The 72,089-nt window shown below is 46.6% G+C and overlaps 1 long non-coding RNA gene across 1 annotated transcript; it reads right to left on the bottom strand.

Moving 5' to 3' along the window:
• Window positions 1-31,243: 31,243 nt before the first annotated feature.
• LOC138527350 (uncharacterized) lies at window positions 31,244-61,696 on the bottom strand. The gene is made up of 3 exons (XR_011283905.1): window positions 61,531-61,696; window positions 48,724-48,884; window positions 31,244-31,505 (listed from the first exon to the last, which is right to left on the bottom strand). It is a non-coding gene; the product is annotated as an uncharacterized lncRNA (long non-coding RNA).
• Window positions 61,697-72,089: the final 10,393 nt, after the last annotated feature.

Genomic DNA, 72,089 nt, shown 5'->3' with positions numbered 1-72,089 from the left:
AATCCAACTCCTTATAGAACGAATACTTGGATGTGCCCATTGAACTTATCCCAATCCCTCATAAGTTTTTCTTATTTACCACGTAGTATGACATCACCGCTGACATTTTTTTTGCATATAAGGATGTTGTTAGGACATTTGTCGAGAACTGAGCAAATGTCCATTGATGTCCATTGTCAACTCCCTGTTTTACATAATTGTTAATAAAACAGCAATCTTTGCCATCTTCCCGAGTTGGTTCGATTATTTGGACTCAGAGTTATTCTGCGAACCCTGTCCATTGCATGCACGTTACTAAAGAATCATACGTTCACGTTGTAGCAGTGTGGATGGTTGGAAAGATCCAAACTAGTTTGTCCCCAGTCTTTCGGACGATCGAGTATCCTTCTCCGTTAGCCGGAAGATCGCAAGGTTTCCTGTGGACAGTGGCTGATAGAAATAAATTTGCAAAAAGAATTGAGACGGTGGGCAGGTCCTCCTTTAACAAAATCCCTGCTTGCTTTACTCAGGTGCTATGCGGACAGAAGGCGAAGTGGTCGTTTTGGAGGAGGAGTCAATATTGATGGCATCGAGTCGATATGAAGGAATGGCGAGAAGACTAAGGGGAATGGCAAATGAAGGGGGATTGTGATAATGTTCAAATAATGGGAAATATTGTGTGAAGAAAAGGTAGTGTCCAGGAGTGCTGACTCAAGGGAGTTTCAGAAGGAGACATTTCAAATCCCAAGGAGGTTAGAGCAGAAACATATAACACGTAAACAGGTTTATGTAAGGTGATGTCTCAAACCCTGTATAGGGTATAAAGTAAAGGCGAGCGAGAAAAAGGTGATCACAGTGTTTATTAACTGTAATATCGACTAGTCTGTATTTTGTTTGTTCAGTAAAAATATTGAAGAGCAATAGAAGATGTGAAGTAATTGAAAAAGGTGAGAAGCAATAGTGATTGAACATAGTGAAGTGATTGGTACGAATCACAAGGTAGAGATAGCTAATTAAGAAATTAGAGTCTTGAGCGGCGATTGATGGTGCATGCTCATATTTGGTGTTTTAAAGGTATTGAAAAAGTGGTGAATTAAGCAAAAGTATAAAGGTTATTTCATAAATCTGGTAAGTATTGACAGTCAACTAAGACTTGTCATTATGGGCGATACTCCTCTGATGCACTCATGTAAGACATTACAAATCCACGTGCCCAAGTTCAAACAGTATAGTGTGGAATGGGTGAAAGGCACAGTGGATAAAATGTTCATGCCTTGGCCACAACGGGGATCATTGTCAAAAGCGGTATTGCAACACATGACCACATACTTGCACGCTGCGCACACAGGGCAGAAATTAAAGAAAAGATTTGCGAGTTTAGAGCTCTGGAAAATGTACCAGGAAGAAAGGGGAAGACAATCCACCTGAGGAGTGGATGCTTAGTCAGCGAAAGGAGGAAGGTGTTGAGCCTTCATCTCACCTTACCTCACCCGAACTAAAAAGCACTAACACAGAAGAAATAGGGTTGTACCCTTTAAAGGCATTGAAAGCAGTGACGGGGTATAGTAATCCGATACAATAGCTTACAATAAAAATGATAGTCCAGAGGAGAGTAAGAGAAAAGAAGAGATCTATAAGATCGTACAAGGCAAATAAGAAAAGAGTGAGCAGTCCAATCTGTCAAATGAAATAGAAAGGGAGATAGAAAGATGGAAAGGATAGAAGGATAAAGCTGATAAGGTAACACTCGTGCAGAACGAATGTATGGGAGCACAGATATTACTCAAGTTAGATGGGAAAAGCATTGAGGGAGTTAGGCAAAGAGAAGATAAGGACAAACAAGAACGAAAGGATAAAGAACGAGAAAAGATATTGAAAGAAGACGAGCAGAAAATGAAGAGCAGGGAGCAACAAGAACAGCTATATCAGGAGGAGCAAGAGAGAAAAGAAGAACAGGCATAAGAACAAAGAAAGTATGACAATAAACAGAGAGCAATAGAAGATAGGGTTATAAGAGAATGGAAGAGAGAAGAGGAGGAAGCGCAAAGACTAAGGGACAAAAAATACAGAGACAAAGGGAAGAAGAGGAAAGAAGGAAAGGAGTAGGAGAGAGAATGAAGCCAAGAGGAAGAAAGAATTAGAAGTGAGGCGGGAAAGCAATGAGAATTAGATGAGGAAATAGAATGAAGAAGAAGACAGCAGGGTCTTGATACCAGTTCCGTTCATAATGAACCAGTAGGGCCAAACCCAGCAATATGATGGGCCAGAATAGAAGAGATTCGCCTAACAAAGGAAGCAATGCCAACGGCATCTAGAGTAGTATTGAAATAAGGAAAGTTTGATGCAGTGATCATCAGAGAAAAGATCAACAAGGTCTATCAAGAATTACAAGGAAGGTAGCAAGTATGCAAGTCGAGACAAGGGAGATCAATTCCTAGCATTTCAATCACGATGAGAAGAAGAAATTCTGTTCAATCACTTACATAGAGCATTGTCCTTAAATAGGCTGAACTTAGACAAAAGTGAAGTGAATTATAGTCACACTGGTTGGGAACAAGACATATCTAGTTGGGGACAAGACATATCTAGTTGGGGACAAGACATATCAGACGAGGAAAGAGAATCCAGTTTTGGGATAGAAGGAGGCAGCGTGTGCACCTTTAAGGGCAGCCTGCAAATGGATAAAAAAGTAAGATGGATGGATCTGGAACAACCTAAGGATAGGACGCCAGATCCCATGGCATATACAGAGTGTCCCTGAGGACCATCTTATAGTGAGAAGGGAACATCACTGCCATATATGAGCAGGTTAAGGTAGGTACAGTCAAGGAGACAGACAGGGATGATCATCCCTGCCATGGATCGACTAATGTTGGGATTCGACTCTGGATTGGGGTTTACAAAGTTTCCCTTATTGGAAAAAGGGGGAGCAAGACCACATTATATTCCATTACCACAGATGGATAAGGATAATTTAAGGTGCAAGCTCCCGAGTTTGACTTTGGGTGCTGGGAAATGGAAATATGAGTTAGAAGAAAATGACAGGAGGAAATATGCTGGCCATAAGGGACATAAAAGGTCTCTTGGCAGCTATTATTGGGGAGAGAGCTGATGACATATGGAGGAGAGCAGGATATTCAAGTGTGGCCACACAGAACACAGTGCATGATGGAGCTCTGTTCTATAATTGTAGAGCAGATGTGTGGAGGGCACTCAGGGTACAGTATCCTGACACATCAGATATGGGTGCAATTATGACAGGTAAGATGAAGGAAGATGAAGACCCTATTGCTTTCATTCAGAAATTTCAAGAGAAGTGGCTACTTCAAACTTGCGAGCCGTTGGAAAAAAAGGTGGCATTATTTTACCACATTTTATGTCATGCGTTGCCTGAGCCAGTATAGAGGCAGATGAAGAAACAATTGGGAATGGAAGCAAAACTGTGGGCTTAGTTACAGCTGACGATAGTGAATCACTGTCAGTTATTACAAGAGAAAAATAGGGAGAACGATGAGACTAGAAAAATCGAGGAAGCCAAGTTAGTTCAGAAAAAAATGTAAAAATCTGCCATCGAAGGGGCTGTATTGACAAGCGGAGAAGAATTGGGAATGCAGGAAGTAATGGGTGCATCACAAACGAGTAATCAGCACCCAATGGACCAAGGTGGATATGGGTTTTACCATGAGGAAGAGGTATGGGCTACAGAGGAAAAGGAGGTAGATTCTAAAACAATCAAGGTGGGTTTCAGAATATGCAGAATGAGAATCAGAGTAACCAGGAGGATTTAACCAAGGGGGGCTTGTTAGAGGAGCACCCCCAGTATGTTGGACTTGTGGGATGACAGGGCACATGACACAGATGTGTGAAAGCCAAGGGAATGTATCGAATGGGCAATTTTCAAGAGGTGGGCAGCTTATCCTCCACCATATAGTACACAGATTAGGGAAGGTTTCGCCCAAGATCACACACTGTATCAGACACAAGTGCTGCGAGAACAGCAAGTGCAGCAGCAAGAGTGAGTGCAAATGAATCCACCACAAGGGCAGTCTCAACAAGCCCCTATGCAGACACATCAGTATGTAGATACAGGACGAGTACTGACACTCAGAATAGGAGGTGTCACTGTGGTAGGAGGAAATAATTTTATAGGGATGAGCATGTACCCACAATAGGACAGCTCACAGGGTAACTTGATGTGTTCAGTACCATCTGTGACACCAGATCCCCAAGAGGAACCAAGGATCGATGAGACAATAGAAGGCAAATCTTTTTTCGTTTCTTGTTGACACTGAAGCTACTCGAGGGAAAATATGCAATGGGCCTCATTACGAGGTAGGCGGTAAGGGATACCGGGCACTGGTAAGGAGACCGGTGCCAGTAATCCCTCACCGCCAAATTCTGAGGTCCCTTAGCGGGAACCGTAAGGGATGTGTGGTCGGACCACTTGTCCCTTACGGGTCCCGTTAGGGGACCAGGGCGCTAATTACAGGCCTGCCATTAGCAGGCCCGTAATTGGCACCTTCCCAATTCCCATTGAGCCCTATGCAGGCTCAAATGGGAATGGGGATTGGCATTTGGAATGGGGATTTACCGGGTCCACCAAGGGCGGAATGTCCCAGTAAGTCCCCAATCCACCAGGTCGGAACCTGGAAACGATTTTGGAGGCAGCCATGGTGCTAATTGCCCCATGGCTAGCTCCAAAGTTGTAATGAGGCCCAATGTCTGGAATTGCCATGAATGCTCAAGGGTTCTCTGGAGCTATGAGTGGAGTTCCTTTTAATAACAAATTACCAGTCGCTATAGGAGAGTGTGACATGTCTGTTCCTTTGTTATATTCACGACAGACAGCAGTTAACATTTTAGTAAGAGATTTGATGACAAAACTTAACATGACAATTTCATTCACTGATCAGGGGATATTGTGTTGCACTCCAGGAATACTCTATTTAAAAGTGGGTGCATGTATACTAGCATTCACAGGGCAAGTGGCTCTGCGAGATGTTCCAGTAGATCCAGAGATTTTTCTGTATGGAGTAAGAATTCTATTGACATGGCTACCTGGATTAGTGGGATCAAATTGGGAGGATACCTGATGAGTTTTTGTTTATACCAGAAATACCTTTGGACGAAGAGGGGGGACAGATTATCCCTATAGAATTGGAAGCAGCCACAGTACGAAGGGAAATGGCAATTCTTGATGGAGTAGACAATGAGGGTACACCATGGAGAAGAGCAATAGCTCTCGAGGAAGGGTACAGATTGATTGACATAACTGATAATGGCATGATGTTCAGGGATGACCAAATAGATGATGAAGTGGTGTTCTTTATGAGCATCACATACTGGATAAGGATAGAAAAGAGGGAAGTCCGACAGTGAATCATGATAATGTGGCAGCCTCCAGCATTTCTTTCAGAAGATCTGGAGAAGGTGCTGAGTGTCCTTTGGACCACAGGCCCTTATGATGTAGGTTTATTAAAGGGAATAGGGGAAGTTAAAATAAAGCTGAAGCCAGGAGCGATTTTACCTCAAGCAAGACAGTACCCTATCTCTCGAGAGGCTGATGAAGGTATATTCCAGACTATTTCAGCACTGATGAAAAAAGGCATTCTAGTGCTGTCAGAATCATTGTGTAACACACAGTGTATCCAATCAAAAAATCTAAATGAGGATCGTAGAGATTTATACAAGATATGAGACTGATTAATCAGATTGTAGATGCAGAGTTTCATTTAATTCCTAATCCGGAAACGATACTATGCAGTATCCCGGTGGAAGCTCGATATTTCACGGTGATCGATTTGAAAAGTGCATGCTAAATCAGCAAAGATATGCATCTCATTCAGTGTGGATCTACTTTTACAATCCCTAAGTGCAGACACATTTTTTTTAAAGGAAAATCTTGAGATGGGCAGGCCGAGATTTTGAACTGACTGTGGCATGTAGCAGATTCAGGTATGAGGTGGATATGCATTTTTGTTAGGCTTATGGAACAAACAACGAAAATAGTGCAATTTCCTGCAAGTTCTTTTTTTTGCACAACAGCATCCTTGAAAGTTCCCAAAATATGGCATGTGTGTTTGGAGGCTTCCAAGTAAGAGACAGTCCCGGATTACCAAATAGGAAAAGGAGGCATCGGCCAATGGGCCCCACTCCTTTTAAGGGCCACGCGACAACAGATCAAAATAATATTGTTTTGATCTTGAAAGAAAGTATTAAGAGCTGATTTGCAAGGGGCAGCCCCGAAATTTTGCCAGCCTGGGGTCCTCCACAGGGTTTATTGCAGCACTGGTAAGCGGTTTGCCACATTCAGTAAAATTTCAAGGATGATTCCAAAAGGTTTCCTTATTTTCCTATGTTAAGTAGCTTGTGAACCGGCAGATTTTGTCTGCAGCCCCGCCACAGTTTACTGGTGCATGTTGATCGGCATAAAATGATACATGAGACACACACACTTGCTGTGCATTACACCTGCTATCTACTTATGCACCTCAGTCACAGAAAAAAGAAAACCAGAGCAATTTATTGGAAGTGAATTGTGAAAATATTTCTTTTCAACATTTTCTCCTGAAACCAGGACCAAACATTTAGGAAAGTCAACCACTCACATTTAAAACTGTTAAAACTGCAGTCTCCTACTTAGAATTTTCCTTTGCTCCCAAGTGGAAACCACAACCGGAGCAAACCATGTATTTATTTTGCAAATCAGTTTTGACAACATGATCGTGTGCGTTCATGATTTCTACTGCCTGGGTGCTGCCACGCCACAAAACAGCACAAAATACAACCACTTTGCATATGTAAGTTTGGGGCGTCTGGAGGTACCCCTACCCACTCATGCAGACGTAATATTCATTTCTGTGCTTAGTGACTCTTTGTAAATGGCTTTTTTTCACGAATTTGAGAATCAGGAACAATGTGCACCTTGTGTTGGAGATCTCCTTTGAGGTGTTCATGGCAACGTGATGGAGTAGAAAGAAGAAACAGGAAAGGTAGTACCTGAGCTTTGTGGTCTGTTGTCTATTTTTATTTGTTTGATCCTGCAATACAAGTTCCAGGTTGAAATTCAATTAACCTCTTATAAAGGAATGTCCCTTAAAACCGGACTGGGATTCGAACCTGTGTTGCTCTGCATTGTCTTGCCCCTGAGCTATCATCCCTGCCCTAGATCCAATAGCTTACTCTAATCAGTGGGTCAAACAAGTAAATGCTGCTTTTGCTGGTTGCTCTGTTTGCTTTAGTATTTCATCTAGTCCAAAAGACATGCTCCGGAACCACCACATCAAACAGTAGACTCCTCAATGCCTAGCTGGAATCCTAAGCATAGAGCATCTCTGCCCTCAAACACCTTATACAACATGCAGGACAGTGTGCTTCATTGTTGTACTGTAACTGGATTGTTGCATTGATGTTTCTTGGTGGTGGGTCAATTGGTCTTTTTGCCGATTCCACCCATGATTCAAAGCTGCACCAGCGGTGCATTCATCCATCTGGTCAAGCGATGGCGCGCTGCTACACTATGTGCAGCGCATATTATTTCAATGCCCTGAACAACGGTGACAAAGGGCCTTTTTTTAAAATTCCCCATCAACTGTAACAATCAGGAAGCTAAAGATATGTTAAAACCTAAGTGCATCTGGGCACTCATGCTTACCCCCCACAATGTCACCCATCCAACAAAAACAACTACTTGGCCCAGTTGAAACTTCGTGTTCTGGGGCATGCAACATGTCACTCCTCAGGTATTTCGGATTAGAGTGCCCATGATGCCTCTCCATTGACTAGGCTGGCTAGAACTGATGGGAGGTGTAGCCCAAAAAATGTTAAGAACCAAAAGGTTAAAAACCCTTGCCTTATTTATTCATTTTTATTTTTGCATTTTTAAAGCGGTCATGGAGGCACTGTTACAGGAATTGTTTTATTTTTTTATTGTTAGTTGCGTAATTGATTTATTTTGTCCGTGTTGTGCATTTATAACACGCTTAAATACCCAGAGGATTCAAAGTGTGGACCCGGGTATCGAACCTGTGTTGCTTTGTGTCCTCTTGCTTCCAAGGCGAGCATATTGCCACTGAGCTATCCTCCTAACTCTTTGCACACATAAATATTCTCAGCAGAGACTGTCCCTGAGCATTAAGGTAAAAGCAAAGTAACCATTGGCTAAAGAAAGCCTGACTTAAGAGGTGGGGGGAGATCTCTATCCATCATTTGGGGATGGGGCATCTTCCTGTAAATGCTTTGGGGTGGGTAGACATGGATGTTCAGAGCATGTTACATGGGGACTCTAGCAGGGTATCAGAGCGAAGAACCCCTAGGTCTGTGTAATGGGCTCCCATTGGGCCAATCCATCACGTAGACCTCATGTAGATTGAACCAATGAAACAGAACAAATTCATGAAGGTTATCTTGCTGATGGAATGTGGAGTCCACAATGTAGAGCAATAGGGAACAGTGAAAACAGCCTTGAGGGGCATTAAAGTGCATAGTTAAGTGCTTGCTTTGGTCTGGCCCACAGAAGACATTTATCACAAACAACCCTAGGAAATGGTTCATTGTAGTAGGTGCCTGTGTTCCTCCATCCTCAAGCAACCTGCCCGTGCTCGCGCCCCTTTTCCGCAACCCGCCGAACGAACATAGCAGAGCATGCCAGAACAAGTTGGCGAAAGCTGGGCAGCCGCTGCGGTGGAACGGAAAGACAGGGTATGAATGAAAAATGACAACAATTTCAAGCCACGACGAATTCCCTTCAAGCGAACTGTGGTTGATGGAATGAAAGATAGAGTAACAATGAAAGAAACACAACTATCCCAATGGGGTGTGAAGAACCGGCCTAACCATCCATTGCCAGTCTAAGCCATGCAGAGGGAAACAACTCAACAATGATAACACTGTCATCCTCATTGTGTGGCCCAAGTGTTCGTGTCAACTCTCCCTCAGCGCGTGATGACAGGTTGGGGATGGCAGCAGCCTTTAACCCTCCTTTCTTCTTAAAACATCTTGAATTACCTCTCTTGGCAAAGCTACTTTCGCAAAAAGAGTTGGGCAGCTTCTTAAATTGGCTGCAAATTATACTTAATTGTGATAAATCTGTGCTTTGTCATTAGTCACTTGCCACTGTACAACCTGTAGTTTTATTGTGCAATGAATACTTCTTCATGAGAAAATCACATTTAATAAATAGACCTGTAGATCGAGGGAAGGTTGCGCTCATTATTGTGGGATAATGACCAGCATAGCAGCAGTTATTAACTGCATTTGTAACATTCTGAGTGGCTGCGAGGAGGTCAATACTAACTTCCATGTGCTAGTTGGATACACACATTTTTCAAGTGTTTATTTTTACCAAAAGTGACGACTACAAGAGACTTCGCATTTGAACCCATAGTAACATATTATTTATAAATTGCTTTATTCCGAGTTAACTAATCTTTCTTCTCCATATTTATAAAAGTGAAAATGTGTGGGTTTGTGGCTGGGTTTGTGGCGAAGCATTGTTACTTATAAAATTCCACACCGTTTCAACAATCAAAATGTGCATAGTTACCTGTTAGAACCCTGTAGACATTACTGGCCGCATGTCATTTGGACACCCCACCGCGTTCCCCCGATTTCAGCAAAACTCTGAATTTGTTTGTGGGTTTGAGACTTGGTGAAGCGTTCTTCCTTATACAATTCAAAGCCATTTCACCAATCTGCACCACATTTTGCATAGTTACCTGTTAGGACCATCAGCCATTACTGGCTACAAAACATGTGGACACCACACCCCTTTCCCCGGATTTCAGCACAAGTCAACATTTGTTTGTGGGTTTGTGTTTTGGTTAAGCGCTGTTCCTTATACAATTTCACACTGTTTCACCAATCTGCGCTACATTTTGCGTAGTTACCTGTTAGGTCCCTCCGGATATTACATGTCTACATAACAATTTACACCCCACCCCTTTCCCCAGATTTCTGCACCTTCGCACATGCGACAGTTGCCAGAAATCAGCAAAACATCAATGTGGCCGTAGTAGGACCTGTCCTCAACGGACAGTTTCTGGCACATTTTCACTGCAATGCACCACAATGGATTGCACAGTGCCAGTGTGAGGCGACAGGTGGGGGGAGAGCACAGTAGGTCCCAGTATGCAGCAGCACACCAACTCTCACCTCTCCCCAACATCTGCTTTGGGATATGTCAGCCAGCCCCACACACCCATTCTCAGTGCAGTTTCCTCCAGAGTGCAAGACACACCAAGCTATAAGCGAATAGTAACGGCGACCTACAGGATCATTGATTTTCAACAATTGATGAGAGTGTTGTCATGTCTGGCCACAGAATCTGTTCGGAGAACGGGTACTTTTTGCTAGTGTAATATAAATTATTACAACACATTTTTTCACTTGGACAATGATGGACTAGTGCTACCTAAGTGTAGTCCGACTACCATTTTGCCAAAGCTTTGCCTTTGCCTAACTGGGGAACTATTGCTAGTTGGCAGTGCTCAAAGTGGTCAGGACGGAAGACATTTTATTTCAAGTTTTAAAACATTTTTATCTGTACTTAATCCTTGTGTCATTAGTGGACTGAAATAATTTGAATGTAATGTCTGTGTGCCCTATGCATGTAGCTTGGTGTTATGCGTATCTAAGCTGCGGCCCGTTGGTAAAGTAACCTTTGCAAAGCCAATCCTCTTCCCTTGCATTCACTGGGGTTCATGCTGCAGTTATGCAATGCTAGCCAGCTGACAGGATGCCACCAGGGGAGTTGGCACCATTTTGACCCTAACAATCACATCTGCTCTCATTATAAGTGAGGGGAATGGGCAAATTGCACTTTGCCCAGGGCAACTTCAATCTTTTCAACGGCCCTAACACTACAGCAATATGGGGAGTGCACCCTGCAGGGGGCTCCTTGTAGGCATGTCACAGGCTGCCTTACCTCTGTATGAATGTCTTCAGAAGAATATTACAAGCTGGTGTGAGTCGAGAGCCTTGCTCACCTGACATCACTTTACATTCCAGTAACTGTCTCAAAGTTTGAGACAAGTGGGCAAGCAGCTGCTCTATTTCTTATACCAATTCAAGATGACAGTTAACCCTTCCTGCCTTCTGTTAGGTGTGGGGGGCGGGGGAATATCAGTTGCTAGGTTACCAATAACTCAGCCTTGTGTATGATTCACTGTAGGAATACAATTGGTTACCCCACTCAGTGCATTTACACAATTCAGATGATAGGTACACTCCTGACCTCAAGTGCATTCTTAGACTCTGCAATCAAACATGAGAAATCATTGCTTTGATTCCTTTAGTATCCCATGAGACAGAAAGCAATGCCGTTCATTCTCTTGCACTCTACATGAGTTTCAACTTGTGAAAGAATGGAGCACTTTTCCTCCGCCTCCCTCATCTTTCTCAGGGCTGTATAGTTATGTGGACTTCCACAGAATTAGACAGGATCCCCCAGAAAGAAAAAAAAAAGAAAAAAAAGGAGAAAAAAACATATACAAGGAACAATCAGAGCACTTTTTGATTCATTTACAAACCAATTTCTTTGTCACCCAGGAGTCAATAAATGCAGTATCATGCTAGTATTAGCAAAGGGGCATAGTTAATGTAAACAATGTTCCTCAAACATGCCATAGATGGCAGTGCCCAACACTATGTACTATGTTCCTGTTAAGTGACTTCAATTCAGTACTCCAACTAAGTCAGTGCCTAGTCTGGGATGCCCAATGAAAGCCCTTATTTATGCATTTTTATGACTTGTTCATAAATCTGGATGATAAACCCTTGTATAATGCCCCTCTCTTTGAATCCCCTGACCTCACTGTGCCAAGAAGTAGGTCTGTTTTGCAAATTAAAAGATTTATTGAAAATTAAACAAGATATATATCACACTTTTATAAATAAATTAATTTTTGATAGCACACTAATGAATATAACAGTGATCAACAATGGATAATATTACACTAGCACACTTTTTAATTACTTAGGAGTTGGTATAGAAAGGATAAGGTAGCTGAGAATACTTTATGGTTTCAAGGAAATGCAATGATGGAAAAGAATGCAGCACAGAAATAAACGGATATGGTTTCAACAAGAGATAATATAATCACTTTTTCTTTTGACAATTCACTCCCCCCCTATGCAATATAAAGAGATGGAAGAAGAGCACACAATTTTCAGGAATATAATCAAATGCAATACAAATTCTAGTTCCCCCCTAGCAAGCTTAGAGCAACCGGTATGCTTTAAAACAGGCAGAAATACGTTTAATGTGAGTTACGATGAAGTGAAAATATGCTAAAAATTATTTTAATTCCCTATAGGAGATTTGGGGTGGTGACAGCTACTTAGAATTAGTTCAGGTCAACACTAGCAATTAATCAGGGATTATCAGGTTGAAAAGGAATTTCAGCAGTGGCAAGCAAAAGACAGCAATTTTTGACAGGTGGAGAAATTGAGTCAAATTGCAATTTGCAGCACTTTTTCCGAGTGCGTCGAGCGCGATTTCAGAAAAACTATAAAGAGTAGAAAGTCTTCAGCTTGTTGGAAAGCTTAGATTCTTAGCTTTAAGGTGACAGTTAAATCTTGTTCCTAGCACATATGGTTCAAAAGATACAGACAATTTAGTGGAGGTAGATTCTCAGAAATAAAGTAAGATTCAAATGACAAATGACACTTTCACAGGTTTGAAATCATAGAATGGACACACGATTTCTATGCAGTTCTAAATAGGTGGAAATGGTTTGGATTATATTATTTTAAACTAAGAGATTGGTTTGCAGAGCTCTGGCTGGATACTCACTCCTAATTTTGGAGGGAATGGGCCTCGTCACAGATCTGGTCAACAGGTTTAGCTGCGGTTCTCTCTGCTCTGTTGGTCTGGATCTCTGGTTCTGGCAAAAGTTCTGGCACTGGACAGTGGTCTGGTCTGGGTCTGGTCTTCTATCGGCACTGCACGGCGGTCTGGATACAGCTCTGCTTTCTGGGTTCTGGCACAGGGTTCTAGCCAGAATCAAACAGCTCGCCCGGCTGTTGAATATCAGGTTGCAAAAGATTTTGAGGCCTGCTGAAAAGGATTCAGCTTGTGGATTGGCCCCTCTGCTTTAAGTTCTGGAGTCTAAGTTCTGGATCTCAGGATCTGTCTGATTTGAAGTCTGGAGTCTGGTTTTCTAAGTTCTGGTTCTGGAGTCTTCTGGCAACGCGCTTCGCAGGAAATCAGTTTGAAGTGGAAAGTGAATGTCCCTACCTAGGTCTCAGTGGCTCTTTTTATGTCTTTTGAAAGTGGGTGGGAAGGCTGTCTTTCTATGCCCAACCCTTAGAGGATCCTGATAGGCTAAAGGATTTTCTGAGCTCTCACTGGAGAACAGAGTTGTGAGTCAGAGTGTTGCTACATTTTACAATCTATTGAAGAAACGCCCCTTTGCTTTTACTTAGAAAATGAATGTTTCATAACTAACAGGTTTCCCAGATACACACGTCATTGAAATTACATGTACACATCACAGATTGCTTAAGGTACAGTTTGGTTCAAGGCACATGTTTCTACGAGCTTGGGTTTAGAAACGACAACATTTTGTGCTTTTTAGTGACTTTCGCCATATTGGCTTTTCCTCAAATTTTACACAGAACTGCACCCTGTCCCTGAGCATATTACTATAGGTTTTCATGTCTCTAGCATAAACACGTACCCACAATATTAATAAATCCCGGGGTTCGGTCTCAGAACATCATACAGAGTTGAGTTTAGTCTCAAATTGTAGGGACCTTCTTCCTATTAAGAATCTCCAAATTGTACATTTTTGTCAGTTTCATACAATATTTTCTAAGCAAAAACATACATTTGCTCGGCTCTCTGAATCCACAATGGTTTGCCTCCGCCCCCAGCTGGCTGAGTCAGATGTCACATGGCCTGTCTCTCCCAAAGCAGTTGTTGTTGACAGTTCACACCCAAAATCAGCATACCCTATTCAGCTGAAGGCATCCATTGTCTGGATTTTCCTGCTAGCTGGGCATCAGTCCAGGGTGCCACTTTGCATTTGGTTAACAGAAACCTGTGATTTCCTGCCTTCTTGTGTGGAGTTCTGAGGTGTGACCGCTTCCCATGGACAGAGGCCTACTGAACTTTTAATTAGATCAGACAGCCTTCTGATGTGGGGCTTGGGAACAGTAGGTGTTAAGAATTCTCATTGACCAGCAAGGCTTTGAAGTTTCCAGCTAACTCAGGTTCCTTGTCAGCTCCTGAAAGACAGGCCTCCTGTCAGAGTTTAGACCACTACCGCCGGTTAGTGTCAAGCGCCGGTACTGCACCCCTTTTTGGGAGCTGTCTTGAATTAATACATTTCAGATTTTGAACAGCACCATATTTCTTTGCACTGGTTTTTGCTCTGTGTGTAGCCAAAGGATAGGGCCTGGCAATGGTCTCTTGTATTAACATTAACAGAGGCAAAAATGGATGCAACCTATTTTTCATGTTTTTCCTGTGCATTTTCTGGGGAGTTCTGGCCATCATGATGTTTTAAATGCCAGTAATGCACAGTTCTGTGGTAGGGCTTGGATGCATGGGTAAAAACATCCCACATTCCTCAAACATGACATAGATGGCTGTGCCCAACACTAGGTACTATGTTCCTCAAACATGACATAGATGGCTGTGCCCAACACTATGTGCTATGTTCCTCGAACATGTCATAGATGGCTGTGCCCAACACTATGTGCTATGGAACAACATACACCACCTCACCTGCACTGCAGTCACCACAAATGTGCCTCGACAGTACATCAGCCTAGTTTGCACATTTCATTCAACGGGCAACGTAAACCGTGGGCCATAGGACTCGACAAATAGGTTGGCATCAGTGGAATTAAAAAAAAAGCACCATGATGCTGACTAATTCAACTATTCAACTGTACATCATTTTTTTTTTTTCATGCAGGCAGACTCCTCTAATAAAGTGCATCTTTTCATTATTTTTTTGTTTTTGTTTATTGTGATTTAGTTTATACAAACCTTTCACAAAATAAAAACAGTTAGCAACAATATGGCATAAGATGAATACAACTGATTTAAGCAAGAATTATTTTAAGAAATGCTAAAACAGCAATAGATAGTGTAGTCTGACGAGGGGCTAGAACTCTAAACCAAAATTGATCAAGTTGAGAAGCAAAATCATCGGATACAAATTTTCCAAGTCAGCAGTTCCACAATGAAAATAGTGCTATATATTAAATGGCCAGATGTGTGTGTGTCTCACAGAATCGACAAATGCTGTCCAGTCATTTGGTTGACTACAAACTGGTCGACTGCAATTTGGTCGACGTCATTTGGTCGAAAACCAAATGGTCGAATTTTTTTTTTTAATTTATATATGTGTTTTGTGGGTTTTCGTGTAGTAAAAAAAAAAAGAAAGAAAAAAAAGGGGATTGGGGGGGACCCCCCAAAAAAACCCAAAAAAGGGGTGAAAATAAAAAAAAAAAATTCGACCATTTGGTTTTCGACCAAATTGATTCGACCAGTTGTCCAGTTGACCAATTGTTTTCGACCAAATGACTGGCAACCTCGACAAACTCCATTTCTTCTTAAAATCCCACTTCTAGCACCGCTGACTTCCTTAGTTAAGAATAAATTCAACCTTAACCTAATATATATCTTTTCTAAAAGCATTAGAGGGGTGACCAAGCAGATAAAGGGAAATCACGGTATGCGGACTATCATCTAGCCATGAGTGGCAAACTAGCAGTTACTTCATAACTCAAGCTCATTTATGATCCAGTCATCGTGTCAATCCTAAATGTACTTTATCTACTAACTCTATTATATTAGAATCAATCAAAAGTAGTTTGCCATTACATGAATATGTCCATTCATTTGGGGTGTGGCAAGATCTACTTCTGCCCCAGTGAGTTCAGATCTTCAGGCTTACTATTAACCTGAGCAGAGATAATTTTACGAAACAATTGAAGTGTCCTCCATTCAAGCAAGGATTGTAATGACAAAAGACTAAGCTCACGCCTAATCACTCTAATTGGCACTCCTGTTTGTAAAAAGAGAGCACTTTTCGCCACAATAAAGCCTCCATTTTATCCCAATCAGTAGCGAATGGGTGAGTCTCCACACTATAAGTTTATTGAGGCAACATTTTCCCTTAATGAAGTCTCCCCAGTGGGATCATTGAAAACTGCCCAACATGGAAATCCAATGCTTTCAATTGAGCCACTGCCACTTTCACATAAGGCTGTATAACAATAAAGGGGCTTGTTTTAACTTGGTTTAGAAAAACAAAGATCTCATCTTGATATTTAAATTGTTCCACTACTTCAACCTTAGAGTGCCCAAGAGACCAATTACATCCTTCTATCTTCCTAGACTTCCCTGACGTCACTGTCAACAGTTTTGTCTTAGAAACATTGACCTCCAAGTCCAGGTTTGCAAAGTTATCAGCCACTGCACTTAGGGATCTTTGCAGCCCTATGGGGATTGGTCAAAAAGGAACAATACATCAGCATAGTGGTCTATACCAGATCTTGTCACATCCAAGTGCGGGAGGAAAACCTTAACTGATTCCAGAGTGTGTCCCAAGTCATTGATATACAAGTTAAATAAAAATGACACCAAAAAGCATCCTTGACGTATGCCTCTTTAATTAAATATTGGACTGGAAAAATTACCAACGTGATCTAGACAAACTCAAATTGTATAATCAATATGAACAGTGACTAGAAGATTTAATACATTACTTAGAAAACTGCTCAGTTGCAATTTGACCACAACTTCTGTATATTCATCCAATCAAATGATTGAGTTAGGTAAAAAAAAAAAGCAACAAATAGAGGCTGCTTGGACAAAGACACCTGCTTTGCAAGTAAGCCTAATATAAACGAGTTCAAAGAGGTACCTACCTCTTTTTTTAAACCAGATTGAAATTGATCTAAAATACTTTTAGTAATCACCCAAAGCTGAGGTTCCCCTAACAGGTCCACCAAGAAGATCTTGCTTGAAGCATCAAGAAGGGGGAAGGCTTGTACGTGCAGGGATTCAGCCTATTCCCCTTCTTAAGTAGCAGTATTATATTAGCACATTTACATGACTGTGGAATACAATGACCGGAAACATTATTCTGGAATAGGGCTGATAGGATCACCGCCCATAATTCTTGAAAAGACTTAATAGTAGCGTTGGAGAACCCGCCTGGACCAGGGGCCCTTAATTGTCTACAGCTTTAAATGGCAAGAATAATGTCATCCACATGGAATGGCACGTTCCAATTAGTTGAATCTGAGGTACATCTATCTTACGTAAAGCTTTCTGGCTCAGCAAAGAGATTCCTGAAGTGCTCTATCCAATGTTTCTCTGTAACAGGCTGTGTTTCTAATAAATCTTGCAAGGAACCAGATGGCTTAGGCACTCATATCTTGTTTGACTGAAATCTTTAACATATCCTTAGAATCCATATGGAGCATCAATAATTTATGTGCCTTAAGCCAATTTGTTGTTTCAAAAGTGCAATCTTTTTCTTCCTGATTGAGATATCAGTGCGAACAACATTATGATTGTCTGGACGTAGTTCCTTTTTCCCATCATCGCCTGCGTTATCATACAGATGCAAATGATGCCGTGACCTATCTCTTTGATGACAGCAACTATCAACAAACAAACTTTTTTAAAGATGTCTTGGCAATTAGTTGAAAAAGAAATGGTGATCTGCTAAACTACTGAATTTACAATCACCACTATCCCACATATTTCTAAAATTACCATTCAGACTATTCGCTACGGCTGGTCCCCAAATGACTGCATCATTACTTGGCTTGATCTCAATGGGTAGTCTATAACGTTTAGCAAGCCCCAGAAATGTCACCAAATTTGTTTCAAGAGCCAATAGAGAGTGATCACTCTCCTTCTTAATACTGATAGTTAGCTTAAACACTTCAGAAGCATAGCCCTTGAGACAAACATATAGTCCAAAGAGGAATAAGGGTTAGTGTACAATGAGCGGGGCAGTCACCATTTAATGAAATCATTTCACAATGCTCCATTACACCACAAATAAATTCACCAAATAAATTTACCTTGGCGTCTGGCTTATAAGAAAGTATTCGAATGTCGATGACCAATATAATCGGAAGCTTCCAGGCATTTGGTTTCAAAATCCCCATAACAATATTAGAGCCTTAGCAGCCAACAAACCACTCTTCAAAGATGTCTGTCAATACAGACATAAATTGCTCCACTGTCACTTTTGCAGGGTTCATATAAGTATTTACTGACAGGCAATTAAGAGGTTTATTCAATTTAGTATTAAACCAACTCAATTTAACTGCAAGAATATCTGGACTAGAAATCACAGACTTCTCTGCAATTATTCCAATATTATTGATGACTGCGCAAAGCAGACCACCAAACGGTCTTCCCAAGTGCCCTTCCTGCACCGGGGAGCAAATTATATTGGTAAAGCAATCCATAATGGGAGTATCAACAAGTCACGATTCTCGAGGACAAATTATAGAAATGTTATCCTTAATCCATGTCAAATGGGACAACACATGGGAAACGCCACTAGTATTCCAAGAGGCAAAATGCAGCAGGCATTACGCCGTATCTCAGTTTGACTGCATTTGATTAAGACAGGGGTGTTGGACGGCAATTGCACACAACGCTCTGAGCTTCCATTATAGGCCACCTTAGTAGTTAATAGGTTAGAATTATTTGTTAAATATATGACAGGTATTTGCTGCATATTTGGCCACTATGTAATTGGTAAATGGTTGACTCCTAAACAGGGAAAGACTTCATAACACAACACAAAGAATGATGAAGTATTATCTAAAACCAATGAACTCACCATATTGGAGGAAAAATATAGCTTAACTAAATCTATACGAGAATCCATTTGCAAAATGTTCCTAGTTTCAATACAGCAAAGACGAGGAATTCCGAGCAGCAAGGACAAAACATGTTGTCTGTTCAAAGGTGTGGCAAAAACATAATTCAAAAGTCCTTCTACAAACAAACCAAAAGAACCAGGATTACCACCGTTCAAAGGCAGGTAAGACTGAGACAGAGCCCTTTCCAAATTAACTTAATTAATTCTATCATATGCTCCTCGAGCTGGGTCTACTACAACCCTAGTGCCCACAATGCCTTTCGATTATGCGTTATGCGCGTCACCACCATCTTGTTTTGGCACATCCAGTTTCATAAAACAAGCCCCAGTCAGACCAGACAAGGAGCGCATCAGCTTCAAACCCTCGCCCACATCCCACATTCAATATCTCTGACCCTTGCCCATGTTTAGAGCTAAGATTTGATAACAGTTTCTTCCTTTTGTCTTCTAAAGTAAAATAAAAATGCTGAGGTTGGGGATACCGTTGAAGAAGCTTTGTTAGACACCATACCAGCAATGGCCAAGTCGGGGGCCGCACCCTCCACGGCTGCGCGGCCCAAATGTATGAATGTCAGAGCCAAAATACACACACGCTCTAAATCAGAATATTCAGTCAATATACTAAGCTCAAAACTGACTCTACTGGCGCAGGATCAACCAGCCGTGATTTTAAAAAAAAGGGTTCTCAAATTGGCTGCCCTAGCTTGGATCTGGGGCCCCCAGTAACATTATTGCAGGCTGTAATGCTATTGTGCGACCCAGCATCCTTCCTAATATTTGAGAGCATTGTGTCCAGAAGTTCTTGATTTTGGGGCATTCCCAGAGGAGATGGATGAATGTGCCTTCCTCCCCCCGGCATCTCAAGCAGTTGAGATCCGTTGCCCTTCCCCAGCCGAAAAGGGCCACACGGGGGTAGTATAGCCTATGGAGTATCTTGAGCTGATTCTGTCTTATTCTGGAGTCTATTGCAATTTCGCGTGGGTGCATGAGAACCTAGATCCAGTCCTCAGGGTCAATGGCCCCAACATCCGTTGACAGGTTCCGGGGTAGCAAATGCATTAACGGCTTTATATAGGATAGTTGTTACCTTGGTGGGGATGTGTTGTGTGAGTAGGTGCGTTCCAGGGGTGTGCAATCTGGTGCATCGGTAAGTGCTTGCCTATAACCGTTGAGGGCGTGCGATAGTTGTGTATAATGGTAGTGTAGTGTTCTGCTGCTGGGATTCCAAACTTCTGCTGTAGTTTTTCAAACGGGAGGATGGAGCCATCGGTAAAGATATCTCCTATTGTGGTTATCCCCGCCCTCACCCATCGGGTCCATGCGTTCAGTTACCGTACCTCCGAAAACATGTGGTTGTTCCACAGCAGTTGTGCTGTGGTGATCTTGTTCCCCCAACCTATGTGCATGTGAACCTGCCTCCAAATGATCGCAATGTGGGTCGACATCGTTTGGGCTGGGGGCCTGGATAGACTCTGATATATTGTTTAGAGTGGTGGGGTGTCCTGAATAATGGGTAGTTCCGCTCTAATATGTGGAAGTTCGCGATCCCCGTGGAGGAGGTCATTGACTACATTTAATTGGCTGGCCCAGTAGTAGGACCTAAGGTGTGGGACTCCTATACCCCCCTCCCAGATAGATCATTGCAATGTGGTCAGCGCAATTCGGGTCTGCCCTCTTTTCCATATCAGCTCCCTAAGGAGACGCTCCACCCAGATGAATTCCGAATTTGGTATAGCTAGTGGGGCGTTTTGCAGTATGTAAAGGAAACATGGAAGTGCCATCATTTTAAAGCGGGCTGCTCTGCCCATAAGCGTAAGGGGTAGGAGCATCCAGTGTTGTAGATCCCCGGCAAAGCGGTCAATTAGTGGGTGCAGGTTGTGAAGCACATAGTCCGATAGAGCCCCCGAGACCCATGTGCCCAGGTAGCGGAAGCCCTCCCTCTCTACTCAGTATGGGGTGTCCCGAAGAATTGTTAGGTTACCACCTCTTACTGGGAAGAGGATCGACTTTCCCCAGTTTACTCTGAGGCCACTGAAGTCCCCATAGGTCTTTAGCATTTGGGTTATGATTGGACCTGCGTGGACTGGGTTGTTTAGGTAGTGTAATAGGTTGTCCGAGTAAAGGGAGAGCTTGTCCTCTCGCCCTTCTGGCCAGTGGAATTCGGACCATGTGGTGACCTGTCGGAACCATCGGGCCAGTGGCTCTATTGGTAGGGCGAAAAAGAGGGGGGACAGAGGACAGCCCTGTCGGGTGCCTCTGCACAGCGGGAAGGTCCCGGAGGTCCAGCCGTTCACTCTAACTGCGACTAATGGGGCATTGTATAAAAGTTGGACCCAGCTAAGAAAGGCTTCACCGATGCCCATGCACCTCATTATTGCTCAGAGGCTTGCCCATACCACCGAATCGAACACTTTCTCGAAATCAATTGCGAGTAGTGCAAGTGGTGTATTGAGAGTTGGGGCTCTTTCCAATAGCAGATGTAATCGGCGTAAGTTCATTCTAGTCGATCTTTGCGGCATGAAGCTGCATTGATCTTGATGAACCAGTGAGGATGTGATCAGTTGAAGCCTATTTTCCAGTACTTTAGCCAGGATTTTGGCTTCGCTATTAATAAGCAATATCGGTCTATATGATGTGCACTGGTCAGGGTGTTTGCCTTGTTTGGGAATGACCACAATGTTGGCCGTTCGTAGGTCTAGTGGAAGGGTACCCTGCTTCCAGGCTGCAAGGAACAGGTCACGGAGGGGGGCGGCTTTCTTGTTGCTGCCCAGCTTCTTCCAGGTCTCGGCCGGGAAACCATTTGGGCCCGGTGTTTTCCCGGACTCTAGCTGGGTCATAGCCTCTGCTTTTTCCGCTTCGTCCAGTTCCCTATCTAGGTGTGTTCTTTGCACTTCCGATAAGTGCGGGAGCATGATCTCATCTAGGAGGGATGAGTCTATAGGGGCCGTCAGGGCGGCATAGAGCGTGGCATAGAAGTTGGCGAATGCCTCCGCTATCTCTGGGTCTGTTTGGGAAAGCTCATTTTGGCTGTCAGTAACCTGTCTGACGTGTCTGTGCCCTTCCTCGCGTCGTTCCAGCCACGCCAATAGTTTGCCCGCTTTGTTGCCCTGCTCATAAATTCTGGTCTTTGAATCCCTGTGCCCTGTCTTGCGTTGTCTAACGCCGTGTTATGGAGAGCTGCTCTAGCTTTCAAGAGGGAGCGATGTGTTTCAGGGGTAGCGTCGGAGATGTATCTGATTTCCCCTTTCTCAACCTCCTCCTCAGCCTCCGTCACTTTCCTATGGTGTTCCCTCCTTTTATTGCACGTCCAGGCTGTCATTTCCCCTCTAATTACTGCCTTATGTGCTTCCCATAGTGTCACTGGGTCCTCTACCGAGCCTGTGTTTAATTCGAAGAATTTGTTAGATTTTTCTGTGATGTGTTCCACGAACTCTGGGAGGCCCTGGTAGTAATTATTTAGCCGCCATGTTTTAGGCGGTAGGGGACGTTCCGTACTAAGTGTCACCTCCAAGGGAGAGTGATCTGATATGCCACGGGGAAGGAGTTCAGCTGTTCTTACCCTATATGCATCTGGGGTTGGGAGGAAGAAGTAATCTAGTCTGGATACGGATGTGTGGGCCCAAGAGTGAAAGGAGAATCCTCGGTCTGTAGGGGGGAGTTCTCTCCACACATCACTCAAACCAAGCGCTGACGCAAAGGTCGCCAGCCTCGTGTGCCGGTTTATGGTTCCGATTGCGGATGTGGGACCGGTCTAGTGTGTTGTACATAACATCGTTAAAATCCCCTCCAAAGATCCATACATCCGATTGTTGTTGCGCCATCAAGGTCGTCGCCTCCCTCATGAGACCCTCCCCCAACCCGGTGGGGAATATATCGCTAAAATTGCCACTGTCTCCCCCCCGAGTATGCCCCGTAGCATCAGGAAACGGCCACAAGGGTCCTGCGCCACAACAGATAGTTCAAAAGGGAGTAGCTTATGTAAGAGGACGAGGACGCCCCGTGAACCGATTGGTGTACCCCACGTCGTAAGCTAGTCGATAGTTAGTTCTGCGGAAGAATTGGCATGTGGAGCCTGCTAAGTGGGTCTCGGTTGGGAGGGCTATGTCAGGAGAGCGTCTTTTAATGAGTTGCATGATCAGCCGTCATTTTATGCTCGTGCCCATGCCGTTTACATTGCAGGTAAGGATTTTAAGGGACCTGTGGTGTTCGTTAGGTATCATTGGGGCTTGTGTATTCCCTTTAATGGAATCTACATATTACTGTGCGGCCATTGCTGTTTAAGAGTCTGGGATGTTGTGCCTGGTAGGTGCGTGATACATTTGACCGTGGGGACACTGCGTTCGCGCTTGGTGTGGGCATGGGCGTGAGCACGGTATGTTTGGTGGCGTCTTGATAGACATTGACATGGTGTGACCTCCCGGAAAATAACTAACATAAAACTCCCCCCCATACTCCTCCCCAACATGAAGTATCTGTCGCCCAAACTCTAGTGGCGTTTAAAACTATATCGCCATATTAATTAATATGAACTGTTTCCCCCTTTCCCACTGACTTACTACTCCTTTGTAGGTTTGGTGTCTCAGGTCGGGGATGTGACATCCGCCGATGGCATGGTGTGTAAATGGTAACCGCATATGGCTCATTTATACAGGGGTAAAGGCAACTAACTGCTACTGTCGCTTCAGGAGGAGTGTTGCATTACAGGTGGTTGCCAGGAGAAGGGTTGGTTCTTGAGTCCATTAGTGGTTCAGTTTGCTCCCGCATTCGGCCGGTATTTCCACTTTAGGCCGTGCTAGGGATTGGGGTCTCTGATTGGCTCAATTGGGATCTCATGTATAGGTTGCTGGACTGGTCTTTCTCTCTGTGGTCGGGGTCTTGATACCCCTGCGGTGTTGGTCCTGTCTGGTCCAGTCGCCACTGAAGTGGGTCTCTGTCCATTTCCAGGCTTCCTGTGGGTCGGTGAAGTGTACAGTTTTGCCTTCATGTTGGATTTTTAACTGGGCTGGGAACAGCAGCCCGTATCTCATGTTCATAGAGTGGAGCTTCCTTTTTAGGTGCTCAAAGGATTGTCTGGCTTTCTGGACTTCGCGGGTATAATCTGGAAAGAAAGCAATTCTGGCTCCATTAAATGTCATTGACCCTTTTGTTCATGCCATTTGTAGGATGGCATCTCTGTCACGATAATTAAGAAGCCTCGCAATGATTGTTCTCCAGGGTACCCCCAGGGCCGGGCGACCCACGGGTATGCAGTGTGTCCATTCCACTAAGAAAAAGTTTGAGAAGGTCTTTGGTGCAAAGAGGTCTGCCAGCCATTGTTCCAGAAAGAGTTACACACTGGGTCCCGCTGTGCGTTCCGGCAGTCCCAGGATGCGAATATTATTGCGGTGGGACCTGCCTTTTCCCTCGTCAACTCGGGCTTCCAGGGTTTTCAGTCGGGTTAATGCTTGTGTAAGCTGTTGGTGCACCCCCCCAAGGTCATCCTCCATGCCAGAGATTCATAGTTCCACCTCCCCGGTCCGAGACAAGAGTTTCTGGAGGTCATGGCGGAGGAAGGAGACCTCCGTGGAGATAGTGTCCATTTTCTGTTCCACCGAGGAGCGCTAGCTGGCGATGGCGACCATTACGTCTTTTAGTGACAGGGCCTCGTCTGGCGGAGGGGTCCCCCCCCGTGTCCTCGACGCTTATTGCTGTAGATGTGCTCGCAGCATATTGGTCCATTGTACTTTGCGTCGAGGTTTTCTTGCTCTTTTCTTTGCCCATGATGTTGCTTTGCGCGAGTCGTCGGTGCAGTTTGGAGGCGCACTCCTTCTCGTGGCGTTGTTCGGCCCTTTACCAGTGCTTGCAGTGCCTTTGCGGTCGGCGTCTGCCGTGTTTTGTTGCAGTTTTGTCACAGAACATTCCCCTCCGGGTGCCTCAGGGTTGCGTATATATCTTAAATTCAGGCTGAGAGTCCCCACACGGCTCACTCATTGCCGTCTTTCACTGGTCATCGGGAGTGGAGAAATGGCTCCGTGGGCGTCACTGCCCGCGTCGGCCTCACCCACAGGAGGAGTCCGTTCTCTGTCCTAGTCCCGAGCTAGTCCCTTATCTGCAGGCGACGTCGCGCTGCTCCCGGTGCAGATCTGGCAGTCGAGGGTCGCTATCCACCTCCGCTCGTCCCTGCCGCAGTTCAGCGCGTCTCAATGGCGGCCATCTTGATTGGACCCGGGCAAAGTTTCTGCCAGTTTCTCAATGCAGATAGTTTGCGTTCCCCTTCACGGATTCGGCTCCTTTCACCGCGAGGCGTTGCCCCGAGGTTCCGCCACCCGGTGGATGCATTTTTAAGCATTTTCGTTTCCCATATCACAGGATATTGCAGGATATTTGAGGCGGCCGCGGGAGCGCCGAAGAATCACGTCTCCATTGCACGCTCACTAGCCACGCCCCCCTGGGACCCTGTGTTCTTGACTTTACCTATATTCTTCAATTTAGTTTACTCTGTGCATTCATGCTACCAGCGTACTCACAGAGACCCACCACAGGGCCAGTCTCCTTCAGGGGTGCCAATAATGTCCTTGCTGTCCTAGAATGCACCTAGGTTGCTTTGAGTCCTACTTACAATGACAGGCATGCCCTTGGACTCATCACTGAAGAATGAAGTCTATAGTGTTCAAGATTTAAATTTGGCCCCGTCCACAATGAGGATAGAGGTATCCTGGAGTCTTGAAGCTGGTTCCCTCTCTTGCTCTTGTAGCTCTTTGTTGAGCTCCAATGTTAAATACACCCGTGACCACATCTGGTCTTTCATTAGTCTTTCTAAAAATATACCCTTCTAAAAAGGCAATTTTTATGTTGTAGACAAAAGGTTATGCTCCTGCGGCTTAAAATCGGCCCCTATTATCTCTTATAATTTCACCAAGGTTGTAAAAGCGAAATTAGAGAGTGCATAGCTGAGCTAGATTCCTAAATGCCATCAATACATGTAATTATAATGGGATATTTATAACGCGCTTAATACCCTGAGGTTTCTAAGCGCTGACCCGGGAATCAAACCTGTGTTGTTTAGCGTTGTCGTACTTCCAAGGCGAGTGTGTTGCCCCTGACCTATCCTCGCGAGATAGTGATGCCCCTGAGCTATCCTCGCGAGATAGTGATATTTCATGAGTAGGTTGATAAAAAAAAGCACTAGACTCGACAATCTTTAGGTTTTCAGAGGCATACAATGAAGGTGAATGAGATAAACGCGGATCGGAAAAGTCCTCTGCTTGTGTGGGTGTATGAACTATGTCACTGGGTTTCAAGATGTTGGCATCGAACCACGGGGAAACTCTAAATATTGGTTTCCGAAACCAGTTCACCACTGATCTTCCAGCAATATATCATCGGCCACTGCCTCCAATATGGATTTATCGCCCGAAGAATGATTAATTCCTTTAGCCCCACTAGGAGACAAGGAAGACCACGTTGGCAGTGTTATACTTTGACAACGTGTCGGAAGACACGTACTCTCCAGTTTCTGACAACCCCAGAGTCAACTGGAGCTACTAAGGCAAAACTCACTGTCATGTCTAGAAAGGCATCCATTAAAGTAATCATCTCCGGTATCGGTCTATTACGGAGCGTACATGCGTACATTAAGTGTCACAAGCAGAATGTAGTAACAGTACTTGCAGAGCGACAATGATGATGGGCAATAATGCAACTGCCCGCCACGGACTGCCACATACTGCAGCACTAAATTAGAACTCGGTGCAGCGATCCGCTCCTGGAGACTTTTTATAGCTGCAGCAGTGCATGTGGTGCAACAAAGAGAAGGGTCCTCCCCTGCAACACGATGGTACCTAAAACAGTTCCACCAACTCCAACACGCTATTAGTTTAACAATTCTATGGCTCCAATTGGAGCTCGGAAATAGACCAAACACTCCCACAGACTGCAGCACACATCTAACACTCCACAGTCCAGTGTATCAGGCACTGGTCTTTGCAGCACCCACATCACATTGGGGGTGATTATTACAAGTGTCTGGTTCAAACGTTGATCATTTCGACGTGAAAGTTGCATTTGCTCAAACTTTCCTGAATGGAGGGTCCCCATTGCAAAGAAACATGCATTAACTAAAATTAATGTGAGTGCACACGAGCAGCAACAGGTGCCAATATTCTGCCTGTTTAGATGAAGAAGGCTGATTAAGGACACTCTTACTTTTACTTAATAGGCTAGACTGTTCTCAGAAGAGGAAGATGAAAGGAGATTTCCACACCTTTGATGCTGATGCTTGAAACAAAGCAATTAATTTAGCAGGATCAGTCTGAAATCAATTCCTTAATCCCCAAACCAGGCTGTGGCGCTTAACGACAGACTCTCGAATAAATTAATCAGCTGTTTACAGACGTGGACGTATCCTGCCTGGGTTAAACCGTCCATTGTTTGCACAGAATGATGGCAGACATCAATTCTAAGCTTGTTTTATGAACCATCCTTTGATCAGAACTTGTTACATGAACGCGCCTTATACGACGACTACAGGCGATGGTGGTAACCAATGGGTTGCTAAGGCTTTAGGGGGAAGAAGGCGGGGGGGGGGGGCATCTGTGGTCAATTCATAATCTATCCTCTAAAATTGAATTAACTCATCATCAGCAATTAATTAAATTTTACTCAGCCAATTAATAGGAAGTGCTGGGATAATTTGTCTTTTCTGAGAAATTCCCGCAATAAAAATAGGAACATCTAAAAAATGTTACTTCAGAAAATGCATGTGACTAAAACTCTACCCTGTCCTAATTATGATAGTTTCAATGCAGCGTAATACAGTACAATCGCTTTTTGTTCACCTGACACATATTTTTAATGAGATGCTCTTCCAATGTCACATATCTCGGTTGTCTTAGACCCACCTCTTATGTTCTGCTCTTTATTAATACGTCCTAATTGTCCGAAGGGGCCACACTACTGAAATGGTTTCTCCTTTGTCTTTTTGCCGGCATATTTGGAATATGCCATCAAAATCTACTAGCTGCACATTGTCTTTGCGTGTGTCCTGCAGGAAGTTCACCATCACACTGAGGGCACATTGTCTGAGTGGAGAAGGTGACTGGGACATCGATAGACTGCCCATTCTGCTGGGTGTCGGAGAGTTCTTGTAAGGGACCAGAGGATAGCACTGCATTAAAACAGTACACTATTGCGTTGCACGATAGTTGTGAAAAAATAGTGCAACTGTTGTTAGAAACGTGAAAATGAAACTGAAACAGAAGCCAAATATCAGAGTCTCCCTGCTAGGTAGAAACACATTGAGCTGGCCAATGAAACAATGAGCTTGGTTTGATTTTGTTTTCAAAGTGCAATGTTTCATAAATTGACATATCCAGGTTTTCATGGTGCCCTAGAGGTAAATCTAGTGTAACAAGTGTACCAAAAAAAAGGGAGTGGAACTGTGAACGCCGCTGGGTGGCATAGTAGACAGGAAGGTAGCAGAGTGCAACACATTGTTCAAGGGGTGCAGCCATGCTAGTTGACTGCCAATTGAGTTTAAATAGATTTCAGTTTAGCCGTAACTGATATCCCGTGGTAAAGTGGAGAAGTGCACTTTACCTTCACAAAGAACAGTTTCTGAATCGTGAAAATGGTTGCAAAAACGAGTGAAATTGTTAGCAGTAACAAATAAAAGTAGTGGAACACCACCCCGACCGTTCCCGTTCACTTCGACCACTGAGTAAAGCAGCAGAGCGTAACCTGAAGAAAGGAGTCTTTATCACCTTTGAGGACTGGATGAAAGAAGACCATTTACTGATAATACAAAAAAGAACAAACAAAAAAAACACTGCCTGCTTGGGCACAGACTGGGTTTTGTACATGTTTACCGACTATAAAGGTTTGCATGGGCAAAAATCAGAAAAATGCTACCACCAGAGGTTCGGACACCAAAAGTTTGCACCTTTGGTTGTAGCTTTTTTTGCCCCTGCGAACCTTTCTGGTAAGTAAAATAAAAAGAATGCGGCGGCTGCGGGGGTGGCCCCCGCAACACCCCGTATAGTGAGCGGGGTGTTACGGGAGACACCACCGTAGCACACCCGGAAAAAAAAAACAGGGGCTGCAGGGGTGTCCCCTGCAACACCCCACTCACTATACTTTATAGTATAGTGAGCGGAGGTTGCAGGGGAAACCCCTGCAGCTCCATAAAAGAAAAGGACTCTGCGACGCTGGTTCGCGATCACGGAAGAGAAAGGGAACTAGCGCTGCAGGGAACCAGCGTGAAGACAAGGTAAGTGGGGTTTGTTTATGTTGGGGGTGTGTTGAGGGTGTGGGTGGCGGGTGTGTAATGGGAGTGTTGTGGGTGGGGCTGTGGGTATGTATGTGCTTTTCGCATGAGAAAGGTGCAAACTTTTGGTAGGTCGCACCTTTCTCATGCACATTTTCCGGCCGCGGCAAATTCAGCTGTGGTCAGATCACGTGGATTCCCCAGACTGTATGGTTCCAGAATATACTGGAGAATTCATTGTGCAAAAATGAATACCACATATTTAAGTCTAATACATATATTAATATAGTGCGTAGACATGGTAGGAATACAGAGCGCGTGACCAAAGTGGAATAATGGTGCCGTGGGAGGGGAGCTTGAAAGCGCCTATTTAAGGGATGGGGTGGTCATTTCTGACTGTTCTTTTATTTTGCCTATGAAATGTTTCCTTAAAGGATGTAAAGCTGCAAGACAACAAATAAGGCGACACGTGCATTCAATGGAAACAATAACAATACAACTCTTACAAGACCCAATGCCTTTCATGTTTTTTTTTTTATTTGCTGTTTTGCTTGCCTTTTCTCCATGACATGATCTTGCCTTTCTTGGCTGTGTATCAACTGATTGCACTGTAGATATGTGCTTGTCTTAAATATATTATGAGCTTGAATGATAACGCACACATCTTGGTAGAATAGAGTTTATGTATTTATTTACTTATTTATTTTGCATTCCTATGGCGTTTATTCATCAAGTCAATTGTGTTTCAAAGCAATCCAGCCTGTTGCCCCTATTTGTTTGTGTGCCCTACCTCAGAGTTCTGTTTTCCCCCATTGGCCACCAATATATTTATTTCTGTTGACATTGCAGTGTGGGGTGATGTTGATGGTCTTCAGACTTAGGGTCCTCCGGATGTCATCCTCATTGAGGCAGTCCAGAAAATTAGGTTTTTCAATGCAAGAGGGAGCTGTTGCTTAACTCAGTTGAGAGATAATGCCATGAAAGTAGGTTAACCGTGTGAATACCAGACAGGTGTCCACACAAAAGCGAGGATATGTTCTTGCGTTTTGAGAAGAAACCCTGAAGGTGAAGGTGGGTTGGTCTATCCATATTGGTTTCATGTCCAAGCAATGCAGGACATGTTCCGAATTGTAACTTGTAGAAAAACTTCTCAACAGAGGAGCAGCAAAAACTTTAAGATTAAGAATTCACTGTCTGCTGGCGGGAGCTATTGACGACTCCGCAGTGGGATCCGAAGACCGACTGCTTATCTACAGCGGCCGGCAAAGATGATTTGAGCTGTCCTTTTACTTTCTTATCGAGCCGCTTCAATCCCCCTCTTTGGGGACTCTGGGGGTACAATGACATGAATGGAGTCTCCATGCCAATTACATCGCGCGCGCTCTGCGGAGACTGTCAGTGCGAGCGAACAATTAGCGTTGCTTGTGACGATGTTGATTGTGTTGCAGGCCTCTCTCCTCCAGGAATTCACACAAACACACAGCGGATCAGAAGGCACAGACAAGTGTCAGAGCTATTCTGTTGTGTCGACAGATGCTCTCAGAAAGAGATTACCATGAGCTAAAACCTCTCAGAATTAAATTCTAGAAAGATCTATAAATGAATGAAGTCGTTGAGATTTTAGGAGAGCTTCCAAAAATACTACTGCACTAATGAACCTGATAACGTTACACATTAATTAGTCTTATCAACACTTCTAGTCTCATTATGCCAAGGTGAGCCTATTGCCTTCCTAACCTATGCTATCCATTTACATACCGATAGACAATTCTCCTTTTGAAAAATTCCTACAGCCGAAACCCATCTGTATTTAATTTCCAATTCATCCAGGGAAATAAATGTTTACTTTGGGCAATGGCAATTATTTTTATATTTATTTTCTGCTGAGCAGGCCACCCTGATAACGAAGCCATCCTCTTAGGGCTGGTGATGGCTTCAAAGGTGGTAAGGTGCACACTCTACGTGGTGGTAGAAGGCACCTCTTTATGAGGAAGAGTGTGTGTAGTTTCTGTAAGGGTTTTACAAAGACAAAACATGATTCTCAAAATATTTGTAACTCATATCTTTTAAATAAATGCCCAAATATTGGGTCATAATATCATTTAAATACATTTCAGACTGGCAGATGCTAAACACAACAGGTGCGAAGTAGACAGCTGTTTTATTTAATGAAGCTGAATAGAACCATATTCCAAATGCCACTGGGCATATCACAACGAATGCCCCATTACAAATTGAATTGAAAATACCAATGTGTGTGACAAGGTTACCCCTGCTATATCCAATGAACACAATAGCCTTTGACTCTTTCAGGCTCAGTTACACAATTATGGCAGAAACAGTAAACTAGTTTCGGCGGAACACCAACAGTGAATGTTGCCTTCCTCAGGATCAATTTCTTCACACACAATCTGTTTAAAAAAAACATATGTTGTGGCCATCAGTTGTTACGTTACAATCAATCATAGAAATTACAAACAGCATGTCTCAACCTGCAGTCACGATCAGTAATTAAATACACGGTCAAAAACATCTCTCAACTCCATAGAGCACATGATTTAAATAGATTCAGTGCAATTTGTGTACCCACTAGTACATAACAGGTACTTGAAAAGGTTGTGAAGTAACAATACATTCCTTACTCAAATACTGGATCGGCAGTAGTAGAGTGTATCTAAAATAACACCATCCATGTGCCCCTCAGCACCACCAGCCAATACAAGCGCTGAGGTAAGTGACAAGCTCTGAAAATATGAAACTTGTTTTAGGAAATACTCACACCTAACATTATACAGAAAATCTAAGGGTTGGGAAATACCCAGACACTGACTCTATATGTGCATAACCAGGGGACCGCTGTGTAGCAGTGGCTTTGGCATCAGGGAAGGTCCTGCCTGTACTTCAAAGCTGGTTTTGTTCCAGGTGTGAGTGGCCATTGTGCAAACAGATATTTCCTAGCCCTTAGAATTTCTGTATTATGTTAGGTGCCAGTAGTATCTAAAACAAGTTTATATTGTCAGACCTAGGAACTCATTATTACAGAAGCAGATGTATTAGCTGTTGGTGCTTAGGGAGTTCTTCTTTGTCTCAGTTGTTTCCAGGAACTTGAGGTAGTCTACTTTACAACGACACATAGGTCTACAGACTACAAAGAGATTAGCAGAGGAAGAAGAGGCTAGAGTGTGTGGGGGTGTGATGTTCCTCTAATGGGCTACACCTTAGATGTTCATCCTCGTCCCTGAGGGAATGGGGGGGTCCTTCCCCATGAGATTCACCCTCATTTATTACTCCCAGGGGGGCTATCAGGTAGCAGCCTCACCTCCCGGGCCTCATGGTAAGGTGTTCCTCCTTTTGGAGAAGTGATGACATGTAGTTTATTGACGCATTTCACAGGCCACCAAGCCACATTTTCCGATACCACTTTATAGTTGTGGGCCATTTTTGGGGGTACAAACCTAGACCCTCCTCAAACCTACAAAGCACACGTATATTGTACCATTTTACCTCAGTCATCTCCCCTTGTCCATGCCTCCACAGTTCACCCATACAGACCAAGAATACCTTACAATTTGTCTTTATATTCTGTTTTGAGTGTTAGAAATATGCTCTGGTGTCCTTCGGGGCCGGTCAAACATCAAGAACCATTATGGCTAGTTACAGGACTTATAGGGGATGGACACAATGTTCCCTCCTTTTCTGCCCCTGGTTGAACTCAACTATTTCCAAAGGACTTGCCAGAAAAGTTAAACATTGTGCAAGATTGTAAACCACCTTAAACATGTGTGGTTAGGCCAATCCCCAAAGGTGTTCATTCAGACTCACTGAGAGATGTTGTGGTAGTCTGCCTCACAATTGTGTATATCTGCATAGTTGATTGTCTCTCACCTGTTCTGACAGATTGCTCATAGGTGGATTAGAGATGGTGGAATGGAACACAATCTCTGCAGGACCCTTCAAGAGAACATTCAAACATGCATCTCTCCCTCGGATGAACAAGATGCATCCCAGAAAGGAATCCAAACCACAGACAAGCATATATTTAGAGGCCCAAAATTGAAGAACTGTTTTGGTGTGCAATGCATGACAAATAATAAACCAACAGCCAGCTCCTTGGGTGTGTAAAGGAGTAAGTCTAGGATTGAGAGTTTTGGGGGCTAGAAATCCCCAGATCACTCTCCGGTTTCCATTGCTGAGGCCTCGGTACCAGACAATAGACCCTCCTGAGTGGTAATCATCCCAGAGAACAGATTATTGGGCCGTTGTCAGTCGATAAGCTCCCACATTTTTCTATATTTGTTTTGCTTCTGGATTCACCCTAAACTAGAAGGTTAATCCAGACGCAGAGCACTTGATCACTGTGCGCTGCAGAGGCATATCTTAACTTCCCTGACGATGCCTAACAAAGCTGAAACACTTGGCTGGGGGCTACTATCGGTGCTGTTGCTCAGAGCAGAATCGCCTAGCATTCATGTGCAAATGAATACCTCTCCTCGGTTAAAAGGTGCCGTGAGATAAAACCTGGCTGCAGTGCCTCCTAATTGGGAACCATCCCACAGGACATGTTATTTGGTTGTGTTAATTCTCCGTAGAGGGGTTGCCATATTTTTGTAAATTCATTGCCAGACATTGATGGTGTACACAATCCTTGTCGTTACCGACCACTTGCCTCTAAGCTACAACGAGTTGATAGAGAAGAAACCAGTTGTGATGCAAAGTCAACCTGCGGCAGCAACTATAATGTTCTCTAGAAGATATGAAGCCAGCACTTAGTAAGGACAAGCATTAACCGATCAATTTGTTGGGCTGCTGAATGATGACAATACTTGCGTCTTCATGCACAAAGACACAGTAATGCAGATGGGGGATATAGTCAAAGCACAAACTAGGAAGACAGTGGAAAGAGACGGTCTATGTGATTCCATCGAGTCTTTTACATCGCAGGCAAATTCATCTAATTTTCCTTTTCTTTTATGACATTTTGCTGCAAATGTGTGCAGGGGGAGACCCCCACAAACCCCCAAATACCTTCTACATTTTTTATTGACCTAACCCACCTCCCCAAATATATTGTCGGACAGACTCAATACCAAAAATGTGATTAATTTTCCTTCGTTGGAAAATCCACAGATGAAACCTCCCTATCCCGAGAGAGACAGTGCAGGAGGGGTGGATGAATGAATATGAAGGTAAGGATCGATGAACGAGAGCAAAGGAGCATATCCACAGGTGGAACCTTCTTATCTGGAGATAGGCAGTGAAAGAGGGGTGGATGAATGAAAATAAAGGTAAGGATCGATGAACGAGAGCAAGGGAGGATATCCACAGATGGAACCTCCCTATCCTGATAGAGGCAGTGCAAGAGGGTGGATGAATGAAAATGAAGGTAAGGATCGATAAACGAGAGCAAGGGAGGATATCCACAGGTGGAACCTCCCTATCCGGAGAGAGACAGTGCAGGAGGGTCGATAAATTATTCTGAAGGTAAGGATCGATGAACGAGAGCAAGGGAGGATATCCACAGATGGAACCTCCCTATCCTGATAGAGGCAGTGCAAGAGGGGTGGATGACTGAAAATGAAGGTAAGGATCGATGAACGAGAGCAAGGAAGGATATCCACAGGTGGAACCTGCCTATCCGGAGAGAGACAGCGCAAGAGGGGTGGATGAATAAATATGAAGGTAAGGATCAATGAACGAGGGCAAGGGAGGACATGTGAATGAACAATTAGGAGGACAGATGAATGTGGTACTGAATGGAAGATATCAGAATGCATGGAGGCTTATGGGCATATATAGAAAAGATTATGAGGATGTATGGATGGATACATCCATAACTGTGTGATACGGATCGCAAACTCCACCCACTCGCCCCACCTGCTCACACATCCAACCTGAAACACTTCAACACGATCTGTCAACTCACAATCTGACACAAATGTGGATGGTTTGCAAGGAATACAAAAGAGATTTGGGGAATATATTTGGGAGATTTGCCAGGAACATTGGGGAGAGTTGGGGGACAGAATTTGGAGATTTGCATGGAACTTCAGGGAGATTTGGAAATATTTGGGAGATTTTCTGGGGCATTTGTAAGAAGATCAGGGAGCATTTCAAGGCACATTTGTGAAACGTTTGGAAATCAAGTGGTGCATCTAAAAGGCACATCTGAGAGATTTGGAGAAAAAAAAAACATTACGGAGGTAAATTAGCTGAAGCCTAGAAGAACATACATTGGCCCTCATTACGACCCTGGCGGAAATCGAAAAACGATGGCGGAAATGCAATACCGCCATCGAATAGCGCTCGGTGCGACTATGACCCGTCACCGCAAAGTACGATGCCATTAGCGACACCGTAGTGAACGCCAACGCTAACTGCACCAAGCACGCGCGCGCGCGCCATGCCAAACCGCAAACACCACCATGGTGCAACGGTACGCCAATTCCGACCCTAGCGGACATGTACCTAACGCCATCAGGCATGGCGGAATGGACCATTCCGCCATGGCGAGAAGTACGGCATCGCGAATCAACCGTAAACGGCCCCACTGAGTGCCTGTAAACCGCTCCCTGCCCACAAAGTACAACTCCCCGTAGGTGCAATGAAGCCACAATGCAACCATTGAAATGTACAAGTCACCCATGCATGCCAACGAACAAAAGAAACACAACAGGGGCCAATGGGAGCTGCAGGGCACAGATGGCACGAATACACAAGCCATCCCAATGGACATGACCACAGTCCCCCACCAAGAAACGCACGCAAACACAGGCACCTGTGACCAGCAATATACCGAAAACCACATCATTCAACCAGTCCACCTGGCTGACCGGCATCTGTTACACAAAACCCAATCCCCCGCCCCTGAGCATGACAACATTCAAACTGGCATATTGGCAGCCCCCATCCCTGACCTCACTGGGCTTCGTAGGCAAACGCGCACAGCACAGTACCACGCAACTAAACCCCGAAGCTGGAACCCAATGCAGATCTCCTCACAATACATCGCCCCCCAAATAGGCATATGCCACATCACTTGCAAAGAAAAACGCTACACGGGCCAAATCAGAATAGACATTTATGCACATCAAAATCACCAAGCACATACAGCCATCAGGCCATGAAATCCAAAACACCAACCACCATTGTGGGCTGCTTCCGCAAGAAACGACCAGCCACTACCTGTGTGTCGCCCTGTTCCCCCATGGTACACAGAGCCACATTCACGTACGAAAAGGCAACATGGAAGCGCACAGAACCGCAGGGCCGTCCCAATGGGGAGGCACTAGTCCAGCTGAAAGGCCGAAATGTTGCTCCGAGCCACCAGTACTGCGTAAGGGCATGTGGGCCATTGGCGATCGTCCCATAAGATCGTAATGCTGCTCCACTGATTAACACGAAGCAGCAGGTGTCGGGAGTAAAATCCATCTGCAGGAGTGGCATACAGATGGCAGTGGCAAAAGGGGAGGAGATACCTGTCAACCAAAAGAAAAGAAAAAGAACAGAATGGCCATCAGAACTACATTCGAACAACTCACTTCAATGATCACACGAAATCCACAGCCATATGCATGCTAGCCCACTCCAAAGGAACATCACCACCCCAAAACCACTTGCGACTCACAACCATCTATATCGAGGTGCAAACACCATCACAAACGAGTGTCTGAGGGCGCCTCGAGACAGGGAGGGCTCAACAAGGCCAGATGGACGATGGTCCCACTATGGCAGCCCTGCATCACATAGCGTAGGGGAGGCGGATAGATCCCAAGAAGCCCTGTACATTGCAAACTCTGTACCAATTCACCTGCCCATGCATCCATCCATCATTCCCTCATCCCGGGATCAAAATGCCTGAATAATTACTCACATGACATTAGAAACATCCATTGAGTCTGTGCGTTATGCAGCCTGCTAAATCCACAGTGCCCCAGCCCGTAATTCCAGTGTTGTGAAGTAACATGTATTTGGGAACGGACGGCCTCATCGCCCACGTAGCTATTGCGCATCCCAAACTATTCATATCAATCATTGCTCCCTCGCCATGGGCCCTGTCTCAAGGACATAGAACAATAGAACGTTACATTTGCAGTCAGACCTGTGGGCATCTCCTCGCCGCTAGCTGGAAACTGAAAGCGCCGCCCTTCGAATTCCTCATTTGCAACATCACGTCGAAAAGGCATCTGTGGCCGTTTGAAATCACTAATCATCCCATCGAGTGCGGCTGTGTGTGAAAATGGCAACTGCCTTCACCCACGAATGGGACGCCCCGCCCGTCGTTGCAACTCGGTACAGTGATGCATGAGGGCCCACCGTTAACCGAGTACTACGTCCCACTGACCCCTCACAAGTCTGTTCGCGACTGCACAGATAGTACGTGAAACAATGGGACCACAGCAGAATGAACATATCAACCAATCTTACACGGCCATCGGGTACAAATACATGATTGCAATAGCAAGATGCCATTCCCCGAATTGCAGCGTTGTGCGCGGGACGTGCTCGGCCAAAGGGGAGAGCAGTTTGCACAGGTGGAATTAATCACCACAGGTGGATGCCATACAGCCTGAAAACACATAAATTGCACAGCCAGTCCCCTCCCACAACCACACCGAAATGCTACCGGCAGGACTCGCGATGTTGGCCCTGGGGGACCTGATAGCACTGCAAGTGCTCCGACTCCAAGAAGTAGACGAACACCAACTACAACCAGCCGCACGGAGGAGATGCAGGAGGAGGAGGAGGCCAAGGCAGGGCCAGCAAGGCCCACCAGCACAGCCACTACCACCACGCAGGCAGCCCGCAATACCACGCCTCCGAGCACATCCGTTCAACCTCACTGATGAGCAGATCCACACCCTCTACCGTCTGGACCGGGACACCATAGCCGCCATTGTGGACATGACACAGGCTGACCTTGTCAGCATGATAGACAGCCCAACCGCCATCCCACCCCTACTGAAGGTGGTGTCTGTACTACACTTCCTGGCCACAGGCACCTACCAGCACACAGTCGGACAGTTGCATGGCATTTCTCAGCCACTGTTCTCACGGACACTATTGCTAGTGCTCGATGCCCTCCTGAAGCACGCAGACGACTACATCTCTCTACCACGCTCGGAGCTGGAAATAACCAACACAAAAGTGGGATTCCATGCACTTGCCGGCATACCGGGTTGCATTGGTGCCATCGACTGCACCCATGTTGAATTGGTCGTCCCACATGCCATGGAGGCCCAGTACCGCAACCGAAAACAATTTCATTCCCTGAATGTACAGATGGTGTGTGACTCCAACAGGATCATTACACATTGTTGTGCCCGATTCCCTGGATCAACCCATGATTCTATGGTCTTGAGGAACTCTACAATACCACGCTACATGGAACGACACGCAGGGAACAGATCCTGGCTACTCGGTGAGTCTCATTACATGCATGATGATGTGGGGTATGTGATGCGGCAATGACCTGCCAGGAAGGGGGGGGGGGGTGTGCGTACGTATCAATGGCATTCCACATCATACGTTTCTCGTCCACATACAGGTGATGCTGGATATCCACTGAAGAGATGGCTCCTCACACCAGTCCGGAACCCACGGGACCAGCATGAGGAGGACTACAACCATGCCCACTCACGTACCCGTGTAGTCATTGAACAGGCATTCGGCCTACTGAAGGGTCGTTTCCGCTGCCTCAGCAGGTCTGGCGGGGCACTCCTGTACCGCCATGAGAAGGTTGCAAAGATGGTGATGGCATGTGTCATGCTCCACAACATGTGCGTACGTAGAAATGTGCCCATGCCCCCTGACGCAGAACTGCAAGCACCTGAAGATGGTCATGATGAGGGTGGGGATGTGGCAGCACCTCATGGAGTCTGCGAGGCACCGGAGGGCCGTGACATTCGTCAGCATCTCATTGATGTATGCTTCTAGCACTCACGCCTGGTGGCTGATGCATGGACACGGGACTCGTGGCACTGCGTGTGTCTGGGACATGCACAATATGGACTGTACGCCTATGATGGCCTAGTACACAAAGATCAATGTCCACACTTCTCATCGGTTGATCGTGCACTTTTTATGGCATATGTGACATCATGTTGAACACCCTATCGACCCGCCACCCAAGTGAGCCCAACACACCCCCTCCACCCTCCTACCTCCCCCCCCGAACACCAGTGTCCAAAGATGCTCATTGTCAGTGGGCTGTCGCTATTGCATGCCCCCTCTGCGGGTATCAGGGGCACCCCTGCCTGTGGAGCGCAGGTTCCTTCCAGATCTACGTTGGGGGCTGCCCTGGACGGAACTTGCAACGGATGATGTGTCTGCCTGCTCACGTCCATGCATGTCCCTAAGGGTTTGCGAGAGCTCAGTGAGCACACGGCGCACTGCGGCAAGTTCGGCACATACGTCTTTGGACGTCGCATGCAGTTCCCCCCTCAGGCTCTCGGTGCTACTCTCCATTTGGACTCTCAGGCTATCGGTGCTACTCTCCATTTGGACTCTCAGGCTCTCGGTGCTACTCTCAATTTGTGCCCTTAGCGTCTCTGTACCTCTCTCCATTTCTGCCCTAAGTGTCTCTGTTGATGTTTCTATGTCTGCCTTGGTGCCCCCACATTCATCGGCATGGCCCTTGAGGAGTGTGGCCATTTGCTGCTGTTGGACGATTAACTTGTCGAGGGACTGTTGCCTCTGCTGGGCCATGGCCATTTGCGGTGGTGTCACAGAGGGGCTGTTGTCCTCATGTTGCCTTGCCACAGGGCTTGTGGGGGATGGCCAGTCGTCGTCTTGTGGGTGCCCCTGCGTGGTATCCTCATGTTGTACGGGAGGGGACAGACAGGGGGATTGGGACAGGTCATGGATGGATCTGACCTCGACATCCCCGTCTTCTGTGTCGGAGCATGCTGCCATCAATGGGGTGTCACCTATGGTGCTGCTGCCACCAGAGGCAGTGCCTTCTGTGGCATCCATTGGGGGGACCTGTGGTGCTGGTGTTGTGGGCATGCTGGCTGCTGGGGTGCCTGTTGATGTTCCCTCCTCTGTGCTGCCACCTGATTTGTGCTGCTGCCGTGTCTTGATGCGTGCAGCTGAGGTGGAGGGTCTCTGGCCGTTGGTCTTGGCCCTCTTTGCAGGTGTGCTGGTAGGGGTGTCCTGTAGCTCGTCGTTCGGATCGGACCCTGTGGTGGAGTAAAGGAGGGCGAGGGTTATTGATGGGTCAGTGGGAATTGGAATGGCATTGTATCACATGCATTGGGGTGGTGCCTGAGGGTGATTTGGGTCGGGGTCTTGGGGGTGGTTTCATTTGTGTGTGGAGTGAGGGTGCAGTTGTTTGGCAGCCTGCAGTTAGGGTGTGCCTGCTGCACGTGTGGTGCGTGTTTTAGGGGTTTTTAATTGATTATGTATTTATTGTGGGTTTTAACGTGCGCTATCAGGCCGATGTGTGTGGACGTTCTCCTGGACATGTGTTTCTGTTGCACTATGGGGACACATGGTACTTCACATGAATGGACTTTGTGGATTTGGCATTGTTTTATCTGGGCCACCTACCTGAATCTTCGGATGTCTGCACTCCTTTCTCCATCCCTCCGACTCCCTCTATGCTCTCCATTCCGATGGTGGAGGCACAGATTTCTTCCCAGGGGGTCAACTTGATGGGTGATTCAGGACCTCCCCCGGTGGCTGTGGCAATGTTGCGGTTGGCAGAGAGTATGCTGCGGACGCGTATCCGCAGGTCGTCCCATCGCTTGCGGCATTGCTGTGGGGTGCGGGGTGCGGTCCCCACCGCACTTACCCGCTGTGCCACCAGAGCCCATATGGCCTTCTTGTTTGCAAGTGCCGTCCTGGTCATTTGCGTGGAGAAGACGACGGCAGCATTCTCCTGGAGGGTCTCTGTTAGCACGGTGAGTTCCTCACGGGAGAAGTGGACCTGCCGCTTGCGGTCGCACGCTTTCTTCGCTGCTTTTCCCATTATTCTTGGTTTCGCTAGGGTGGTTGGCGGGTTGGGGTGTGTTTCGGGGTAGTGATTTTAGTGGTTGTGTGGTTTTAGTGTATTTATAGGTGTACGCCGGGATGTTTCCCGTTCCGGGCCCATGTTTTAGCTTCCGTTTCCGTATATTTCCGGCCACCGTACTTTCCGGTAGGCGCACACTGCGGTGACCGCTAAGAGGGGTGGCGGTATTGCACCTAGGGCGCCGTACGGCGGCGGTGTGGGCCGTTTTGGGGTCATTTCCGCCATCGCGGACTTTGCACTTCCGCAATGCCGTGGTGCTCGTGCCCGATGGGTCGGAATGGGCCGCACTTTGCTCCTTCGTGCAATGGCGGAAACGCTATTTACGCTGTGGCGCTCCGGTCAGTCGCTTTCCGCCAGGGTCGTAATGAGGGCCATTGTCTTTTATCATATGCAAAATTGTAATGCTTTGTACAAAGAACAATAATGTGGCAAAACTGAGGGGGGAAATTCCACACACGATGAGCCTTATAACAAACTAATGTTCCGTTGAGAAGTAATCATCCGAACATTGAGGAGAAGGGGGAATTTTAGTAACTTACCTCCTAATCCTGTATTGGCACTCCAACACAAACGGTGTGATTTGAGGCAAATCTCTTAATCTTGCTGTGTCCAATATTGTAGGTATGTGTCAGACAAATATGTAAACAAACAACTGTATGGTGCACCACTTAGTGCAGTTCCAGTTAGATGTTCTCTGTTCTCCTGTCCACCATGCCCCACACACAGTACTGCACTACTCACATCACCTCATGTGTGAGTTGCTCCCTAAGAATATAAACGCTTCCGGGAATGCAGGGGTTTGCAACCGTGGCTCTCCAGATGTTTTGAACTACGACTTCCATTATCCTTCACCATTTGCGATTCAGGATAGTTCTTATGAGAGTTGTAGTCCACAACATTTGGGGAGGCAAAGTTGTAGACCCCTGTTCCACTTCACTACGCTGCTCCTTGAAGCTTCGGTCAGCACTACATTGAATCCTCCGTGCTATAACCCAAAAATTGAAAATGTGATATGTATTGAGTGGAGCGAAACCGCTTTAAGACAATTTGTTCATGTTTCAATTTTTTAGTCGTCTTACCTTTTTCACTTCATTTCTCTATTACACATTAATGCCATTTCTTTTTATCAATCTTCACACATAGATAACTTGCGCTTGCCTTTCTTCCTGCATCACCTCCCTCTAAAGTGCCTCGCCCCTTTTCTTACATAACCATGGACAAACATCCAGAAATTGCACTCTCTAAGACCCCACTCCTCACTCTCTCTGCACTTCAGCAATGACCCATGAGAGTGGCTCTCTCTGCACTTACCCCAGTCTCCGCCGACTGGGTGCACTTGGACCTCCCCCTCCCTGTAACCGTCTGTGCACTTGCATGATCTGAATGCAACATGCCTGAAGATTGTCTGTCTGTTCTCCTCTGTCTTCACCCCTTATTTGCACTGGTAAAACTGCAGAATTGTCATCAAGCCTATTTGCTGTGTCTCAACTGTTAAATGTATTATAGGCACTTACTCTGCCTGTGCAGACTATTATCGTCTCAAAATTTCAAGGGCTCTGTTGTTTTTTCTCCATGTTCCCACCGTCCTTGAGCACTTTGAAACACTTGCTTGTGTATAGACACTTTATAAATAAACATTACCATTATCACTTCACACCTCAAAATCAATGTATTTTTTCATGATGACGCACTGGTGCATGATTTATATGGAACATCCACTGTTGCGATCCACGCCCTGAGGGACTGTGCAGGCTACTACTTATCTGTGGTGACGACAGTGATTCAGGGCTCTGTCGACTTCATAATGACTGCGGGAGAGTAGTGGAATCATTAAGGACAGATTATTCACCCAACCTGAGCCATCCCTCGGTCTGAACAATATTCAACGGGTATTGATGATCAGAGCCGGATTAAATATGGCTTCTTCCGTGTAGTGATCCTCAGGCGCGCCGCCCAGGGTTGAGAAATATTGCAACATAATCTCAGATTGGAAATGCACTTGTCTAGGCCTGTGTTAAACAGATCCACAACTTGAAAGATGAAGGCGAGGGATTTTCCATTTGGTTATGGCTGGCAAAATAGATTCATGTGTTATACTGCAGAGTTGGGGACATTTACTGTATTTTGCAAAACCTGTTTTGAAGCTTTGCGGGGTGCCTGTATTTTGTTTGGGGAGAAAAAAATGTGAATGAATTCGAATTTTGAATCATTTGTAGCGTGCCCGCGGCAGATTTAGCTGCATCTAGACGCAGATTTTAAGCATTATTGACTCAAAACACAATAGGATTCCGGAACATCGAAACCACCAAGAACCCACTGTTTAACCCCGTAAGTGCTAAGGACGAGTATGTTCATCCTTTTCGCATAAACTTGTTCAAAGCTCAGCAGTTAAGGTGTTTTTTTTAATTCGTCCTAAGGAAGCAAAGTAACACTGCGGATGTCGGCTGGCCGTCAATTCCAACATCTACGGCCATAGACATAAAAAACGCCTATTACCCCTGAACAAGCATCTTTAGGGTGGGATAACCAGTGAGAATGTATCTGCTGAGCGCCACATACGTGTTGGTACTTAACGGGCCAGTTTATCTGAGAGGAATTTTGACGCTAGATTGTGCAAACACTTAAAGACCAGACGCAGGACATTAAAGACTATCCTTTCTTTAATAAGGAGCCAGTGCAGTGTTCTGCGCAAAGGCAAGCTCGAGGGAGCTCTACGTACATTCAAAATGCGTCGTACTGTTGCATTCTGAGCCCCCTGAAATCGGTTCTGCTGTTTTACAGGGTATTAAGTGAACTGGTCCATTTAATTTTCTCTAAATAGACTGGTTTTGAAAGACAGCTCGGAGACCGATCAGAGAGGTCTTTCTATATCCAACTGGCGTTCCCCTGAGCGCGTGTAGAGTCTGACAGGTGTGGTGGGGACGGCCAGAGGCGTAGCTAGGATTGTCAAACAAGTGGGGCCAGAAGCTAATGTAGTTGGGCCCACCGCAGTGACATTGACATCTGGAAATTCCTACATGGCACTGCTGAGTGGGCATTTACAGATTTTGGCTGGGCCTTACCTGCACAGGCCCTGCTCTGTCTACGCCTGTGGGGACAGCCGGAAGAAGATGGAAGTCAGCTGTTAGGTGAGAGTTTTTTGACTGTGTGTGTCTGTGTGTATGTTGTGCGTTTGACAGTGAGCGTGTGTATATGTCTGTGTGGGGGGGTGAGCAAGCATAGTTATGGCGGGGACAGGGCACGGGAATAAAGATGGTTCGGGGGAGAATGCCCCAATTATAAGAAGCAGATTGGTTTTCGGGGTTGTGGGGTGCTAACCAGTGCCGTATTTTTGAATGCCATCTTTAATATTTGAAATTATCACATATAACTGTCTTGCAGGGATAGCCACTAGGGGACTATTTCCGTAGAACCATTTCGAATTGATCAAAGCCACAACCACGATAGCGTGGTCTGTCTGGGGGACAAATGGAAGACCCAAACAAGAAGGCGGAGACAATGTAACGGTGATTGTACCTTGGCTCCAACCTGCTGCTCACTCCCCAGATTGGACTGCCAAATGCACTCTGGGTTGTATTAAGTTAAATTCAACAACAACAAAAAAGTGAAGCACTTTTAAAGCAGAGCCTTTCTGGATCAACTGGTTGGGTAAGACGTTAGATACAGAATCTGTACATAACTAGATTAAATGGCTCTCTTTATACAAGCTTGACAGGGAATGCCCTGCACCAGTGAGAAGCGCAGGCAAAGCGGGGGCTTTAACAATAGACCAGGGCATTACCCACTCTGGTAATGCCCCCTGCAAGGGTTATAGTGCTATTAGTGCCCTGGCATGTTATACCAGGGTACAAATGATTTTTTTCATTTTTTATTTCAGAAAAATGTTCACCGTTTCTCAATAAAAAAAAAAACTACAAAATAAGATTACCACCTTGGATCGGGGGAAGAGAACTAGGTGCAATCGATTCTCACTTGCCATTGGGCTTATTCAGACATCAGGGATGTGGCGGGAACACTACTGTTCCCGGTGCCAACGAGGGACAAGGCAGCACCAGGTGATTGGTGCAGGGGCGGTGGAGCTAAATATGTGAAAATGAGGGGTGTAGAGTCTGGGGGGAGGGGGGAGCAGGGTACAGGGAAGCACTGATCAGGTACCCAGCGAGGAAAGATGGTGACCTCCAGTTCCGAGGAGGCTCAGAGCAGGTGCTTTAACACGTGATAAAGCCCCCGTTCTGAGCCTCCTCATTGGGCGATAGGCCGAAACCGGTGTGCAGAATAATGTCGACTGCAAAAAAGTCGAAAACAAAAATGTCGAAAAAGAATGTTGACAAAAAAATAGAATGTATTTTTTTTCATTTCTATATTTTTTTGAGTTTGGGTAGTAAAAATAAATGGGGGGCTGTGGGGAGACCCCCCCCATTAAAAAAAAACACATTGGAATTTTTTTTTTCAACATTTTTGTATTTGAATTTTTTGAAATTGACATTATCACTTTGAACCGCCGAAACCACGTCCCCACTGGGTACTAATGGTTAATAAAATGATAACATTTTTACTAGACAATAGTAAGGTGTAAGTGTGAGCATGCGTGATTGTGAGGGCATCCATATGTTCGTATCTGTTTTTGGCTCGGCCAAAGACATTTAGGTAGCCCAGCGAGTTAAGTGGGAGTTACAGAAACATGGGTACATTCTGCATGAAACAGGACCATCTCAGGAATTCAACATTCTAGGTTGCATACATTCTGCAACATTAAACTGGCAAATAATAACAAGTATTATTCCACCATTTGGGAACATAAGATATCTTGCTATGAGACATGTCATATTTAAGCGTCAACCTCAGAGCCTACCAGCCCATTAAGGGCCTACTAGCTTGTGATATTATGCATGGGAGAAGGGAGGGTCTTCCCGAGGACACACGGCCATTGCAGGCCGGTGCATGACCTTTCTGCGGCTATTAACATGTGATAATAACCAATGGGCCAATTGTGGTAAATGAAGGCAAGGAGGAGGTTCCAGGCGAGGCTGGAAGGACTGACACACCGGATTGGAGTTTGAAGGTAAGCCATCTCGTGACCCATTCCGTTACCAGTGTGACAATCACCGCCTCCACACGGGGGTCAGCTGTAAAGTCTGCAAAAAGAAGGACCACAAAGCGGCAATGGAGAGTAGAGACCTTGCATTTTAGATGGTTGGTAAGAAGAGTTGACAGGTTTGTACAAGTTGATAGACTGGGCAGGTAAGAATGCAGAAGAGTTGGAAAAGCTGGTATTTACTTGCACGTCCAACCTGCCTTCTTTCTATCCTGCTCGGCCGGCTTCTGATGTATTTTCCAAAACGAGGCAGTCTTTTCAAACCTATCTCTTTAGTAAGTTCCAACACCATGACAATGCCTACATCTGCACCATCCAATATTTAAATAGGCATGAGGGCAAAGTCGTCATATTATAGCAAAAATAACCCCCTGTGTGGGCTTCACGGAGCGGTAACACCCAGTGTCCAAGTTATAGGCACGAGCAAGGCGAGGCAAGTGGAGGGGCACACCAGCGGGAAGGGCACATGGGGAAGATGGCAGGGTGGGTCCAAGCAGCTTCCAGCTTGCTCAGAATAATGCTTTGGATCATGAGGTTTAGCCCACAATCCCAGCAACCTGATTGGCTACCGCACCCTCCCAGGCTGCTACCATTCGTTAATGTCTGTGCGTGGGTTCTGGTGATATTCACAAACTAAACGACTTCCAGCAATGGTTCGTAAGTGAAGGGAAAATATAGCCTTTTATTTTTTGTAAGTATGTTTTTAGCATTTCTCAGAGATGGAGTGGCACAATGGTGAAAATGAGGATGTTGGTTGCTTGGTATTACACGTTTATTAATATATTCAGCTCAGATTTAATTCCAGCTGCGTTCTCATCTGGGACGTGATCGATTAGACTTCACCTCCACCTCCGGTCAGTGCCACATACGACTTGGAGCAAAGAAGAGGAAGCATCATACACCCTAATCGATGCGCCATTACCTGGCATCAGCAGGCAACTACAGCGGAGACAAGAAGAGTGGCAAGTTCATGATTCACAGATGCAAACATTAGGCAATGGTTCTTGTGGCCACAAAAGTAAATAGAACAGGACAGCTTTTTTATTAGCTGGTAACCTCCACCTTTATGTTAATGCTAATGTTAATGTTAAAGGACATTTATACAGGCACTATCACCACTGGAGTGGTCCCCTGGTGGTCTGGCAGATCTGCAAGGCAAGATGGTAAGGTGATTTAGTAGGGCATAGCGAGAAAAGGCAGAGAGAGGGTTGTGTTGTGCTGTTGACAGTTGCAGTTTGTTTAGCACTGTTCGCTGTGCATAGATACGATTTCTCAGTCGGGAGCCTGCCATGTTCTGTTGTGCGGGGCTATGTGTGATTTGTTTTGTTGTTGCAGTGTAGTGAAGTGCATGCGGATGGCTGTCCGGTAGATGTGGTTGTGTTTGTTTAGCGTTTTCGAGGTGTACATAGAGAATTGAGATATTAGCCGTTGGATTAGTGGGTCGCTCCATCCTACCCTCAGCCAGCTGTGTTGGGCGTTCCAGCGCATGTTGTGTATTAAGGCGTTCTGTGATGGGTCATTCGCCAAGTTCTGTGCAGAGTTGTGGCTTGTCTTCAGGGCTGTCCACTGTATTGTGGGGCTAGTTAGTGGTGATGTTACCACCCCCGGTATAGTCAATGGGGTCGGCTCTTGGGTTGTCCTGTGTAGCGCTTGCCATCACCTTCCTGTGCTCCAAGATCAGAATACCTTCCCTTTATGGTGAATTATTATGGTTAAAAGGTACAAAAAATTGTGATGTGCTTGGGGAAACCTTTAAATAAATAGGGTTGGTTTTGTGTGTTTTGGTCATTGCTCCCATACCCCTGTCCCTAATGCTGCTCTTCATACGGCAGGCACCCTCTAATGACTGACCCTCACCAGCCAGGATCCTTTCTCGTTCTGAGGCACTTCCTGTCTTTCCTTGTAGGGGGGCCTCCATTCCCCCAAACCCCATTCCATCTGATCCCTCACTCCTACATCGCCATGTCATTTTGGTTCTACGTTAAAGTGACGCGGCCGAAAACATCACATATCAAAACAACGACACATGGGAGAATGAAAAACGAAAAAACACAATTAATTACATAGGTGGTGATCCCTTTGATCGCCCGGTCACTCTTTACACCTACCTGCTACTCAATGTGCCCTACTTACATGTTCCTTCTCTGCTTTCTTACTTTGTCTCCCCAATCTCGATTCGTCTTTCTCCCTGCGCCAGAAGTTTCCAAACCCAAAAGTGAGTGGGGACTTCCACCGCAGAGTCCCTATCTTCTCTTCTAAACTTTTTTTTCTGCTGCATTCTCTCCTATGGAAGCAAGGGACACCCCACAACTCCCAAACCGATTACAGTGAAAAGGGGAGCAGAGGACAACCCCAATCCCCTTGTTCCCTATAATGGGATTCAGCATTTTTGTTAATGAAGAATTCACCGTTCAGGTTTTCATTGTTCTTTTGGGGCAATACCGTCATATTCAGGGCTCCCCATCCCACTAAATTGTGAATTGAAAAAGCTTCCTTCCTTACCTAAAGGGCTCCATTCACTCACCTCTACTGACGCTTCCTTCCTGCCGCGGGGCTTCGTACGCATCCTCACGCATGCGTCATTCTAATGGCTCTGGATATGGAAGGAGCGGCATTTTTGCTTGCGGCAGAGCAGCTTTTCCCATGCAGCATGTGTGTAGACTTGAAATTGCAAAAGTGACATATCTAAACAAAATTCAACATTTAGTGTCACAATATCGAATAGATCCATCTAGACATCACACAGCACAAGCTCTAGAAATGTCATGGCTAGCCTCCCACAGAACTCTGCCTTTGGCAGGTATTGAGGAACGCTAGTGGCATTGGCCCCTCACGCATTAGCTGTGTAGGGGCACATGCCAAGGAGTTACCCTTGCAAATGAAGAACAATCTGCTCCTAAGCAATGTGAATTCTCCCAAAAACTATATCCTATTCCCTTTGCACTTAGAAGCAGGTTTCCCGCCTGCGGATAAAATGTCTAGGTTAAGCACTGTTATCCCCTGGTTAAGAAGCAGGACTAACTAGACTGTAATGTTAACCAAAACATAAAATTGGACATCAAGGAAAACCAGCTGGGCTACCCCTTATCTGGCCGAAAAATATGAACCTTGAATTTACTATTTCAGACAAGATCAAGGTCATAGTGAAAAATAAAGGCTACCGTAGATTACTTTAAGAGTGGGAGTTACAAATATCCTTAGTGAGTTGGTACTTACCATTAAAGCCCTCAAAGAAAAGTTAAAAATACTTAACTTGTACGAAATGGCCATGGGTGAGTTCCTTTATCTGATGTTTACGACTCAATCTATTGCCACTGGTCAGTAACAATGGAAAATGGCTAAACTTCAATCCAAAATTTCAAATTTTCATAATTCACCTGTGGAAACTCCACAGCACATGGAGATCTTTTATCCTTATTATATATGTTTGTAAAGCACCTATGTCTACCTACATGCGATCTGATGTGGGCGATACAACATTTCAAATATTTTTTAAGGGAAAATCATCAGTTTCATGCCATTTCAAATTGTTTAAATATCATCTTGGTCAAGTTCGATTTCAGATTTTGAAATTCATGCAACCATCAGCAAATGGCCCAAACACCTTAAGAGTACTATCACGTGGGTAATCTTATTGGATAGATCTGCTTTTGACATTTGAACCAGAAGGATGGAATGAGGACATTGACATGCACTGCTTGATATACATTTATGATGCAGCCCATTCAGCCATCATATGTCGACTATAGTCATGTGGTGGCCCTTTCATTGCTCCAAAATGTTTAGTGGCTATTGAGATTTTGTATTGATTGTACACAAGATCAAAAGCAATGTGTTTTTAAGAAATAATGCAATTATGTTACATAAGGAAATTATTTGTGGGTGCTGTCTTTGAATAAGGTAGCATGTTTCTCCATCTTGGTGGCACACATTATAAAACAAGGTTTATTCATCAGACAGAGGTGAAAAAGCATTTCAAACAAGTGATGGACCAGTGCATAGACTTTGCCTTTTTAACAGTGTGTCTGCTAGCATTGTGAGTGAATTATCATGGAGCGATGTATCTGTTTATTACGACTGTTGTTGTTAGTGAGCTTTTCACATTTTCTTATAATGGCAACCTGTTTTGCTTTTGAGCTTCACCTCCTGAAGATGGATGTCATGCCCCGCGTTCCTGCACACGGACGACTGGGGTCATCCGTTTCCATGTGGAAGTTGCCTTGGCGACTATTTCCAAGCCGCGGGACACGCCGCACTACATTTCCCAGCATTCCCCCTCCTTTTTGCGGTCACATGACACACCGACAACGAGTCTCACGTCCTGGGAAAGAAACTCGTATTTAACTCAGATTGTCCATGCAACGGGTGCTCCTAAAACTAAGCAGTTAGTTGAAGTGCCCGATTCTCGTTATCCTGTTTTCTAAATCTCCTGGACCCGGCTGTTGCTTTAAGGACTATTCCATACGTCTCCTCCCTTACCATTTCTGGCGCTAAAACCCTCGACTGTTTTCCCTTTGGTAACCGAACCCCTGGCTTTGTATACGGATTGCTCTCTCCTGCTCCTGTTTGTTGTGACGCTTTCGGATTTGCTTCCTCATCACTGAACTTCCAAATAAGCTTTGTTTATCTCTGGCTGCTATTTCCACGGACTTCCTAATTCCCCTCCAATATTCAACGCATTCTGGATTGTTTAATGGTACTTTTCATTTTGTCACAAGACACCTCACTCTACGCATCAACGTGACTATATGGACGCTTTCCTGATTCTACTGGTCACTACCTGGATTGCTTACCATCACTTCAGGGACGCTTTGCTGAATGGAACAAGGGATTTCGTTTTGGACATTAGCGGCGTGCCGTTTGGGTTAGGTGAATCTCTGCACTAACTTCGACCAACTGGGACCTTCTTCCTGCATCACCCGGTTTCCGTGGTGTGTTTGAACTCACATAAGGTTGTGGGATATCTTTCTGGCTAAGCAGGTAAGAGAGGGATATTGTGGGTGGCTGGTCGCTGCATTTTGGGTAACCTTAGTTATCCTATTGAATCATTGTTTTGTTTGCTCCCTTAGCTCTGTTGTCGCTGCTCCTGCCTTTTCACTCAAGCCCCTGGCCTGTTAGTTATTATTAAATTCCTACAGGCTATGCTCTTGGGGGGGAAGTCTTGTTTAGCATCACGCGCAAGGTGTCCCGGAAGAATCTGGTTCACTGCACGTTCAAGCTACCCCAGAGCGGAAGGGCTTCCCGAGAGTGGATGCTGACTGTATCCTTTACACGACTGTATCCTTTTATAAAGTTTGTCTAAACTGTGACAGATTTAGGAGCCTATTCTATTATTGCCTGTCGGTCATGGACACCGGAGCTGATCAAATGGCTACTTTGATGCAAGCCTTTGCGGCTTTGCGTACCGACATGGCATCAGCACATGCGACCCTCCATCAGCGCATGGATGTACTACAGAGTTTCGTGCAGCCACTACCACCCGATGAGGAGTTTGATGATGCTGTTGCAGCGGCAGCTCCTCCTACACCCCAAGTTCAACCTCCTGCTTCAGCCCCCATTGTACTTCCTGGACCTTTTCCCTTGGCCCCTCCGGAACGCTTTTTTGGAGATCCAAAAACATATCGGACCTTCATAAATCAGTGCCGTCTGCATTTTCTGTGTCGGCCCCTGGCATTTCCTGATGCTGTTACTAAAGCAGCGTTCCTTCTTTCCCATTTGGGAGGAACAGCAGCGGCTTGGGCTAACCCGTTACTCGAAGCCAACGACCAAGCCTTGTATGATTTTGATACCCTTATTCAATCCATGAATAGAGTATTCGACATGCGTTACAAGGCACAAACTTCCGACCTCGAGTTCCTTGCTATCAGCCAGGGCAAAACGGACCTTTTATCTTACCTTGCTCGCTTTAATCAGTTGGCAGTGGAAACTACATGGCCCGAACAGAAGAAAGCAGCCGTCTTCTATAAAGGACTTTCGGAAGAGTTAAAAGACGCTCTATCAGTGGTACCGGCTCTACCGCCCAGTTTTCCGGAACTGGTAGACTTGGTTTTACAGGTCGATGCTAGGCTACGACAGAGACGTGGCGAACGACGTATCCCTGATCTTCGTCCTCCAGCCAAGTCAGAAACCTCCTCTTCTGCCTCTCCAGGAGAGGTCGAACCGATGCAAATAGGAGCTGTCAGAGGCCCATTAACCAAAGCCGAACGGGAACGGCGTATGGTTAACAATCTATGTTTCTATTGCGGCCAGTCAGGCCATTATATCCGTGTATGCCCTAGGCGACCTGTCAAGATGGCGGGAAACGCCAAGACTCGTCCTTAAGCCGAGCCCTAAGGATGAGTCACCAAACGGATGGCTCGGAACAACGTTCCCCCTCCTCACACATCTACCTGGCTATGTATTTTGTGATCCCTGGTGTGGAGCCTTTCACCAATCCAGTCATGATTGATTCGGGGGCTAACGGTAACTTTATGGATATACAGTTGGCTCGGTGCCATGGTTTAATGGTAGTTCCTAAGGTTAGACCTGAGGAGGTGCATGCTGTAGACGGTTCTCGTCTGGTATCCGGATGGGTAACGGAACAGACAACCCCGCTTTGCATGTCCACCACAGAAGGCCACACTGAATATATAGTATTTGACCTTATTTCGGCCCCTCAGTTTGGGATCATTCTCGGTCTCCCCTGGCTTCGGACTCACAACGCTGAAATCGACTGGATCCAACAGACGGTGCGTTTTTCTTCTGTGTTTTGTACCCAACATTGTCTTCAAAACCCAGATACGATGTCTGTTTCTCCTTGTTTGGCTTTGGTGGCTAATGTCCCCTCCATTAATGCCACGCGGAGTGATCCAACGTCCGAACTGCCGACGGTATACAAGGACTTTTCTGATGTCTTTGACAAGGGACTATCAGAGAAACTCCCTCCACACCGTTGTTACGACTGCCCCATCGACTTAGTGCCTGGGGCAGTGGTTCCCCACGGTCGTGTCTACTCCTTAACTGTCCAAGAAGAGGTTCACCTAAAGGAGTATGTGGATAAAGCATTGCGTCTGGGACATATTCGACCTTCCCGGTCCCCTGCTGCCTCTCCCATATTTTTTGTGCCAAAAAAGGAGGGGGACCTACGCCCTTGCGTAGATTATAGGGCCTTGAACAAGATAACAATAAAAAACCAGTACCCACTACCCCTCATAACGGAACTACTTGACAAGATGACATCTTCCACCATTTATACCAAATTAGATCTCAGAGGGGCATATAATTTGGTTAGAATGCGAAGTGGTGATGAATGGAAAACCGCATTTAAGATGAAGTTTGGGCTCTACGAATACTGTGTCATGCCCTTTGGGCTTTGTAACGCCCCCGCCACTTTTCAGCACTTCGTTAACGACATCTTTGGAGACATGCTGGATTGTTATGTAGTGATCTACTTAGACGACATCCTGATATTCTCGGATTCACTCACTCAACACATCCAGCATGTCCGCTCCGTGCTGCGGCGTTTACGTACTCACTCCCTCTATGCTAAGCTAGAGAAATGTGTGTTCCACGCCACCTCAGTTGAGTTCTTAGGGTTCCAAATATCAGCAGAAGGGGTGCTCATGTGCACTTCCAAAGTCAAAGCTGTGATGGACTGGCCGGTTCCGGACTCTGTAAAAGCGCTCCAGTCTTTTCTGGGTTTTTCAAATTTCTACAGACGCTTTATTGCCTCCTTCTCTGAAATAGTGGCACCTCTTACTCGTCTCACTAGTCCCAAAGTCCCCTTTGTTTGGGACAATGAAGCCCAGTCGGCCTTTGAGGCATTAAAAAAGGCCTTCACCACAGCTCCTGTTCTACAACACCCAAACTCCTCTCTCCCTTTTATAGTGGAGGCTGATGCCTCCGCAATAGCGGTGGGGGCCATCCTGTCTCAGACCTGCCCTGCTACGCAGCGGTTGCACCCGGTGGCCTATTTCTCCCGAAAACTGTCCCCGGCTGAACGCAACTATACCGTTATGGAGAGGGAGTTTCTGGCAATTCGAGCGGCTTTCAAGGAGTGGAGGCACCATCTCCTGGGTGCTCGACACACCATAACGGTGTACTCTGACCATCGGAACCTCCAAGCTCTTTCACATGCAAAATGTACTAATGCCCGCCAAATACGTTGGCATTTGTTCTTCACACTGTTCGATTTCACGGTTACATATCGCCCTGGCCTTCTACATGGGAAGGCGGATGCCCTATCCCGTGTCGGTACCGATTTTATTACCCAGGACTGGGTGTCGCCTATATTGCCCTCGGGTTCTGTAGTATGTGTCTGTTCGGTCTCCGCCTCACTCCTTGACCGAGTACGACAGTGGACCAAAGATCATGCTTCTTTTCTCAATACTTTGGATGCCCGAATCGTTACGGGTCTTCCTTATGTTCATGGGCTTTTGTATTTACCTGATGACCAAACCAGACGGAAGGCCTTGGAATGGGCACATGATACCCCGTTGGCTGCGCACCCGGGTCAGCTTAAAACCTATGACCTGTTACATCGATGGTGCTGGTGGCCGGGCATGAGGAAAGATTCTGATTCATACGTATCCAAATGTGCGGTGTGTATTCAATGCAAGAGACAACCTGGGAAACCTTTCGGTCTATTGATGAAGATGCCTCTCCCACCACATCCGTGGCATACGGTTACTCTAGATTTCGTGGTGGAACTCCCCTTGGTCAGGGGGATGTCAACTGTGCTTGTAGTAGTGGATGTTTTCACAAAGATGGCACGGTTTATACCATTTTCTGGTCTACCTACTGCTCCATTGCTGGCTAAACTATTCTTTGATCATGTGGTACGTTTTTTCGGTCTTCCTACAATCATGATTTCCGATCGGGGCACCCAGTTTACCTCACGGTTCTGGAGAGCCCTTACCCATTCCTTGGGCATAGATGCACGGCTTTCATCATCCTACCACCCTCAAACGGACGGACAAACCGAACGCACCAATGGCACCATGGAGCAGTACCTTCGCTGTCTGTGCTTGCAACATCAGACCGACTGGTTGTCTGTTCTGGGAACCGCAGAATTTGCTTATAATAACTCTCGGCACTCTTCAACAGGTTGTTCCCCGTTTTACGCTTTGTATGGTCTACACCCAAGGATTCTTCCGCATGTCCTACCTTCATTGGACCAGATCCCTGCTGCAAAATCTACAAGAGACACATTGGTTGCTATCTGCGATTCGATTATGTCTCATCTACTGGCTGCGCAGTCTCGGACAAAAGAACAAGCGGATAGGCATCGTTCACCTGCCCCCTCTTATGCACCGGGTGATCGTGCCTGGCTCTCGACCAAGCATCTCAACATTCGGGGTAAACGAAAGCTTTTGCCTCGCTATGTAGGTCCTTATAAGGTACTGCATTGTCTCAATCCTGCGGCAATCCGTTTGGGCATTCCATCTCATTGGCGGATTCACCCTGTTTTCCATGTTTCCCTCCTCCGCCCCTTTGTACCTGGTACCCGTCTTTCTGTTGCTCCCACTCCCATCGATGTGCAGGGGGAAGACGAATACGAAGTGCATGCTATACTGGACACTCGTCTGCGTCACGGAGTGCGATCTTACCTGATTGATTGGAAAGGTTACGGCCCCGAAGATAGAACTTGGGAACCAGCCTCAAATGTGCATGCACCCCGGCTTTTGCGTGCCTTCTTTTTGGAAAGATTGCGTGCCCGCAGGGGTAGTCGCTCTTTGCGGAGGGGTACTGTCATGCCCCGCGTTCCTGCACACGGACGACTGGGGTCATCCGTTTCCATGTGGAAGTTGCCTTGGCGACTATTTCCAAGCCGCGGGACACGCCGCACTACATTTCCCAGCATTCCCCCTCCTTTTTGCGGTCACATGACACGCCGACAACGAGTCTCACGTCCTGGGAAAGAAACTCGTATTTAACTCAGATTGTCCATGCAACGGGTGCTCCTAAAACTAAGCAGTTAGTTGAAGTGCCCGATTCTCGTTATCCTGTTTTCTAAATCTCCTGGACCCGGCTCTTGCTTTAAGGACTATTCCATACGTCTCCTCCCTTACCATTTCTGGCGCTAAAACCCTCGACTGTTTTCCCTTTGGTAACCGAACCCCTGGCTTTGTATACGGATTGCTCTCTCCTGCTCCTGTTTGTTGTGACGCTTTCGGATTTGCTTCCTCATCACTGAACTTCCAAATAAGCTTTGTTTATCTCTGGCTGCTATTTCCACGGACTTCCTAATTCCCCTCCAATATTCAACGCATTCTGGATTGTTTAATGGTACTTTTCATTTTGTCACAAGACACATCACTCTACGCATCAACGTGACTATATGGACGCTTTCCTGATTCTACTGGTCACTACCTGGATTGCTTACCATCACTTCAGGGACGCTTTGCTGAATGGAACAAGGGATTTCGTTTTGGACATTAGCGGCGTGCCGTTTGGGTTAGGTGAATTTCTGCACTAACTTCGACCAACTGGGACCTTCTTCCTGCATCACCCGGTTTCCGTGGTGTGTTTGAACTCACATAAGGTTGTGGGATATCTTTCTGGCTAAGCAGGTAAGAGAGGGATATTGTGGGTGGCTGGTCGCTGCATTTTGGGTAACCTTAGTTATCCTATTGAATAATTGTTTTGTTTGCTCCCTTAGCTCTGTTGTCGCTGCTCCTGCCTTTTCACTCAAGCCCCTGGCCTGTTAGTTATTATTAAATTCCTACAGGCTATGCTCTTGGGGGGGAAGTCTTGTTTAGCATCACGCGCAAGGTGTCCCGGAAGAATCTGGTTCACTGCACGTTCAAGCTACCCCAGAGCGGAAGGGCTTCCCGAGAGTGGATGCTGACTGTATCCTTTACACGACTGTATCCTTTTATAAAGTTTGTCTAAACTGTGACAATGGACTAGTCCCTCAAATTTAGGGAGTAAAACAGTTCTCATATGTTTTAAGCAGCAATGTTTACCTGTGAATTAAATAAGAAGATAACATAGTTAATACCACCTTGTTTATTTTTAATATCTTTTTTTTTAATGCAGCTTTGGATTTTCCTGCTATACGCCAGACATGCAGCTCTGAGGATCAGCACAGCCTTTCAACATACACTTTTATACCTACGATGCACCTGCATTGTGAACACCTCTTGTTTTTCGAATAGCAATATGGAAGATGACATCATTGATTGTCCTTACTGTCATTTGCATATGCAACACGTGATATCTATCATCACCTCTGTATTTTAGTAAGTAGAACGCAGGAGCGATGATAACCTTCATAGCATTACTCCTGTGCACCCTACCTTTACAATAGTTATTTTATAACGTGCTTAATAACTGAGACCTGTACCTAAGTGCGAGACCAGGATTCAAACCTGTGTTGCTATGCGTTGTGTTGCTTCCAAGACAAGCACGCTGCCCCTGAGCTATCCTCCTGCTATGTGACAAAGGTGAAGGTCCACTGCAGGTTATTAACCACCAGCATTGAAATGAGGAAAGAATTGTATGAACTAGTTCCTGCACAATGATGAGCATTTCTACCAATGTTCTAGTACAATGATATTATAGTACATGGGGGTGGTGGGACATTTTGGCTCACATGCACAATTATGGCATTTTCTGGCACAATAATGAAATCATATATACATTGATACTGCTATACTGTTACTGAGATAATATGGCACGCCATTCAGATATAGTGGGACAGTCTTGGCACTATAATTGGATTATTTACCAAGTGTCTGTACTGGCACTGAAATGGGATATTATGGTATTATGTTGGCAGGAGAAACAAATATTCAGGCTCTGTTAAGGGACAAAGTGGCACATTGATGGAATTAGCTGACAGTACAGAAGAAGGCCAGACTGTTTTGGCACAATGAAGAAATATTCTGACACTATGATGGGACTAGGTTGTGGCACAATAAAGCCATTGCGATGTGTTACTCAGACAATTTAGGAGCCAATATTGAGACAGCAATGAAAATTCTCACGCAGCTCATACGCAGTGATGCAAAAGTCTGGTATCTTGATGGAATATTCTGGCAAAGTCAATGCCATTGAATGGATTGTTACGGCACAGATCTGGCAAAACTAGGTAACATTCGAACACAGCAATACATGTCATAGCACGGTGAATGGGATATTCAGAGAACAATATAGGTACTCTTTTTACCCTGCTATGGATGGTGTTAAACCCTAGACACCACATGGGCATCCAAGTAATACATTAGCTGCTAATCAGGACACCATATTTGTATTTTTGTTTATTATTTATGTCGTGCACGGAACCCTGAAGTAACTGGGTGCTGGAAAAGGAACTTAGGCGTTACATACATGTAGAACAATGAAAGATACAAGACATTTACAATAGGATGGACCAATGGTTACAGGGAGGTCTGGTGACAAGAATCATACATAAATAGCAAGTGCACAAGTGCAGTCAACAATCAGCAATCATAAGGAGGAAGTTAAGGCGTTAGGAGTGAATCAAGGTCCGGCCGAGGGGATCTCATTAGGGGATTGGGGGCTTATTGCTTAACCAGGTTTTGATTTCAGCCTTGAATGTCAGGAAGGATGGTTCTTGTCTGAAGGTAAGGGGCAAGTAGTTCCAAAGTTTGGCTGCTTGGACAGGGGAATTAGGGAAATATTCAATTAATAAGATTGTGCTTAGTCTGGAGGACCATCAAGAGCACTGGCCAACACTATTGGCAAGAAAATTGGAAGAACTACAATCCCCCTTCATTTATGAACAATAGTAACCCTCTTGGTTCCCTCGCTTCTATAACACAAGTGTGGGCAAAGCCACCTTACCAACGTAGGCTTGCATGCTTTGGAATTCACTCACAGGCAACCAAAAAATAGGCCACACAAATTTCAGAAAATAACAAAAATCTGCCTTTTCTGACAACCCAGCAAAACATGGGGTGACTTAATACCCACCATTTCTGTCCTCTGCTCTTCCGCTATTTCATACCGCAGTGGCCTGTACTCAATTTTCTGGTTTGAGACCCTAACTAAATGATAAAATAATATAAATTATGCACACATCAAATAATACTTTAATTTCTCCTTTTCCCAGCTTGGGCAGCCCACTCTGTCCATTGATGTTGTGCCACACTCACTGCTAGTACTTGGAATGCGGGTGTGGAAGAAAGCGGATTAGCCATTGTTGTTCCTGGTCTTAGCTTGGCACCATGCCATGCCACCGAATGGACTTGAGAATGCCATCACCAGTACCGGATATCTGAGTCAGGCAACTCAGTACCATCATTGGCCCAGAATGCCACCTTTCCATTCTCGCTGATGCCCAAACATTGCACTGGGAATCAAAAGCACCAATGTCAGTGCATCAGTGTTTTCTGCATTAAAGCGTGCATGCATCGGGAAAGGTGTGTTACCCAGAATTATATGACAGCAGAGCAGGTGGTGGCATGAATGGACAGCACAGGAAGTGACAAAAGAGGAAGCAGATGTGGGGTAGGTGAAGGAGTGAAGACAAAAGAGGGATGATGGCGGTGGATGGGGAGGGTGTTCAGCAGGGAAATGGAATCAAGGGAAAACGTGAACAGGGTGGTGGAGGCTCTTAAGACCAGGCTCTTCCCTTCTGCATCTTGACTGACCTAGTCCACCTCATGGGTGATCTAGCACCCCCTGGCAGGTAGGTGGGGGTGCCAATGAGTCGCATGATTAGACAAGACAGTACCATGCATGCACAGAAAGGATTCCAGTTGATCTGTATGATACAATCTGCATTCCCTCATTGCAACTGCATATCACGCATCTCTCTATGGCACTTATCACATTCTATCTCAATGGAAGATAGCTGTATCCCTCGTGGGGTATGGGCATCCACCTGCACACATCTGCAATAATCCACTTCTCGAACCCATATCACACATCACTTCTGTCACTAGAATGCAGCTGAGTCCCACAAAACAATTTGGTCTAGCTGGACACATAATCAGTCTCATTGATTTGCATATTCTCCTGATAACCTATCACAGCACCCATCCACTAGCCAGATCTCCATGGGTCGCTGCCCTCTTGATAACCTATCACAGCACTCCACCCACTAGCCAGATCTCCATGGGTCGCTACCCTCCTGATAACCTATCACAGCACTCCAACCACTAGTCAGGTCTCCATGGGTCGCTACCCTCCTGACACTCTATCACAGCACTCCATCCACTAGCCAGATTTCCATGGGTCACTACCCTCCTGATAACCTATCACAGCACCCATCCACTAGCCAGATCTCGATGGGTCGCTACCCTCCTGATAACCTATCACAGCACTCCATCCACTAGTCAGATCTCCATGGGTCGCTACCCTCCTGATAACCTATCACAGCACTCCATCCACTAGCCATATCTCCATGGGTCGCTACCTTTCTGATAACCTATCACAGCACCTATCCACTATCCAGATCTCCATGGGTCGCTACACTCCTGATAACCTATCACAGCACCCACCCACTAGCCAGATCTCCATGGGTTGCTACCCTCCTGATAACCTATCACAGCACCCCATTCACTGGACAGATCTCCATGGGCCACTAGCGGGGACTTAGCCACCCCTCCCTACTGGCTTAAATGCACACATGCATTTTCAAGTTCTCCTATCAATCTCTTACCTCAGGCTTGTGTCCACCAAGGGCTCGCCCACAGCGCTTTGAGGCCATACCGATGGCATTAGGCGTTATACAAATGCCAACTAAAATAACAAGTAGACCCCAATAGGTGAAAAACAGTGCAGAAACACTATTGAAATAAAGGGAGTGTAGGAAGTTAAATCAATGATGAATAGACATGTTACCTTAGGAGTCACTGCTTTTTTTAGGAGAATTGAAACGTTCTGGAAATGTACATGAAATTATATAACAAAAATATGTCTATCCTCTGAGTCATAGGGTATGTCCCGGACGCATGCCCATTTCATTTGTCACATTTCCAAGTTTTGATTGAACTTTGGAGCAACTTTGAAAACTCGTTCATCCCTACCGCCACAAGTGAGAAATAAAAAAAGGACAATACAAAACAAAATGGGTTATTGAAATGTGTATCCACAGAGTGCTCCTTTGAGTGTTAGCTGCCCACACAAGGATAACCCGCTCTGCCAGTTCGAGCTCTAGCGCAACGTTATATTTCTTTTTGTAAAACATGCCGTTTTTACAATCACGTATATGTTAAAGTAAGCTGCACTAAATCAAGCCAGAAATAGTGCAGCGAAAGTTAGATAAACACCCTGTCGGAAATGCCGCCAGCGCGCGCCGTGCCGCGCACGAAGTAAACACAATACCACAGCGGAAACCAGACACGATTTTTTACTGTAAGGGTTGCGAAATGGGACATACCTTCCGCGCGAGTCACTTCCTGTTGGATCAGATAGAAAACACACCGGGCGTGCAATAGGCGTGGGATAGCAGCCCTCCCACTGATGGATGGCCGGCGCTTTCGGTACCTGTCACTCGACGATCATTCGACGATATTCCGTCCGGCCCTGCTAAGGGCCTTGGGACACACGTGTGTGGCATAGATTCTGACCGGGGGGGCTGGTGCAGAGTTCAAAGTTCCAAAAACAAGAGGTCAAAATATGAAACGCATCCCAGAAAAATGGGATTGCCCATTGCGACTAGCTGGCTCGGTTTTTCCAATTTGTTCAGGTCTGTCGGTTATGGCTTCACACAAGACGTAAAACAGGGATAGAAGTGACTTGTTTATTCACAGGCACGTGTTTCTCGTATTTACATATAGCAGACGCTTCACTGATAAGAGAGTCTCTTAATATTGCTGGGACAGTCTTGTTTAGGGCACACTTTTTTGCAGTGAGGTATCTGTGATTTTTGGGGGGAGGGGGTGGCACCAAAGGGGCTACAGACAAAAGTAGGGGGAAGAGGGAGCTATAAAAGGGCAATGTGTATGCTTTGCCCAAATTGACCTGGTCAAAGTAGTCGAAAGTGACTCTGGGGAGGTTAAAATCGTGCGTTTATACAGCAAGCGATTCTGTTGGAAGCACATTCAAAATTGTAATACTTTCTGACCCCAGGGCATCAGCTGTAAGCAGCACGCCATGAATCAAAGGTCAGTAGAAATGACACCAGTTGAGCGAGGAGAGCATCAAGTGCACAGCATTGGGTGTGGATGTGCAGAGACTGACATACGTGCCCATAGCTCTCAACCATTTGTGTCGCAAAGGCGGGTGAAAACACCCGATTTTATTTTTGGCGGGTGAGAGGCCCATTGAAACGAATGGGCATGCAGGAGGCTTGGCGGGTGAGTCAGCTGTTTACAAGGCGGGTGACACCCGCCAAAAGCGTGTGAGTTGAGAGCTATGCGTGCCAGCCAAAGCTATGCTACCAATCTATTTGCCAATAACCTCGCACTAAGGCATTGAAACTAAGTAATACATGAACATTTCAGCTATGGGAAAGAGGCCAATAACCTTGTAATAAGTCACTGAAACTAAGTAATGTATGTACCTTTCACCTATGTCAGATAAACACCCAGATGCCTACGGGATAGGTGCGCTATATAAATAGCAAAATAAATAAATAAATAACAGACTTTATTCGAGCGTGCTTATTAACTTATCCACAGGACAATATTAATAAGTTTGATAGCTCAGCGGGTTGAGCGCTCGCCGCTGCGATCTGAGCGTGATCTGCAAGTCGCAGGTTCGAATCCCGGAAAGGCCAACTCAGCCTTTCACCTTTCCGAGGTCGATAAATGAGTACCAATTTCAGTTGGGTGATATTGTATGTAAATATGTGCTCTGTAAATCCTTTGGATAAAGGTGCTATATAAATAACACATCACTAGCATAATCATGTATGCCGCAGCACAGGCAGCACTAGTAGTGCACGTGACGTTTGTTTGCCTCAACTCAAGCTCGATACAATGTAAATTTCAAATGGGACTGGTCGGCTTCAAGCAAGTGATTAGCCTGCTGGGCTATCTCACAGGCACACAACAAGAAGCAGGCCCCAGCGGAGTCCTGGAGCTAGTCTAGTATTGCACGCGGCAACCATAGCAATCGAATACATTCAAAACTATGCATCCATTGTTTCATAAGCAGCTCCAATATCGCTTACACCATAAGAGTAAGCATCCCCTCCTCTCCCCTTGCTCCCCCTTCTGTTCTTTACCTTAAAACCAGCGCCTAATGACCAACAATCTTATACCATAACCCCAGGCCGAAACGGCACCTATTATCTAGTAACCAACGCATAATAACATACCAGAAGCTCACACCATGACCATGGGACGACCAGGCCCCGTGCATGTTCCCGAACTATGTGATAATTGTGTTTGGGGGACATATTCATAGTCCCAGAAAATGGGCCTCTACCCTCTAGCAAAAGCCACAGCTGCTGGGAAGTCGAGAGTGCTTTATTGTACATCACCCGCGTGCACAAAGCAGACGGTAAGGGCAGAGAAGCGCTCCGGCGGCAGCATTGCAGCTCTGTGTGTCTGCGGCGTGGGCGCCGGCGGATGCTAGGGCAGCACTGCAGAGAGGAGCCCATGGATGGGTGTTCCAAGGGGGGGGGCTTGGGATTTCAGAGGGGGCTCGCCCCCCCTAGCGACACCACTGTTTTCATGCCAGGCTCATTCCTCAAGACCTGGAAGAGCGCCTTGCTCGTACATCTCTGCTCCGCTCCCCACGGGGTGCGCACATGCGCATTGGAGTGCTGTGGCCGCTGTAACCTCGTGAGACTGTGACTTCACACTGTCACTGTCTCAGCGCAATCAGTGGTAATTGCACAGATTAGTCCACAGACATATGCATTACCTCCACGTCCACTCTTCCTCGTCCCAGTACTTACTTCATGAGGCCCCTGCCTCCGACACAGGACCTTCTTCTATTTCTTTAAATTCCTATAACTCCTCCCCCACATCCACGTCACTCAGTTTAATTTTTCCTGCCTCCGGCAGGTTGGACTTTTTCTTCCCGGTGCGGGGCACTGGGGAGCACCGATTGCTGGCCCCGTGTGGGGGGGGGGCTGTGTGGCGGGGCCCTCGGCTCCCTCAGGTGCGGCGCTGCTCCTGGGCCACCTGCGGGGCTTGGGGTCACAGTTGAGCGGGATTGCCTCGCTCGGTTCTTTGCTGGGCTCCGGACCGCAGCGTGAGCATTGTGTCCCGGGTCCTGCATGGCCCGGGGGAAGGTAAGGAGAGGGGAGGACTGGGCTTGATGTTTTTCCCCTCTCCTCCTGTTTTGGCCATCTTGATTCGACAGGCCTTTTCCTCATGCTCTGTGTACACATCTTTATTGGAAATGATGGCAAGCACTTGGCAGTATGGGCTAGCCTTCCCTTTTGTTGTGTGGCCTCTCTGCTTCTTGTCGTGGGGTGACAGTGGCAGAGAGTCTTTGGCCCTCATTACAACCCTGGCCGATTACGACCCGTGACCGTAAACTACGATGTCATTAGCGGCATCGTAGCTAACGCTGCCGCTGACTGCGCCAAGGGCGCGCGCACGCGAACATCCACACCGTACTTAGCGCCATGGCGGAAAGGTACGCGAATGCCGACCCAAGCGGACATGCCCCTAACGCCATCACCCAGCCCGTTAAGTACCTTACCGCCATGGTGCTAATTACGCCATCGCGAACCAACCGTAAAGGGCCATGTAAAGTGAATGCAGCTGCCACAGGTGCACAGAAACAGCACAGGTGAAGGCAATACAGACTCAGGAAGTACAAAAAGAGCACACCCCACCCCTTCCCACACCCAGTCACACTCCACAATGATACCAATAGGACTAGCAATGTTGGGGCTGGAGGACCTGATAGCAATGCGAGTGCTACAACAGCAACTACAACAACAACAACAACAGGCTGCACAGAGGAGACGCAGGAGGAGAAGGAGGGCAAGGCAGGCCCAGCAAGCCCCACCAGCACAGCCAGTGCCACCACGCAGGCAGCCCCCAATCCCACGCATCAGAGCCAGCCCATTCAACCTCACCGCTGAGCAGATCCACACCCTGTACCGACTGGACCGGGACACCATCACCACCATTGTGGACATGATACACAACGACATCGTCAGCATGATTGAAACACCCACTGCCACCCCCCCCTACTGAAGGTAGTGTCCGTGCTCCACTTCCTGGCCACAGGCACCTACCAGCACACAGTGGGGCACTTGCATGGCATATCACAACCATTATTCTCGCGTACACTGATGCAAGTGCTCGATGCCCTCCTCAAGCACACAGATGTCCACATCTCATTACCACCGTCTGCCCAGGAGATTGCCAACACCAAAGTGGGTTTCCATGCACTGGCCGGCATACCTGGTTGCATTGGTGCCATTGACTGCACCCATGTTGAATTGGTGGTCCCACATGCCATGGAGGTACCGTACCGCAACCGTAAACATTTCCACTCAATCAACGTGCAAATGGTCTGTGACTCCAACAGGATCATCACACATTGTTCTGCCAGATACCCCGGATCAACCCATGATTCAATGGTCCTTCGGAACTCCACAATACCACGCTACATGGAGCAACATGCAGGCCCAAGATCCTACCTACTCGGTGAGTCTAATGTCATGAGCATGGAAATGCAAAGTGGGTGTTGAATGACGTACCAATGCATATTTCATCTGGCAGATACAGGGGGGTGATGCATACGTCACATGGGTGCAACTAGCAGTAGCCAGATCATTCCCTGTGGCAGCACTGACGTCAACAGAGTAGTGTACACATTATGCCTGACCTAATCATCCCAACATGTGAATGAAAGTGTATCCCAAAAACGACACAACCATCTGCAAGTGCATTGTGCAAATTGTGACCGCATTGACCCTAAAGAAAACCACCAACATGCACGTCACCATGCACCAACTACTGAAATGCCTGTCCCCCACAACTGCGCACAAAGGAGGCACATGACAGACAGGAACATCAATGCACCACTACAAGACCCACAAACTGTCCCCATTGACACCAGTAATGCTCACTGGGGTCATAATGAGACAGACATCAATGTTGCTATCATGTGAGCTTCAAGCTCACAGGACACGTGCAAGGTCACATGAATGACGGCCTGAACAGACACAGTGGATGGCCATTCACAAGGCAATCGTCCCCCCTGCATTGTGTTTTTGCACGCAAAACAGTACATGAGAGCCATGAACACATACTGGTTGCACAGTGTAAATCCATTAGCACAACTCTAATTGGTGCACAGTAACAGTCGGAATCAAGGCATGGTTGTGCATCATGTTCACAAATCAATCTCGTTCCTGACACATTCATTTCTCACATTTTACAGGTGATGCGGGCTATCCCCTGAAGAGGTGGCTCCTCACACCAGTGCGGAACCCATCGAACCAGCATGAGGAGGACTACAACCGTGCCCATGCACGTACCCGTGTGGTGATAGAGCAGGCTTTTGGCCTACTGAAGGCACGTTTCCGCTGCCTCAGCAGGTCTGGCGGGGCACTCCTGTACCGCCATGAGAAGGTTGCAAAGATCGTCATGGCATGTGTCATGCTACACAATATGTGCATCAGACGAAACGTGCCTCTGCCCCCTGACGCAGAACCACAACCACCTGATGATGGGGATGATGATGATGGGGATGGGGCAGCACCTCAGGGAGGCAGCGATGCACAGGAGGGGCATATAATGCGTCAGAATGTCATTGACCGATACTTCTAGCACACACAGCGTGTGTGTAACATATGGATGGCACTTGGGGCACTGTGTGTGTCTGGTATGTCAACACTGTGGACTGTAAAACAATAAAGCACACATACGCAATGAGCAATGTCCACACATTTCGTTTGTGAGAAATGAAAAAGTGTATTGTTCTTCTGAATAGGTATAACAGAACCCCTCCCCCTCCCCCTGAACACTCCAACACACCCAATTCCCCCCTCCCCCTCCCCCCTGAACACTCCAACACACCCAATTCCCACCTCCCCCTCCCCCCTGAACACTCCAACACACCCAATTCCCCCCTCCCCCTCCCCCTGAACACCCTGCAAACATGTGACAGTGCCCGTGGTGAAGTGTGTATAGTTTTGCACACTATTGACTGCCCCCTCTCCCGGAACCTGGGGCCCCCCTGCCTGTGCTCCTCAGGGTCCTGGATGACCTGCGGACGGGAGAGGCTTGTGCTGAACTTGCAGCTGAGGATGTACCGGGCTGCTCAGTACGGCATGTGTCCACAATTGTCTGGATGAGCTGGCTCATCATCTGCCGCACTGCAGCAAGTTCGGTGCATATGTCCCTGCTGGCAGTTTGGATGGCAGACCTGATGCCATCAGCACTCCTCTCCATGGCTGCACTGGCACTTCCACATTCTGCAACATGCTGCGTGAGGAGTGTGCCCAGTACTTCCTGCCTGTTGGCAATCTGCTCCAGCGACAGCTGGAAATCTGGCCCAATGGAGGGTGCCAATGGGGGACCAATTGGACTACTCCCATCTTCCCCAACTCCCACTGGGCTTGGAGTTGCTGGCCATGAATTAGCAGGCGATTGGCCCTGGGTGTCATCTCCATGATGGCTGATTGGGGATAGGTGTGGTGAGTGAAGTTGCGTGTTGTGGGCAAGTCCAGTGTCATCCTCCACATCACTATCGGAGCAGGCAGCGATGGCTGCAGTCTCCCCAACAGTACTGCTCCCTGCTGACACATTGCCCTCAGTGGGCAGCAGTGGGTGTTGTTGGGCTGCAGGCGCTGTCACGACCCCTTCCTCGGGGGACTTTGCTGCCCTGGCCTCTTCAGCCTGGCGTGGTTTCGGCCTGGGTCCAGCAGAGGTGGATGCATGGTTCCCTTCTCCCACTTTCCTGGCCTTCTTGGCTGGGGTGCTGGTGCTGTCGTCCCTGCCAGTGTCCGATTGTGAGCCTGTGGTGGAGCAGAGGAGGGTGACTGTTATTGATGGTTCAGTGGACATTGAGCAGGCATTGTGAAGAGTGTAATGGATAGATGGTGGAGTTAGTAGCCCGTGACATACAGGTTGCCTCCCTTTAGGTTCGGTTTTGCATGCAGGTGTGTGTCTGCCTACTGTACAGTGTACATGCTGCATGTGCGCAGGGTGTGGCTCATCTGCTGATGTGTTGTGTCTGCCACATTGTGATTGTCACGTGCAAGTGTATCAGGGTGTCTTGCAAGGCTGGATATGAGGCACCTACCTGTGTCTCCAGATGTCGGGGCCCCTCTCTCCATCTCGCCGACACCTTCGATGCACTCAATGCCAATCAGAGAGGCACATGTCTCCTCCCATGGCTGCATCTTCAGTGGGGAGTGTGCTCCCCCGCCAGTTACCAGGGCCAGGTTACGGTTGGCAGACATAATGCCCCGGACCCTGATCCGCAGGTCATCCCACCTCTTGTGGCACTGTTTGGAGGTGCGTGGGGTGGTTCCAACAGCACTGACACGTTGTGCCACAAGTTCCCACACCTCCTTTTTGCGGCCTATGGCTGGCCGGGTCATCTCAGTGGAGAAGACAACATCGGCCTTCTCCTGGAGCGTGTCTGTAAGCATTTGCAGTTCCTCACGACTGTAGCGCTCCAGCCGCTGCCTGTCACATGCCTTCTTCACAACTTTCGGCATGGTTGGGTGAGGAAATGGGTGGGTTATGGGAATGACAGGGTTTGAGGGTTGGTTGTGGTGTGGTTGGGTAGGATGGCAATGGATTGTGTTTTTTAAGATGGCCGCTGTGCTGTTTCCCGTTCCGCCGCGATTACGCTATTTCCGGTTCCGCCTAATTGCGGTCACCGCTAATTATGGTGACCGCTGACTACGGTCGGCGCAAGGATGGGTGGCGGTAGGTCACCCTGCGCTGTTAACGAGGCCGGTAACGGCTATTTACGGCATGGCGTAGTTTACGTTACCGCCATGGCGTAATGCTCGTGCGCGATGGGTCGTAATATGGCGCTCTTATCGCCATCGGACCATGGCGTTAACGCTCATTACGCCATGGCGGTAATTTCGATTACTTACCGCCTGGGTCGTAATGAGGGCCTTTGAAAGTGCGGGGGCTCTGTTCTGTCGCAGGCATGTCACATACCACCCGCTCCTCAGACACACAAAGCACAGGATGCACCGGATGTTAGCTGCATTCTCTGGGGGAAGGTAAGGAGAGGGGAGGACTGTGCTTGATATTTTTCCCCTCTCCTGCTGGTATGGCCATCTTGACTCCTTCAACATGCCGTTTCCTCGTGCTTTGTGTACACATCTTTGTTGGAAATGATGGCAAGCACTTGGCAGTATGGGCTGGCCTTCCCTTTTGTTGTGTGGCTTCTCTGCTTCTTGTCGTGGGGTGACAGTGGCAGAGAGTCTTTGAAAGTGCGGGGGCTCTGTTCTGTCGCAGGCATGTCACATACCACCCGGTCCTCAGACACACACACCACAGGATGCACCGATGTTAGCTGCATTCTCTGGGGGAAGGTACGGAGAGGGGAGGACTGTGCTTGATATTTTTCCCCTCTCCTGCTGGTATGGCCATCTTGACTCCTTCAACATGCTGTTTCCTCGTGCTCTGAATACACATCCTTATTGGAAATAATGGCAAGCACTTGGCAGTATGGCCTAGCCTTCCCTTTTTGTTGTGAGGCCTCTCTGCTTCTTGTCGTGGGGTGACAGTGGCAGAGAGTCTTTGAAAGTGCTGGGGCTCTGTTCTGTCACAGGCATGTCACATACTACCCGCTCCTCAGACACACGCAGCCCAGGATGCACCGGATGTTGGCTGCATTCTTTGCGTGCAGCCTGTGAAAACGGCGCAGATTTGGACGCGTCTGCAAGCGGCCTGAAGGGTACCGGCCTGGCATAGTCTACACTTCGGGTTCGAGTCTTTGCGGTGCTGACTCGGCATTTCATCCTTCCTAGACCGACGCATTGGAACGATTTAGAGCTTGGGGCTACCAGCTACTGGATACAGGGCTCAAGCCACCTTTCAGTAATGTGGCGAGTTAGTGGTGTGTTTGGGTCTGTGCTAGCTATGGACGCAGACTCCTTGTCCTGTCCTCTTCCTCTGAACTGCCCGAGGGAAGGTCAAAGGAGATGATTTTCTTTTCCCTTGTCCGGCATGGAATTATAGAAAATGCATCATGCAAGTAATGGCCATTCAGAGGGTTCCCAGTGTCTCTTCTTTTAGGGCCTAGGTCCTCCGGTGCTGACGTGTTGCTTTCACGCCTCCTCTCAGACTTGTGGGAAGTGATATGGCACACGGTGGCACATGTCTGTGCTTAGAGGGGTTCTCAGAGCCCCTGGTGCCGGTGGAGGAGGATGTCACTTCAGTGGGTTTTTCCAGTGTAGGAATACCCCAGGTGGGGGGTTGCCTTTGATGTCTGCTATCCGGGATGGATTGCTTTGCCCTGCTTTGTGACAGTACTCTGCCCTTTTGACGCCAGCCTGGTGGCTCCTCTGTCGGCTAGGGGGGCCCTGGTCTTCTGGACTTCTGGGCTGTCCTGTATCTTCCTTTTGATAAGTCGGATCTTTATGTGGGCTGACAAGCATGCTGTTATATTGTGGCGCAGGCATGCTTCAACGTCCTGTGATTTTCCTCTGGTGCAAGTGCAGTGACTGGCGGTTTTCCCTGGCTCCTCGTCTCTATCTTCTCTGAGGTGTATGGGACCAGTGGGGTTCGGCTTCCTGGGTAATGGGCTCCTTCCGGAGGGGGGTATCGGTTGCAGTTCCTGTCTCCTCCTGTCCAGGTTTGCATGGTTAGGACTTTGGTACCCAGCTCACGGTCCAAGTAGTTGGCCATGGGATCCGTTCTCTAGGAAGGATTGTTGTGGGTTACCGTCTTGGCCGTTCCTCTCCCTGTTCAGGGTCAAGTTTTCTACTTGCGGATGTTCCTGGTCCCTATGCCTTCTAGGATGTGTCAACTGCTTATGGGTCTCAAGACCCTGCACTGTTTGTCCGGACGTCTGGGGAGAGTGTACTCTGGATGTAGTGCAGGGGGGGCGCTTGCTGGCTGGTCTGGGCTGGGTTCTCAGAAGGCACTGTGTCTCGGCTCGCCTGTTGCTGAAGTTACGGGGCACGTGGCGTCTTGCGTTTTTTCGGTTCCTTGAGCCTGTCTTCGGTTATGTCCCCTGGTGTCTTATACTCTCTCCCACTGGTTTCCGACGTCTCGGCTTTCGTAGTTGTGTTTTCGGTGTCCCCAGCGCTGCGAGTCTCCCTGCTGTGGTGGCAGGGGGTTTCAGGTCTACAGGCTGAGGTGTGCCTGGTCCATCCTCCTGTGGCCTCTCTTACTACCGATGCCAGCAGAAAGGGTCTACATTGGGGGTCCTCTCAGCTCAAGGGTTGTGAGATCTGGGGAGAGCCGGCGATCATCCAATTGGCAAGAGTTGTGCCATTGTCCAAGCTCTGGTGTACTACAAGGAGTTGCTGGACGGTCGGCGGTTTTGATCCGATCGGACAATACGACGGCCTTGGCATATGTCAACTGCAAAAGGGGTTCCGGCTGTTCCTTGAATGCTCTGGCAGCGCTGATAGGCACCTGGGAGAAATCTCATCTGGTGTCTCTGGTGGTCTCACGTATCAGAAGGGTGGACAATGTTCAAGCGGATCTTCTCAGATGCCGGTTTTCACTCCTCGGCGGAACTGGTCCTGTTGGCCAGGTCTTTGCAGTGACCTGTGTCAGATTAGGGTCCCCGGTTCTAGACCTGTTTGCATCCCCAGCCTCAGCAGAAGTTCGCCTCTTCTGCTCTCGGTTTCAGGCCGGGGGGATTGGGCAATGGACGCCCTCTCTGTACAGTGGCCTTGGGGTTTTCCTTTATGCCTTTCCGCCTATTCCCCTTCTGCCCCCAGTGGTTTGGTGCATCAGAGTGTCCAGGGTGACTGTGTTGTTGTTAGCTCAGTTCTGGTCCCACCGGAGTTGGCTCCCCTCTCTGTTGGAGCTTCGGTCCTAGGAACCTTGGCTGATTCCGAGGTGGCCGTGTCCCCTTCAAGGGGATCTG

Source organism: Ambystoma mexicanum, chromosome 14 (genome assembly GCF_040938575.1).
Source record: "Ambystoma mexicanum isolate Mex_15411 chromosome 14, UKY_AmexF1_1, whole genome shotgun sequence".
Taxonomy (NCBI): Eukaryota; Metazoa; Chordata; class Amphibia; order Caudata; family Ambystomatidae; genus Ambystoma; species Ambystoma mexicanum.
Note: the sequence above shows the minus strand (reverse complement) of the source record. Positions and strands in the feature narration are given on the sequence as shown.